The sequence below is a fragment of the Zootoca vivipara genome, chromosome 12 (assembly GCF_965207765.1).
Source record: "Zootoca vivipara chromosome 12, rZooViv2.hap1.1, whole genome shotgun sequence".
Classification (NCBI taxonomy): domain Eukaryota; kingdom Metazoa; phylum Chordata; class Lepidosauria; order Squamata; family Lacertidae; genus Zootoca; species Zootoca vivipara.
Window position 1 is genome coordinate 28759979 of NC_142595.1, and position 67020 is coordinate 28826998.

General features: G+C 40.7%; 7 protein-coding genes and 1 pseudogene across 7 annotated transcripts in view; 6 read left to right on the forward strand and 2 right to left on the reverse strand.

The window, feature by feature from the left end:
• Positions 1-1491: 1491 nt before the first annotated feature.
• LOC132592909 (vomeronasal type-2 receptor 26-like) lies at positions 1492-10951 on the forward strand. Its single transcript, XM_088654604.1, has 5 exons — positions 1492-1634; positions 2357-2702; positions 5923-6135; positions 8407-8533; positions 10047-10951. The coding sequence occupies exons 1-5, from the start codon at positions 1492-1494 to the stop codon at positions 10949-10951; spliced, it is 1734 nt and encodes a 577-aa protein (XP_088510730.1).
• An 11221-nt stretch (positions 10952-22172) lies between these two features.
• On the forward strand, positions 22173-24580 carry LOC148683872 (vomeronasal type-2 receptor 26-like). The gene is made up of 2 exons (XM_088655041.1): positions 22173-22352; positions 23674-24580. Exons 1-2 carry the CDS (start codon positions 22226-22228, stop codon positions 24576-24578), a joined length of 1032 nt encoding a protein of 343 aa, XP_088511167.1. The 5' UTR covers positions 22173-22225; the 3' UTR covers positions 24579-24580.
• A 19-nt stretch (positions 24581-24599) lies between these two features.
• LOC118077951 (olfactory receptor 6F1-like) lies at positions 24600-29626 on the forward strand. Its single transcript, XM_088655042.1, has one exon. It carries the CDS (start codon positions 28205-28207, stop codon positions 29141-29143), a length of 939 nt encoding a protein of 312 aa, XP_088511168.1. The 5' UTR covers positions 24600-28204; the 3' UTR covers positions 29144-29626.
• A 1819-nt stretch (positions 29627-31445) lies between these two features.
• LOC118077952 (vomeronasal type-2 receptor 26-like) lies at positions 31446-41198 on the forward strand. The gene is made up of 5 exons (XM_088654605.1): positions 31446-31588; positions 32437-32725; positions 36106-36318; positions 38574-38700; positions 40294-41198. The coding sequence occupies exons 1-5, from the start codon at positions 31446-31448 to the stop codon at positions 41196-41198; spliced, it is 1677 nt and encodes a 558-aa protein (XP_088510731.1).
• A 1589-nt stretch (positions 41199-42787) lies between these two features.
• On the forward strand, positions 42788-43708 carry LOC132592910 (olfactory receptor 10A7-like). Its single transcript, XM_060281134.2, has one exon. The coding sequence runs from the start codon at positions 42788-42790 to the stop codon at positions 43706-43708; it is 921 nt and encodes a 306-aa protein (XP_060137117.1).
• An 8735-nt stretch (positions 43709-52443) lies between these two features.
• Positions 52444-53379, forward strand: LOC118077959 (olfactory receptor 6F1-like). The gene has a single exon (XM_060281135.2). The coding sequence runs from the start codon at positions 52444-52446 to the stop codon at positions 53377-53379; it is 936 nt and encodes a 311-aa protein (XP_060137118.2).
• A 1964-nt stretch (positions 53380-55343) lies between these two features.
• Positions 55344-62504, reverse strand: LOC118077954 (vomeronasal type-2 receptor 26-like; annotated as a pseudogene).
• Positions 62505-64290: 1786 nt separating this feature from the next.
• Positions 64291-67020, reverse strand: part of LOC118077955 (vomeronasal type-2 receptor 26-like) — an 8020-nt gene continuing 5290 nt past the window's right edge. The window contains exons 4-5 of the mRNA XM_088654607.1: positions 66391-66517; positions 64291-65201 (exon numbers count right to left, since the gene is read on the reverse strand). Of these exons, the coding sequence (XP_088510733.1) occupies positions 64291-65201; positions 66391-66517 (1038 nt within the window). The remainder of the gene's footprint in view (positions 65202-66390; positions 66518-67020) is intronic.

The following is a 67020-nucleotide window of genomic DNA, read 5'->3' on the forward strand; positions in this document are numbered from 1 at the left end:
AAGAAACTGGTGTAAAGCATGTGCAGTATAAGGTAACCTAGCATACAGTACACCAGATGCAAAGAGGCTTGCCAGGAAAGGGGCTATTGTGAGTCGAGGACCCGCCACCTGCGTAGAGATAAATAAGACACAAGGACATGCGTATTTTAGGTTAATGGGCTAAACAAGACCACAACTTTATTGGTTTGCAGCGTGTGCATGGTATTGGCTTAGGCATTGGATCAAAAAATTCTATACATGACTCCACCACACTCAGCGGGGGGGGGGGGGTGTCATTTGAGGGTTAACGGCCAGTGGGATCCGATGAAAACAGGAAGCCGAATGGAGCCCCAGCGCTGCCGCGGCTACCTAAATGCAGCTAAACCCTGCCCTTGAGCCAGCCCTGTTGGCTGACTGAAGGGCTTGGCGCAGCAGCTGGGAAAAGCTGACGGAGGGGGCCAAATACGCCCCCCTGCTGACGCAGGAGCCAGCTCCCTCTCACAACTCAGGAAAGAGGAGAGGTCCTGTTGACTGAGGCAGCCTGAGCATAGCAGAGGGAAAACAAACCTTCAAAATAGTATTTGAGTTACACCACTGTTTTTGCTAACTTAACAGGTCAGCAGGTTGCCAGGTCACATGACTGACCTGAATTCAAATAGAATCCAGTCTAAATCCTAGCACCACAGTCCTTAGAGGGACATGAGTATTGGGTGGTGGGATTGGATACAAGACCCCAGTGGATCTTGTTATAGGAATGCTCCCTAAATCAGGGATGGACAATATCCTGTGCTACAAATGTTGGGGGACTGCTACTCCCACCCACCCCAGCTAGCATGACTATTAGTCAGGGATGGTGGTAGTTGTAGGTGAAGAGCACCTGGAACACCACAAACTCCTCATCCCTGATCTCAATATTGTAAGGAGAACCCACAGGGTACTGACAGCCTCACAGTGAAGCAGGTGGTACCTTGGTTGTGTCTGTGAAATATTTTCGCTATTTCCCACAAGCAGAGAATACATCACTTTGGGAAGGTATTTACCTACTCTGTAATTACGGAAATCACTATTATCATATGTAACAAAACAAAAAAAATGCAACAAATACCGTATATTCCGGCATATAAGACGACTGGGTGTATAAGACAACCCCAAACTTTTCTAGTTAAAATATAGAGTTTGGGATATACTCGCCGTATAAGAAATATGACCTGGCGTATAAGATGACCCTCGACTTTTGAGAAGATTTTCCTGGGTTAAAAAGTAGTCTTATACGCAGCAATATACAGCAAAAAACCAGGGGTGGGTAAATGTGAACTCCTTTGAGTGCCAGTTACAATGTGCCACTTAGAGTTGGGCATATGGTGATATATGCAGGAAGGATAAATTGACGACCTACTCTTCTCACTGTGTGTAAGGTGAAACATTCATGCTGTTATGGGAAGGCTTAAATGCAGGTGCTTGCTGTTGCTGTTCTTGTCGCAGCTACAGACCCCTCCTTTTGCCTTTACGGAAATGACGAGAGAATGCAGAAACACCCAAGAACATTTGTATAAGCCTGGAGAAGTAATCATTGGTGGGGTTGTTTCTGTAAAACAACAGTGGGCTTATTTAATTGATTTTAAAGATGCTCCAGACAGAAATCACGATATTGGTTTGTAAGTTTTGTACAGTTTTGCCTACTTCTAATCCTGGTTGAACAATGTTAGATTTGCAAACAATTGCATGGTAGGTGTTTGTCTGGCATGCTAAGAAGTGCTCCTTTTTGTAACTGAAGTGTCCCCCTGGAAAACTTGGATTATTGGTCAGAATCCTGTCACCTGTACGGAATAATGTCCAAAAGATTCCCCATAATGGGGTAGGATTTTGGCGCAGACCCACCAGTTTTTTCTAGGGAAAGCTCTTCAAAACAGCCCACTTTATATTTGCCCCCACCAAAGAGGAAAGGAAAGAATGAAAACCGAGCCAATTCACTGCCTTCTCGCTGCATGATATGCATAGGGTATGCATGACTCACCAGGGAAATATACAAGGCAGGAAGAGAAAGAAGTGCAGGGTCTCACAAGGGAGTACCCTGCATAGCTTTCCCTGCTCCATACTGGCTGCTCCACTGGCAAGAACAATCTAATGTTAATATATTATGTCCCACTGATCCAAAGGCAAGAAGCTAATCAATGGGATAAAGTGCTTAATTCTGGCTGCATTTGCCCTGGGTTTACAATGAATTACTCTATCTATTCACTCTTTGTCTGACACAACTGAACAATTATAGTCTCAGAAATTGAACCAAAATACATTCATTTTAACTTCCCTTTCTCCAGCTAGTAGAAAGTTACCCAGCAGAACTTTTAAAAACCAAACAAACCTGTTCTGCTAATAGCAAATTGAACAATCCCAAACTTCACCTTCATAAATCTCAATGTGAACCTCATTGCAGCATAAACTTCAAATATTATCAACATGTTTTCGCCTTGATTTTTGCCGTTCATGAGATCAATGACAACCCACAGCTCTTGCCCAATATCACCCTGGGGTTCCATATCTTCAACAACTTATATGATTTAAAAAGAACGTACAAATCCATTCTGGATCTACTTTTCAAGCAGAGAAAGAATATGCCCAATTACAAGTGTGACAGGAAAAATGTATTATCTGTTATTGGAGGACTCACTTCAGAATATTCCAAGCAGATGTCTACTATTCTAAGCAACTACAAGATCCCACAGGTATGCACAGTCATGTTTTGTATGAATGATGTCCGCTTGCTTTTCAGTTATGCTCTAACAATCTCCCTTTTAAATAAAAAGAGTATGAAAAAAAAATGAGAAGTTGTTTCTTAAACGTGGAAATTATTAATGGTTAATGACAATGTGTTGGGATTTTGATTGAAAACTAAACTTCTACACCTAAATATTGTGATTTTTGCTTTAGTTACATTCATACTCGAACCATTTAAAACCATAGACTTAGATGACCTCGGTTAATGAGCTACTACAACAAATAAGTTTGGGCTATCTGTGTTGCACAAAGACTAAAGGTAAAAGAAAAATATTTAGCTGCTAACAAGCTCTACATGGCAATGCTCAGCAATGCTATGGTTTGGAGTAATTAATTACTAATGAACAGATCTATACAAATATGAACATGAAGAGACTGTTCTTATCCTGTTATACAGGGCTGTAACACAACACTAGAGAGATCTCCAGACCTTTTTATTATGCACTCACAATGATTTGTGCTCATGATGCAATTGGAGGGATCATACAACATTCCACTTTCAGTACCATTTGTGCCTGTAAATGTTTTGGCGTGGTCATATTGCTTCATTTTCAATCAATGCACATGCTGTAATGTCCTGAAATCCTGTAAATTCCACAGATATTCTGGGTTGTTGTAGCTTTTATCCCACTTTTGCTGTGCTATTACCGGTACACCTACAGATAGCAATAATGTGGTCCTATTGGAAGTATAACAGGACAACTAATAAAGCAGCATAACTCCCCACCCCACCCCACCAGAATACTATATTTGCATCAAGAACCTGCTGCAGAATACATCTTCAATAAAACACGGCTCTGTGGGAGACCTGGGTTTTCCTTTATCTACACATTCTAGAGACTAATTGTAGCAGAGAAAGGTCATTTAACAGAAGTGTTGAAACACTTTTGAGTTGAGGTATTTAAAATATTTCTCGCTGAATAAATACATAGTCAACCAAAAAGAAAAGGGGAAAAACCCTACTTTTACGTGCATATACATGAAAATAATCATATTCGTGGGGACACCGCTTCTATTCCTACAGATATTATTATATAGTTTGTAAATTTAATGTGATTAATAGTATGAGTGTATAGCTTGACTAAGGTATTTCCGTATACAAATTCACAGGCTAGCATTGTGGAATGTAATGTGTTACCACAGTGACCACATGAAAGGTGTTCTTGGGTGAGTTGCTTATTAAGGCAGAGTTCTTTTGCTTTTTGTTTGTTTGTTAGTTCACTTTTGGTTCATTTGAAGCTACAGCAAGTGGCAAAAGTGATTTCCCTTTTTTGTACCGGCTGGCAGCAAGAGAAACCACATATCGTATGGGGATCATTCAGCTTCTTCTGCATTTTAGATGGACATGGATTGGCCTGGTTGTATCTGATGATGATGCCGGGGAAATCTTTGTGCAGAGACTAAGTCCTTTGTTTGCCCAGAAGAAAATATGTGTTGCCCTCTTGAGAACAGTAACTAACTATATTCTTAACAATCACATGCAATTGGATTACATTGTAAGAATCACAGAGTTAATGCAAACACTTGTTTCAACTGATGCCAATGTGATTGTTCTCAAGATGGATACATTTTTGCTTAATTTTTTAGCACAGTTCATGGAAGCAGATGAAATCAATGTGATGAGCAACAGAGGAAAGGTTTGGATAATGCCGCTTCAGTGGGATCTTGTCAGCAAACAGCAAAGTGGAGAAATGATTGGCAGAAACATTTTCTTTGGTGCCTTTTCTTTCTCAGTCCACACAAATTCAATGCCAAAATTCAAGGAATTTCTTCGGAATGTAAAGCTTGATGACACTTTAGAGATGTTTCTCTGTTTGCCATGGGAAACTGCATTTAAACTGTGTGAAAGCTGTACAGGAGAGGAGAATTTGGAGGAACTTCCTATAAAGATTTTTGAAATGGAAATGTCTGGTGAGAGCTACAGTATCTATAATGCTGTCTATGCTGTGGCACATGCTTTGCATGCCATATACTTTTCCAGACAAAGTGTTATGTTGCATAAAGGCAGACTTGAGCATGTAGAAGTCCAGCCATGGAAGGTAAATTGCAATCACTTTAAGGCTGGGGAGTGTGTGTGTGTGTGTGTGGTTTCCCCGCCCCCCTAGAAAGAAGGGTCATTATGCATATTAAAATGTGGGGGAGGGGCACAGACAGGGGAGGGGTCAGTGCATGGGGGAGGGGTGTGAACTGATGCCAAGGCTGAGCAGTTAGCTGTTTGATGCTACGTCACTCCCACACAAACCTACTGGGGAACTGCCACCCAGAAGAAGAAGCCTACCATGGTCATTGCCACCAGGAAAAAATAGTTCCTGGAACTGTGCTCCAGTGTACTCCACTGGGGGGGGGGAGCACTGAGGCTGATGTTGTCTATTTGGAAATTTGAGGTCATGCCTTAGGTACCATTCACAAAATGACTACCATAGTTAACAGGGCATAACACAACATTGCAACATATCAAAACACCAGAAAAATAGACAGGGATGTGAAATTGAATGGACATACCCCCACTGCACTTGCTTAGAAACATATATTCCTTGCCCACCCTTCTTTGTTCAGAACAGAAGGCAGACTAGATGTCAAATTTTGACACCCATGAAATGCGGGCACATCGAAACAGGGATTTTTAATGTAGAGATTGAGCCTGTGCAAACAGGAACTCAGCAGGAAGAAGAAACTAACTGTCATTCACTGTAGATTTTTGAGAATATATTTTATTGAGACCTTTTGCAGCTGTCCCAGTATGTACTGGTGCATACACTGACACTCACACACTCTTACACTCTCCTCCGGAAAATATTGATTTTTGCTAACTATTTTGTGGCACCTTTGTTTCCCTACTGATGAGGAACTGAGGACAATCTGCTGTACAGTTCATTTTAACAGTGGTATATTTGTAGAAAGCATGCTGAGAAAGCATACTGAGAAAATGGAATTCCATATTTATATTTCTTTTAGTTTCTCCCAATCGAGCTCCATGATTAGTTCACCTTCACTGCTATCTTATTATGTGGATATAAAGTGACAGAAATATTATGAATTTGATTCCTCTGTGCTTCACTTCAGGTCCAATTTTTAAATGTTTGCAAATCACCAAATGGAAGATTGAATGTACACTGTAATTACAGATGCCATTTTTATAAAAAGGTGTTGTGCTGTCTCCCAATCTAGCTCCACATTTTCCTGGAAAACCTCCACTTTAACAATGGAGCTGCCCAAGAAGCCTTGTTTGAGAACAAGGAATTGTCCATAGGGTATGATATCATCAACTGGGTCATTTTCCCCAATGAGTCCTACATCAAAGTCTTGGTTGGAAGGGTTTTGCCAAGCCACATGTTCAGCATTATGGAAGATGCCATTGTGTGGAACAAAGGATTAAAGCAGGTAGGAATAAATTGTGTATCTTAAAGGAATGGAGCTGCTGTCTTGGCCATTTCACTCCTGCAGCAGAAACTTCAGTTTAAAATTTCTCTTTGCTACTTTCCGAGCCTTCCAGAGTTTGAATGGGGTAATGAAAATTGATCTCTGTCACGCAAATCCATATTCACTACTTCTCAGCAGTAGACTCCCATTGAAGCAAGCAGCTGGGAGCCTGGCAGCTTTCCAGCTGACAGGACTTTGGCCTCTTGCTTGCTCTGGGAACCAAATGGCAAACTTGATCAGCTCTTAGGTTCAGAGCTGTAGTGCAGAACAGTTGGGAAATACTGCTTCTTGTCAGGGAAATGGTAAATAACCTGTGTAAGGCAATTAATGAAAGAGGCAAAGTGTGGGGCTATATGCACTCTCTAGCGCATCATAACTCCCAGCAGAGTATTTAAAAATCACAAAATGTGCAGCACAGTGAAACATTATGAATATAGGCTGCTACATGCAGTATCTTTAAACATCCCTTATAGTTTGATTTCAGTGTTTCACCATTTCTACCCCTTTCATGAATGTGCATATTTAACTTTTTGGGGAAACAAGGATCAGGTGTGACTTGAAAACTCAGGGTGTCCCTGATTCCTGCTCATACACCTTGTTAATGTGATTCACCTCCAAAACATAAGGTTATGACATGAATCACCCCAGTTTACCTAGTTATTTGTCATATATATCAGAACCCCTTTCTTTTTTCTTTTTTTTAAAAAAACCTATTGCCAAATCTCCCCTGCACACACCCAAAAGGCAGACTTAAGCTGCCCACCCTTTGTTGGAGTAATTGAATGATTGATTTACAATTAGTAAAATAATGGGATACAACTGCTTAAGTGTGTCCTACGACAAATTTAATTGGAAACTTTGTTGGAAATCTTCAGAGATATGCTATTTTAACTGCATTTTTAAGAACCAGATTTTGAATTTCCATCTTCAACTATTTAAGATATCAAGAGTAGATGCAGTATAACATCTTGCGCAGTCAGACAGAGTTCCCCAAAACCCCAGGCAGCCCCCGAGCAGAATAATGACACCAGACAACATTCTATGGGATTAAATTTAGCCACAACTTTATTAAGATTCAGATGTAGGGAGACCTTGGCTCAGGCATTCGGCTTTTATACTTCCCAGCCCCAAGCCGGGGGTCTGGGTAATTTTCGGGTTATCCAGCATATGTGGGGGTTGGGCTAGTTCTGGAGAACATATGTTCAAGAGATAGCCCGCCCCCCTTTTCGCCGCTGCTGGAGGGGGAGGGCAATGACGAACTCTGGGCATATGGTCAATGCTTCCCCCCTAGACCTCGTTTATGGGAACCCTGGTATTGCTGCTGCAATGGGGGCGGGGGGGTCACCTCCCCCCGCCCCCCTTCTGGTAAATTACTAAAGGATTCCGCCCAAGGCCTGCACCCACCAAAGTTGTGACTAATTGCAACGGGAAAGGAGAAACCTGTCAATGCAGGGAAAGTCCTTTCCGGCCCTTCAACAGCGGCCTTGTCGTAGCAGCACCTGCGTGCGTGTTCGCCTGCAGAAGAAAAAAGGGGGTTAACCTGTAATGTAAGCATTAATTTTGCGAGTGGAGGGTGGGAAAGCTCTGGAGTCGTCGGCAGCTACCAAGGTATGTCTCACCTTCTGCTGTGTGCACTGAATGGTTACCTCCTCCTACCTGGCCAATCCCCCCTGGCAACACCCCCCCCCCCAAGTTGGATTGGATGAATGGCTGTGTGGGCGGAGGCCACAGGTATCCAGCCCGGGAAGGTGGTGCCAGCCTCCGAACTGCTAAGGGCTGTCCAGGGGTTCCCAGGGGCTGTGCATGACTGTGCAAAATGTGCGCCCCTTTTTATATGGGGAACAGTCATTATCTGAGCTCTGTTTTAAGCTCCATTTTAAGCACTTTTATCACATCAGAAATTACAGTTCGTTTTGCAGCTTTGAGTGCTAATTCTGATGTGAGAATTATGTTTATCACCATAAGCATCTCGTTTCAAAACTGTTCAGCTTACAAAATTCCAAAACAGCCATAACACCTTAGTAAGTCTAGATAAAAAGCAGGATATAAATAAAACACCAGGTTGAAATTTTATATAATAAAAGCAAGAAAAAAATGCATCACCTCAGTGCCACCACTACAAAGACCCTAACCACATCAGATTTCATGCAAGGACTGAAGTGATGGGCTGGCTCATGTTTGAGAATAAGGTTCATGCACTCTATTTTTTTCCCCTTTTTGAAAAATGAATAGGTGCCACCACGTTCCATATGTGTTGAAAGCTGCCATATTGGACACAGTAAGATAGTTCAAGAAGGAAAACCAGCCTGTTGCTATGACTGCACTCCGTGCTCAGAAAACATGATTTCTAACAAGAAGGGTATGTGACAGTGTACAGTAAATTTTTGAAACATGAGTTTTCTATACTTTATCAGGACCAGAGCACAGCAGGAAAAAGAAAAAAAAAACACTCCTCCTTCTGCAGTGCATTCCTATTTCTATTCAGGTCCCTGAGAAATTACAATTTGCAAGTCAGTGTTTATGCAGACTGGCACTACTGAGGATTTCTCAACATAGCAATCATCATCATCATCATCATCATCACTACATTTCTGTAGTGTATCGGGCTATGCACTGACATACAACATAAAACCCCAATCCAAGGCTCTTGAATCAGAGTTAACCATCTGTTCTACATTTGAATATTTTAGGGAGGAACTTATTTTTAATTAACATATAACAGGGAAGGGGAAGCAGGAAGGAGCTATTGCTGTCTCTCTCCTGCCATCTCCAAACTAGGAGTAGGAGTTTAATTCTCTGACAAGCTTCTGGTACAGTAGCACCCTGCCACATGCAGGATCAGTGCCTCCACTGAACAGTTGCTCAGGAGAGGTGCCAATCCTGCTCCTTTACATGTGGCTTGACAGCAAGGAAGCTGCTTGCGAAGAAGCAGCACACACCAGGCAAGATTCACATCTCAGTTGTTCAGTTGTTCAGCAGAGGTGTCAATCCTGCTTTGTGCATAATGAACTTTTGCAAGCTGCTTATCTATAGGAAATCCACCATCAATGGAGTACATTTCATTGGGCACGTTTGACATCTCAATTGAATAGTTGTTCAGGAAAGGCACTGCTTCTGCTTCACAGAACTACTTTGCAGTTCAGCTGGATCTACACTGACCTGTTTAACTTTATTTCCCTCTGTTAGAATTATATTGTTGTTGTTGTTTAGTCGATTAGTCGTGTCTGACTCTTCGTGACCCCATGGTCCATAGCACGCCAGGCACTCCTGTCTTCCACTGCCTCCCGCAGTTTGGTCAAACTCAAGTTCGTAGCTTCGAGAACACTGTCCAACCATCTCGTCCTCTGTCGTCCCCTTCTATCTAATATAATTCTCAGAAGGGGACGACAGAGAATTATATTAGATATGTCATTTAAAAACGGCACAGGGCATACTTATTAATTAATATGTCTTTTACCTTGGTTTTTGCATCAAATGTATGCAGTTATCCAGGCAAACCATTTTCCTAAATGCTGTTCTTTCCCTGCTGCTTCTCACCGGTTGCTCTGTTCTGGCCCCTGGTGTCACATACTTTGACAAGCTTTCAAACTACTAAGTTGGCAAGAGCTGGAACTGAGCAATGGGAGCTCACCCCGTTGCGGGGATTCAAACCGCCGACCTTTTGATTGGCAAGCCCTAGGCTCAGTGGTTTAACCCACAGCGCCACCGCGCCCCCTTTGTGCTCAGTATATATTTGGAATCGAGACATCTTCATCTAAACATTTGGATTGAATAATTTTTGTCCAGCATTCACTAGGCATTATGACATCTGATCCTTCCTGCTTAAAACAAAGAGTGCTATTCAAATGATATATTCTCTTTATACCTTTCAGATGCAGTTCATTGTACCATGTGCCAAGAAGATCAATACTCAAATGAGAACCATGACCAGTGTATCCCTAAGCATATTTCATTCCTCTCTTATCAAGAGCCCTTGGGCATTGTTTTGGTTAGTGTTGTTCTTTCCTTTGCTGTGATCACTTGTTTTGTGACACAAACCTTCCTAAAGAATTGGACTACCCCCATTGTCAAAGCCAACAACCAGAATCTCACATGCCTTCTTCTCATTTCCATCCTGCTGTGCTATCTTTCTTGTTTTCTCTTCATTGGCAAACCGGGGAAGGTGACCTGCCTTCTTCAACACATGACCTTTGGCATCATATTCTCTGTGGCAGTTTCTTGTGTGTTGGCAAAAACAATCCTTGTGGTCCTGGCCTTCATGGCCACAAAGCCAGGCAACAGGATGAAAACATGGCTGGGCCAAAAAGTGGCTATTTCCATTGTTCTTTCCTGCTCCCTCAAACAAGTGTGTATTTGTACCATATGGGTGTTGACCTCTCCACCATTCCCAGGTGTTGACATGCACTCACAGGCTGGAAAGATCATACTGGAATGCAATGAAGGTTCCATCACCATGTTCTACTCTATGTTGGGCTACATTGGCTTTTTGGCCCTCATCAGCTTCATTGTAGCTTTCTTAGCCAGAAGCTTGCCTGACACCTTCAATGAAGCCAAGTTTATCACCTTCAGCATGTTGGTGTTTTGCAGTGTTTGGATCTCCTTTATTCCTGGTTATCTGAGTACCAAGGGGAAACATATTGTGGTGGTGGAGCTTTTTGCCATCTTGGCCTCCAATACCGGGCTGCTGGCTTGCATTTTCTTCCCCAAATGTTACATCATTATTTTCAGGGCTGATCTCAACACAAAGAACCTGCTAATTGGAAAAAGGATGGGCTAATTTTGCATGTTATCTCTCCATTATTTCATCCAAATATGTAATTCCTGCAATCTGTTCACTTTCGTGATATATTGCTTTTTTATTGCTGGAATGTAATGAAGGCTCTATTATCATGTTCTACTGTGTCTTGGGCTACGTGGATTTCCCAGCCACGATCAGCATCACTGTAGCTTTCTTAGCCAGAATATTGCCTGATACTTTCAATGAAGCCAAATTTATCACCTTCAGCGTGTTGGTGTTTTTGCAGTGTTTGGATCTTGTTTATTCCAAGTTACCTAATCACTAAGGGAAAATATATAATGGCTGAGGAGGTTTTTGCCATCTTGGCCTCCAATACTGGGCTATTGGCTTGCATCTTCCTCTGGGAGGCACTGGAAGACAGGAGTGCCTGGTGTGGTCTGGTCCATGGGGTCACAAAGAGTCGAACATGACTAAACAACAACAATCTGAGATACTGCTACAGATTAAACGCCCTTGAGGATCATACTCTTACGGTTCCGGTTTCCGCCTGCAGGAATGGCGGACCTGTTTTCCATCTCTCTGACCTTCGTAAGGAATTTGGCGGTTGCTAGGGGAGTAAATGGCAACCCCCTACCCTCTCCGGGGGTTACGGAGAGGGGCCGCTGGCCCGCGATGCCCCCAGACCCACTCCGACTGTTTTTGGAGTGGGGGGAGCTTGGGCTGAGCACTTACGACGGCCAGGACTCCCGGACGCTAATCTGCATGGCGGGGATTTCCATGGTTAAAGAAGATAATTAGGCTTAAATTTATGGACATACTTCAGAAGGAGGGGAAGAAGCGCTGTTTACTGCTGAGAATTTTATGCTGCTGAGTGAGAGGAGTCAAAGAATGTACGGCATCTGGAAGAAGGATTGATGGGGACGGAGCGATAAGGGAAGCAAGTTTTTATTTTTTCTTCATATTGTTGCCTCGTACCTTCCCGGACGCGATGTCCTGGCTTGTTTGGAGTGAAAGAGAAGCAAAAGACTGTGTGAGTTGAACTTTATAGCTGTTGTTACTGAGCATATTTCTTAAAGATGTGAAGTTGCCGATGAGAAAAGCCCCCCCCTAGTCAGACGGAAGGAGTTCTGGACGCGTTCGGAGGATTTATGAGCTGTGACGCACTTTAAATTGGAGCAGCGACCTGAAGCTAAGTTCAGCTATAGGGCAAGGAGATCCATTAATTTACCAAGAGTTCATGGTTGGATGTTTGGGTCTCCTGCCTGAAAAAGCTGTAAATTCTATAAAGATAAATAAATCGTAAATCTTCATGGCTATGAGAGAAAATGAAAGTGATTTGAGCCTTTTAAGATGGCGCTGCTACTTCGTCGCAACAGGGAGCTCCACTAAGAAGATTTATGGGGAGGCTGGACTGATTAACTCACACAGGAGAAAGAACATCTGTGAAACTTTGATATTTATCTCAGCAGCTGGAACAATCGGATGAAAGTGGAAAACATCTATGTGACTGTAAGGGGAAGATTTGGAATATTATGAGCTTGGAGGACGATTTGAACTTTAGAAATAAGACGGCAGTGGACAGTTGCGAGGAATTCCCAATTTCTTGAAGCATGGGAACCCAAAAATAAATTATTTAGATGATTTGGCATAACATTCGGTTTGATTGATATATATATGTGTATAATTTGAAATACTGAATGTGATATAATTGGTTTTAATTGGAAAATTAATAAAAATATTTTTTTTTAAAAAAAGAGGATCATACTCTTACTATGCTCTGGTTAGAGCAACTAAGGACAGGGGGCTGGGCACATAAGTGCCAGGGTATGCTTATGGCTTATAATCTTCAAATGGAGAACTTCTTAGCCCTTAAGCCACACAACCTTATAAATTGGATTTTTGATCAGGTTGCCAACCAAGGCAGAGCATCTATAATTGCTGGTCATTACTCTACTTGGTACCTTCTAATTAAAACATATTACCCAAGTCCCCATTACCTTGAGACTCTGACCTTCCCAAAACTACCCAGTGCCTTTGTAGAACTAAGGTTCCAACAGATGCCCTCAGCAAATTTAGAATGGAGATATTGGAGAATTCCCCATATGGATCACAAATGTATATATGGATGCCATCGGGTAGAGGACATTACATACCAGGTAGTCAATTTTGCGCTGGCAGTCAAGAAACTCCATTCCAGCTGTGTGAATGCACTCTAATCTTAATTTTTAATGTTGTATTTTTTTTATATTGTAAACTGCTACAGGTTACATTGTATGATTTTAGATGAAAGTTTTCCTTTTATTCTCTGCCATCTATTGTATAGGCATTTGGCTATATACAATAAAATTGACTGAGCAATACTAAGAAGCTGATAACCCAAACAGGAAATGATTACTGTAGTCAGTTTTTGTTTGCTACCTGTATTGTATTGTATTGTATTGTATTGTATTGTATTACCATTAAGCACTTCTTTACTGGACTTAGTAAACTGCTAACCCCATGAAAGTAATGAATGAATGCAAATTTATTTGTTACATGTATTATTTTTGTATTAGTATACTTTTTGCACTTCTCATAACAGACAACTTAAATTGCCTGAATCTTTGAGTCATGAGGTTACAGATTTTTTTTGTATTGCCTCATTTTATTGCACTTTAGGAATAAAATCTGGAAGTTATGGAGTGGTACCAACAGATTACAGACCTTCTAAATCCCCGTATATTGCAGCAGGCAGGTCACCCTGAGGCTCTTAGACCACAAATGAGAATAAGTTTGAAAGGGAATGCAGGAATATGAAGAAGAGGAGGAGGAAGAACTAGTCAAACTTACTCATAGTGGTAAAATGACAAGATCAGGTGGCTTAAATAGGCTTCTGGACAAGAAACAAGTACTACATATGACATTATTTAAGCGGGGGAAAAGGCTTCACTCATTAGACAAAGGTGGATCATAGCTGCCAAGTTATCCCTTTTTTACAGGGATTTTCCCTCATGCTGAATAGGCTTCCTCACGAGAAAAGGGAAAACTTGGCAGCTATGAGGTGGATGGAGTTGGGTGTGCATACACGATGAAAGAACTTCTGTCACAGTGTCCCATTTCACCAGAAGTGGTTCAGTCATGAGCTGGCCACATGACTGGAAAAACTGTGGACAAATGCTGTCTCCCTAGGTCTGAAAGTGAGATGAGCGCCACACCCCATAGTTAAATTTGACTTGACTCAACCATCTAGGGGTCTTTATCCTTTACCTTGGAAGAGCTTGGAAATTTGTCCACTTCTTTTACCAAAGCCAGCTAACTTTATAACTTCACTGAAGCAGGTAGAAACCTGGTTGACTCTGGGAAATAATTTCTTCGGTTCTCACAAACAGCATAGGTGACATCAGGGAGAAATTAATCTACTCTGTAATTATGTGAAGCACTATTATTAGCTTTCTTTCATCTGTGACAAAAATTAAAACAGAAATGTTGACCTCACATGAGTGCTGGATGCAATGTGCCACTTACAGACGAGAACGCAGAGATAAATGCAGGAAGGACAAACTGACCATCTACTATCCCTGCTGTGTGTGTGGCAAAGCATGCTATGGTTCAATTGCATCATGGGAAGGCTTGTCTTTAAACCAAGATGCTTGTTATTGCTGCTATTGCTACAGCTGCAGCTTCCGACTTTTGGCTGTAGTGAAATGACAGGAGCATGCAATAACACCCAAGACCATTTGTATAAGCCTGGAGAAGTAGTAATTGGTGGGGTTCTTTCTCTAATTCAACCTGGGGTATATTTGCTCAATTTTAAAGTTGCTCCAGATGGAAGTCATGATGCTCCTTTGTAAGTTTTGTACAGTCTTTTTAAAAAATAACTCATATTCATATTTGCCAACATTACATTGGGCAATAGTCACATTGCAGGTGTGTTTGTGGAAGGTCCAGAACTGCTAATTTTTCAAAAGGTTTAACTGAAGTTAATGAGGAAAATGTATCATTCAAATTTCTGCTTTTAGTAAACACCCAGAAACTACATTTGGGGTCTTGGTATATTTGCCTTAAAGGAGTGGCAAGCATTCAAATCCCTGAATTCCTAAAATCCAAACTGGATAAGTTTTTCTGACTTTGAATAAGTGATAGGAGCCAACTCCTAGGGGCTGTGGGGGCTTCAATATACAATATTTGAGGGAGCTCCTCTCCCCAAGTTGATGGTCATTCCCATTCAAATAGTGTGCACTTCATCATGTGAACAATTATGCAGGGTGGGACCTCCCACAATATTTTATTTAAGTTGGCACCTCTGAATAAGTGACTCTGGAAAGAACTGGAGTTGGGACCAAAAGTCCACACTCTGCATGAAATCTTTTTATCAGAATAGCTTTTTGTTAAACTTCACTTTTGTCCTTTCCATTCCCAGATTTCCCAGTGAGAAATCTTCAAAGCAGTTCCTTAATATCTTTGAAGAAATCTAGGCTGCAAAGCACAGGTTTGGGGTCAAAATGCAACCCCCAAGTGGGGGAAACTGTTACTCTAAAGAGCCTGCATAATAGGAAGGATTTTGACCCCACCCTATTCTTCTATTCTTCACCCTTTAAAACAGCCTGCTGCACAAAGCTGAGTCAATTCACTGTATTTCTCCTACATGACAAGCAGGGCCAGGAGAGCATGGAAGGGAAGTAGAGAAAGGAATTAAGATTCCCCATCACTATTACCAAAGAAAGGCAACTCCATCCAATGTGTGATCGGGCTCATCTCTGATAAGGAGGGTGAAACGGACTATAGAGATGAGGTGGAGCGGCTGACAGAGTGGTGCAGAGTTAATAACTTGCTCATAAATACAAAGAAAACAAAGGAGCTTGTGGTGGACTTTAGGAGACAGAAGAACGAGGTCCAGCCACTTTTGATTGACGGAATTTGTGTGGAGAGGGTAACAACGTTTAGATTTCTAGGCATTGAGTTACAGGAGGATCTGTCCTGGAGTGTTAATACAAGGGGGCTTGTGAAGAAGGCGCAGCAGAAACTGTATTTTTTGAGAATTTTAAGGAAAAACCATCTTTTTTCCTTAAAATTGTTAGGCTGCTGCTTGCCTTCTATCACTGTGCCATACAGAGCGGTTTATGTGTGTGGTACGGAAGCTGTACTTCTCAGGACAGAGCAGGGCTGTGTAGAATTATTAAAACAGCAGAGAGCATTATTGGCTGCTCACTCTTCACCTTAGAACAAATCTATACCACCAGGTGCCATAGAAAAGCACTAGACATATCAAGAGATCCAACGCACCCTGGTCACCATTTCTTTGAGCTCCTGCCATCGGGACGGAGATATAGAACTATGCAGGCAAGAATGAGCCGTCTCAGGAACAGTTTATTCTCTAGAGCGATTTTGGCCTTAAATGGAAAGCCTGGACTTTGAAGTCATCTTATTTTACTTGTTATTTGTATTATATTTACTGTTTTTAATTAGGTTTTGTAATTTTGGATTATGCGGAATGCTTTATCTGAGTGGATTATTTGTATTATATTTACTGTTTTTAATTAGGTTTTGTAATTTTGGATTATGCGGAATGCTTTATCTGAGTGGATGTAGCAACCGAGTAATTTCGTTGTTCCCGCAAGGGGACAATGACAATAAAGATATCTTATCTTATCTTAAATATTAAGTCCAACTGATCCAAAGGCCCGTAATTTGCAATGAAATATTCTCCCAATTCCCCATTGGTCTAACTCTACCCTCACATTCTGAATCATGATACATTCCTCTGCTCCACATTTATTTTCTGATCGTAACCTGCCTTTCTCATACTAGCAGAGAGTTGTCCACCATTTTTTAAGTTAATCAATAAGGCAAATTATTTAAATGTGGCATCATCTGTCCCAGATGTGGCATCAAATATTATCCTTTTCCCTCACCCCGCTTCAGTTCAGCAACTCTGTTCATACATGTTTATTCAAAATAGATTCCCCTGATTCAATTTATTTCTGATCTTAACCTGCATTTCTCAATCTTGTTTGGAAGTGTCTGGCATCTCTTTTAAAGAGATACCTCTGCTGCTAATAGCAATTTATATCCTCTCTAATTCATGTCTCTAAGTTTCACTGTCAACCTCACTACAGAATGAAGTCCAAATACTATCAACATGCCTTTGCCTTGATTTTTGCCATTCATGAGATCAATGACAACCCACGGCTTCTGCCCAATATCACACTGGGGTTCGATATCTATGACAACCTGTTTAACTTCAGAAGAACATACAAGGTCATCCTGGATCTACTCTTCAAGCAGAGAAATAATATGCCCAATTACAAGTGTGATAGGAAAAAAATACATTGTCTGTTATTGGGGGATTCAGTTCAGAACACTCTATGCAGATGGCCTTCATCTTAAGTAACGACAAGTTTCCACAGGTTTGTGCATATCAATATATGTATAAATGGTGTCCTTTACATGCAGGCTACATGATGGTTGTTTATTTACTGAATTTACTGTCAGGGCAACCCAAAATGCCTTACAAACAGGCAAACAGGAAGAACCCCCACCCACCCACCCACCACACACGTAGAATCTGTACATTAAAGCCAAGAGTGAAAAAGAAATATATTATAAACATCCCTCTCACTTCTAAAAGGCTAAAAATAGTTAAAGGCCAAAGGCCTGGTAGAAGATTAATGTTTTTGCTTGGCGACTGAAGATGTCTAATGAAGGTGCCAGGCAAACCTCTCTAGGGAGAGCATTCCACAAATGGGAAGCCACTGCAGAACATTCCTGTTCTTGTGTTGCCACCCTCTGGACCTCTCATGGAGGGGGACACACAAATAAGGGCCTCATGCACTCATACTGGAAGTATCATAGAACAACTACCGTAATAAAGCAGAATAAATCCATCACTAAAGTAATAAAAAGTTGGTCTTTAGGTTTACCTTTATCTACACATACAAGGTGCTGGCTATAACAGAGAGTCGTGATCTGTATCTTTATTCAACACAAGTAGTGACTACAGGTGAAACTCGGAAAATTAGAATAGCGTCAAAAAGTGCATTTATTTCAGTAATGCAACTTTTTATTTTTTATTTTTCTTTGAATTTTTACAAATGCTTTCTTTTGGAAATTCCACAGTAATAAAACAAATAGTTACAATAATACAAAAATAAACAAAAATAAACATCACTATTACATTTCATTAATTACATTCCATTTATAATTGACTCACCTAACGACAAATAATTACAATTACAACAAATAAAAGCTTGACATATCTTGCTTTGCATGTCATACATCTATCTCATATATTGGTTTCACCTTTTAAGTTGCATTACTGAAATAAATGCACTTTTCAACGATATTCTAATTTTCCAAGTATCACCTGTATATTTGAGTTGAATTATCCAAAACATTTTCCTCTGATTTTTTTTTTTTTAGTTTTTCTTTAAATAAAAAAGAAAATATTCTATCATTATGTGCACATTCATGAAAATTAGTGCATTAGTGGGACACCTATTCTCTTCTTACATATATTATTGTGTTGTTCACAGACCATGCACTCATTGAAAACTACATGTGAATAAGGGTATGAGTTTATAGCTTAACACACAAAAACACAGACTTTACCCTTGATAAATGTAATGTGTGACCACAATGATCACATGGATGGTGCCCATTGGGTGCAGTTGCTTTTAATAAAGACAGATTTATTTTCTTTTAGTTTAAATATATACCGTACTTTGTCTGTTCATTAGCTCACTTTTGGTTCATTTGAAGCTACAGTAAGAGGGAAAAGTGATTTCCCCTTTTTGTACCGGATGGCAGCAAGAGAAACCACATATCATATGGGGATCATCCAGCTTCTTCTGCATTTTAGATGGACATGGATTGGCCTTATTGTATCTGATGATGATGCTGGGGAAAGTTTTGTGAAGAAACTAACACCCTTATTTGCCCAGAATAGTATATGCATTGCCTTCTTGAAAAGGGAAACAATAACTGACTTTATTCTTAACAATTACGTGCAATTGAATTACATTGTAAGAATCAAGGACCTAATGCAAACACTTGTTTCAGCTGATGCCAATGTGATTGTTCTCAAAATGGATGCATTTTTGCTTAATACTTTAGCACAGTTGATGGAAGCAAATGAAATCTATGTGATGAGCAAAATAGGAAAGGTTTGGATCATGCCCCTTGGGTGGTATTTTAGCACATTTACCAATGGAGAACTGATTGGCAGAAACATTTTCTTTGGTGCCTTTTCTTTCTCAGTCCACACAGATACAGTGCCAGGATTCAGGGAATTCCTTCATAATGTAAAGCTTGATAAGACATTAATGATGTTTCTCTGTTTGTTCTGGCAATCAGCACTGCTACTGTGTGAAAGGTGTAGCAGGGGGAATTTAGAGGATCTTCCTGCCAAGATTTTTGAGATGGATATGTCTGGTGAGAGCTATGGTATCTACAATGCTGTCTATGCTGTGGCACATGCTTTGCATGCCATATACTTTTCCAGACCAAGAACTATGTTGCATAAAAGCAAACTGGAGTGTGTGGATGTCCAGCCATGGCAGGTAAAGAATCACTTTAATGTTTGGAATTTGGAAAAGCATCAGTCACCCGATGGCTACCAAACTTAGCATGGCTTAACACAGGATGACTACTGCATCAGATTGCCAGAAGAAGAGACAGGACCACAGTTTTATGATTCCTGCTCCGTGTCTGCAGTCATGGGATTGTTGTCTATCACATGACATGTATGTTTTCATTCCACAGTGTGGGAAGTGGCAAAGACAGTGTGTTTTGTGTTACTGTGTTCCGTGAAGTGGGACTATTGTCTTTTGTTCTTTCTCTTTGCTGTCTGATGAGAAAGAGGTTGGAGCTAAGTCAGAATGCTCCAAGTGTATTATATATAAATAAAGTAGATTAGTCAAAATGCTGGACTACTGGTTCTGTTACGCGAACTGCTAATACTCGGCAGGATGAAGATATGCGCTAATGCTTTTTAGCATTAGTCGCTGAGATGTTTGGGCTGAAGAAAGCTTTTGAAGCTCGCGAACGATTGGCCAGGAGAGAGAGAGAACATGCCAGTCGGACAGGTGTCTTTGCCAAGATCCTACACATGAGTAGGATGCTCCTAGCACACAGTACTCTATGGGAATATTCCACACACCTCCACCCCCAAAATCACAATCTAACAAAGAGCTCTGGAGAATAATGAAGTTTGCTCACTATCTGGTGACATTTTGGTTGTCCTAAGTATCGGTAAACCTATGAGGAATTGGTGAGAGTCTGCTGTGCAGTTCATGTCAACAGTGGTAGAGCTGTAGATTGCTGAGAGAGCATACTGAGAAAATGGATTCCATTTTAAATATTTGTTGCAGTTTCTCCCAGTCAAGCTCCAAAATTAATTCACTCTTCTACTACCTTACTGTGTGGAGATCAAGGGACAGAAAGCCTCTGAATTTGATTCCTCTGTGCTTTATTTCAGGTCCAATTTTAAAATGCTTCTACATGATCAAATGTCAGATTGAGCACACATAAACTATGGGTGCCACTTTATAATCTTTATTCTATTTAATCCCAATCTAGCTCCATCCTTACCTGTAAAACATCCATTTTAACAATGGAGCTGCCCAAGAAGTCTTGTTTGAGAACAAGGAAATGTCAATTGGATATGATATCATCAACTGGGTCACTTTCCCCAACCATTCCTACCAAAAAGTCTTGGTTGGAAGTGTTTCGTCAAGTCAGAACTTCAGCATTATCCAAGATGCCATTGTGTGGAATCAAAAATTAAGGATGGTAGAAATAAATTGTTTATCTTAATGGAATGGAGATGCTTCCTGGGTCATATTCAGCTTCTCCTGAGTACTCTCTGAGACCCACAGTGTTAGACTAGTGTAATAAAACTAGGCTTCTCTTGCATAAATTCAGGTTTACTGTCCCTCCACAGCAGGTTGGGTTGCACTCTCACTGCAGCAAGCAGCTGGGAGTCAGGTTGCTTTCTCTCAAGGTTTGGTGCTTTGCATGCTGTGGGAGTCAGTCTGGTCCCTTGAGAAGCTTCCAGGGGCAGAGCAAGACCCAGATGGAAAAGTGTGCTCCCTTAGTCTGTTTCTAGGCTAGAAAAGGAGACCTGGGCTGTGGCTGCTTTAGTTTTTCAACTGCTAATTGAAGCTACTCATCCTCCCTCATTTAAGCTCACTTTGATCTGGACAGATGTTGGTCACTGGTTTGGACTAGGTTTCTGTGGGGTTTTTTTGCCATTCACATTGCAAGGCTGCAATTTGTCAGCCTGTCTCACCTATGTCACAAATCAGTGATGAGCAAAGCAGTTGGCACTTAACTTTTCTTGTTGAAGTTGTTGAATGCTTGGCTTGGAATTAGTAAAGCAATGGGTTACAACTGCTTGAGTGTTTTCCATGACATCTTTAGTTTAGAATTTTAATTTGGTAGTCTGCAGTTAAAATAATTTTAACTACATTTTTTAAAAAAATGGATTCGAAATTTGATATGCTGCTGAAAATATCAAATGTTGATGCAGGTTGAAATTTTACTTGAACCCCACCTTTAACTGCTCCATCGCATCACAAATCAGAGTTCTTCCTCTAAGGTTAAGACTGATATACAGTGGTACCTTGGGTTACAAACGCTTCAAGTTACAAATGCTTCAGGTTACAAACGCTTCAGGTTACAAACTCTGCTAACCCAGAAATAGTACCCCAGGTTGAGAACTTTGCTTCAGGATGAGAACAGAAATCGTGCTCTGGCGGCACGGCGGCAGCAGGAGGCCCCATTAGCTAAAGTGGTGCTTCAGGTTAAGAATAGTTTCAGGTTAAGAACGGACCTCCGGAAGGAATTAAGTTCTTAACCAGACATACCACTGTATTTAACATAAGGCCCCCAATGTTTATCACATTAATTATTTCACACATTAATCATTATCATCGACTGCCTTTTTGATTCAAAGCCAGGCAGCTTACAAATGTGAATAAAACAGATATGAATTCCTAGATATGCCTACAGGAAAATATATATATATAACATCAGGTTAAAACTTTAAATGTTAAAAGCAGCTTGAAATTGCCACCCTTTTCAGGAAATAATATTGGAAAAGTATCAGATACAGGATTTGGGTGGATTCCTTTGGGGGGGGGGGCAGCAAGGATATTCCATTACATTAGCATCACTGCTGAAAATGCCCCGTCATGCTCACCATTCTATGTTTTCATACAAGGACAGGGCATAAGGTGGGGCCTCTGAAGATGACTGTAAGTGGTGGGCTGTTTCATGTGGAAGGGCAGGGTTCCTGAGGTAAGTATGGTCATGTATTATTTTTTCCCTGAATAGATGCCACCTTCTTCCATATGTGTTGAAAGCTGTCATATTGGGCACAGCAAGGTAATTCAAGAAGGAAAACCAGCCTGTTGCTATGACTGCTCTCCATGCTCAGAATACATGATTTCCAACGAGAAGGGTATGTGGCAGTGCACAAACACTTCGAGTTACAAACTCCGCTAACCCGGAAGTAGTACCTTGGGTTGAGAACTTTGCCCCAGAATGAGAATGAAAATTGCGTGGCGGCAGAGGGAAGCTAAAGTGGTACCTCAGGTTAAGAACAGTTTCGGGTTAAGAATGGCCCTCCGGAACGAATTAAGTTCGTAACCCGAGGTACCACTGTAGCTGGAAATTTTCAAATGAGTTCCATGTTTTATGTCTTGTCAAGGCCCAAAGTGCAGTAGGAAAAGGTTAAAAACTTCTCTTTCTGTGGTGTATTCTTAATCCTTAATCAGGTCCTCAAGAAACTGCAGTATGTAGGTTTTTTGGGGTTGTTGTTGTTTTTTTTTGCAAGTCAGCCGTTATATAGTTTATGTAGTCATGCAGAGAAGTGCAGATTTCCCAACATAGTGAAAAGATTCTTAATATAGATCTATAGTATGCAAGGCTGTCCAGTGGCAGCAAAACTAAGGTTCCAATTCAAAGCAATCCACCCTGGACCAATCTGGGGACCACCAAACCCATCCTTCATCCAGTTACTCAGAGGTTCAGGGAGGGTTATGTTTAATTAACATGCAGCTGGGAGGAATTTTTATTTTATTAATAAATTTATTTTTTGCTGAACATTCCTTTGGGTCACCCTGAGGTACTTTGCTGAATATAGTCATCCTGCTAACAACAACAACAACAACAACAACAACAACAACAACAACAACAACAACAACAACAACAACAGCAACAACATACCTGAGCAAAATTCAGTATACCTGAAGGAGTGTCTCCTACCCCATCATTCTGCCTGGACACTGAGGTCCATCGCCGAGGGCCTTCTGGCGGTTCCCTCACAGCGAGAAGCAAAGCTACAGGGAACCAGGCAGAGGGCCTTCTCGGTGGTGGCGCCCACCCTGTGGAATGCCTTCCCATCAGATGTCAAAGAGATAAATAACTACCTGACATTTAGAAGACACCTGAAGGCAGCCCTGTTCAGGGATATTTTTAATGTGTGACATTTTAATGTATTTTAATTTTTTGTTGGAAGCCGCCCAGAGTGGCTGGGGAAACCCAGCCAGATGGGCGGAGTAGAAATAATAAATTATTATTATTATTATTATTATTATTATTTAATTATAATTTAATTAAAATTCATTTTATTTTCAATATACATTATATCAAAAATAACTCCATCTAAATAAGTGGAATGAGACATTTTCATTTGAATTAAATATGTATTACAATATTTCAATACTTCTGCATAAACAAGGAGTGCATTTTATATGATATATCCTATTCATTCTTTTCAGATGCAACTCGTTGTGTCAAGTGCCCAGAAGATCACTATCCAAATGAGAACCATGACCACTGTATCCCTAAGGTTATATCTTTCTTATCCTATCAAGAGCCCTTGGGCATTGTTTTGGTTAGTGTTGCTCTTTCCTTTGCTGTGATCACTTGTTTTGTGATACAAACCTTCCTAAAGAATTGGAACACCCCCATTGTCAAAGCCAACAACCAGAACCTCAGCTGTGTTCTTCTCATTTCCATCCTGTTGTGCTATCTTTCTTGTTTGCTCTTCATTGGAAAACCTGGGAAGGTATCCTGCCTTCTCCGACAAATGACTTTTGGCATCATTTTCTCTGTGGCAGTTTCTTGTGTGTTGGCAAAAACAATCCTTGTGGTCCTGGCCTTCTTGGCCACAAAGCCAGGCAACAGGATCAGGACATGGCTGGGACAAAAAGTGGCTATTTCTATTGTATTTTCCTGCTCCCTCAAACAAGTGTGTATTTGTATTGCATGGTTGTTGACCTCACCACCATTCCCAGATGTTGACATCTACTCACAGACTGGGAAGATCATACTGGAATGCAATGAAGGTTCCATCACCATGTTCTACTATGTCTTGGGCTACATTGGCTTTCTGGCCCTCATCAGCTTCATTGTAGCTTTCTTAGCCAGAAGCTTGCCTGATACCTTCAATGAAGCCAAGTTTATCACCTTCAGCATGTTGGTGTTTTGCAGTGTTTGGATCTCCTTTATTCCAGGTTATCTGAGCACCAAGGGGAAACACATTGTGGCGGTGGAGCTTTTTGCCATCTTGGCCTCCAATACCGGGCTGTTGGCTTGTATCTTCTTCCCCAAGTGTTACATCATTGTTTTCAGGGCTGATCTCAACACAAAGAACCTGCTAACTGGGAAAAGGATGGGCTGATTTTGCATGTTAATACAGTGGTACCTTGGTTTATGAACGCAATTGGTTCCGGAAGTCTGTTCATAAACTGAAGCGTTCATAAACTGAAGAGAACTTTCCCATTGAAAGTAATGGAAAGTGGATTAATCTGTTTCAGACGGTTTGCGGAGTACTTAAACTGAAGCGTTCATAAACTGAAGCGAACTTTCCCATTGAAAGTAATGGAAAGTGGATTAATCCATTCCAGATGGGTTCGCGGAGTACTCAACCTGAAGTGTACTTAACCCAAAGCATGGGTGTCATTGGTTCTGGAAGTCTGTTCATAAACTGAAGTGTTCATAAACTGAAGCAAACTTTCCCATTGAAATAATGGAAAGTGAATTAATCCGTTCCAGATGGGTCCGTGGCATTCATAAACCGAAAATTCGTAAACCGAGGTGTTCATAAACCGAGGTTTCACTGTATCTCCATTTATTCGTCTAAATATGTAATTCCTGCAATCTGCTCACATTTGTGGTGTGTTGCTTTTAAACAGTTTTCTAGTGAAGCAAGTGTTAGTAAAGTATTAATTAGGGCTGGTAAAATAGTGGACTTTGGGATGTCAGGTTGAATGTTCGAACCACACTGGAACACAATGAAGACTCCATCATCACATCCTACAGTCGGGTTTCTGGTCATCTGCAGCTTCAATTTTGCTTTTCTAGCTGGGACATCACTTGACATGTTCATTCACACTGAACTCCTCATCTTAGGCATGTTGGCTTTTTTTAGTGTTTGGATTTATTTGATACCTACCCATCTGAGCACGATAATAATATACTAATGCTATTTAAATGAGTTTGTGGGAGAGGGTAATTAGTAGTTGCAGAATAGGGTGTATTCCGTTCTGGTCAGACCTCACCTGGAGTACTGTGTCCAGTTCTGGGCACCACAGTTCAAGAAGGATACTGACAAGCTGGAACGTGTCCAGAGGAGGGCAACCAAAATGGTCAAAGGCCTGGAAACAATGCCTTATGTGGAACGGCTTAGGGAGCTGGGTATGTTTAGCCTGGAGAAGAGAAGGTTAAGGGGGTGATATGATAGTCATATTCAAATATATAAAAGGATGTCATATGGAAGAGGGTGAAAGGTTGTTTTCTGCTGCTCCAGAAAAGCGGACACAGGGCAATGGATTCAAGCTACAAGAAAGATGATTCCACCTAAATATTAGGAAGACCTTCCTGACAGTAAGAGCTGTTCTACAGTGGAATTTGCTGCCAAGGAGTGTGGTGGAGTCTCCTTCGTTGGAGGTCTTTAAGTGGAGGCTTGACAGCCATCTGTCAAGAATGCTTTGATGGTGTTTCCTGCTTGGCAGGGGGTTGGACTAGATGGTCCTTGTCGTCTCTTCCAACTCGATGATTCTATGATTCTAAATCCACTACCATGTTCTGTCCATCCTCACTGTACAAAGTTGTACCTTTACTGCACCTATAACAGTTGGCTAGATGCTGCTGTTTTCTGTTGTTCACATTTCTTTTCTAACCAAATTCATGATCACCCAAAAAAGTGAATATACTGAGATAGTAGAAGTATTGGTCATATTTGCTTCTGACACTGGCCAGTTTCTTACACCATTCTCACAAAAAATTACATTATTCTTCTATGAAGTGAACTGAATTCCAAGTAAGCAATGTTTAAGAGAGAGAGAGAGAATCTTTATTCTAAAAGGTTAGGAGGGCTTGTGCATACAAATAAATGTAGATCAGCCACAAGAGGCCTGAAACTCTGAAGGGGGAAACTCTGCTGGGTGATTGAGCTTGAAGATCATAATTATTGGGGAAAATAAATTAAGTAATTGACATTCAACTGTGTGAGAGGTTTCTTCTTCTTAATATCTTCTCAAGTATATTTGGCACTGCTTGTAATATTCCGAATGTTGGAAGAAAATGTTGAGGATCATTAGAATGAACTTGAAATGAACTGTGAACTGAACTAGTGCGTAAATGTAGGTAAATATCTCCAGACAGTAGTTTTGGCATCCATGTCCATCCTTCATCCAAGTAGGAAAGAACTATTATCCCAGTCCAAAGGCATATTCCAAGCTTCCAAATGTACTAGAGAAGGTTGTGGACTAAGGCGCTCTCTCTCTCTCTCCTGATTTTGAAATTATGCAAAGGTTCCTTGTGGATTTATCTCTAATATGCCTCTTCTTACCTTCTTCCCAGCATCCTTTGTGTTAGGCACTTGGAAGGAGAAAGGCATTTAAATTGGATGTAAAAGATGTTGACATTCCATTTTTTTAATTGATTGGCCGAAGCCAAAGCATTAGAAGGATTACTAACATGACTCTGCAGTGACAGTGTGCCTGAAAAGTTGTGCTGATAGCTTTCTAATTAAATGAAGGAAGCAAACTGATCTGGGAAGTTAGGAATATAAGAGTTCCAAAATGGTGTACCAAGAAATTCAACACAATTCATGCTAATTGACTGTTCAAGGACTATTAAAGAAATGACCGCTCTGTTGGGTACAATTTACCCATTGGTGGCATATTAGTTATAATTGGCCACATCTCTCCTTCATATCCTGCCGTTTTTTTCTTGACCTCTTTTAGAATTCCTGTATTGAGAGATCTAGATAAAGATAGCAACAAATAAAACATCAAGAGAACAGAACACAAAAATAACTAAATGCTCTTTGGTATTTTTTCCCCCATCCCAGAAAAGCAAGGTGAAATCTCAAGGTGGCTATGGTTTTAATGAGGTAAATATTCATTATATTCACCTATGTAGATTTCCGATCCCATGGTGTTGTCATGGCCCTCTGTTATACTTTCTGTAGTGAAGGATCTGTGGGAGCCTAGCAATATAAATCCATAGGGATAATACAAAAAGTTTTAAGTGACTTCAGGGATTCCCCCCCCCCCTGAAATGTGTTAGAACACATTTTCAGAATTGAGAAAAAATCTCAAAGGAATCTTGTTGTTGTTTTTTCTAATATCAATTTTAATTATTCAGCTACCTGCATTTCAGTTAGAAGCATCTGTTTAAGAGGACACACTTATCCAAGTTTTCCACTGTGTAAGTAGAACGAATAAGAGAATATGAAAAAGTTAAGTGGTAAGAGTGGAAGAAGAGTATATATAGATGGAAATCTTTGTGTATTCAAAGTGGTACTTTTGGCATATTGATCCAAACAAATGAAATGGCAAATAGTAAGTAGCTCTACTTTTTTAAAAAAACATTTTATTTACATGGCTTAAATTGGTTTTTTATTGTTGATTTATTGCTCTTTTAATATGAATACTGGAAGTCACCATGTGATCTTGGAAAGATGAAATGTGGTTTAGAAGAGGAAATGTAAATAAGGAACAAACAAACAAACAAACAAACAAATCACCAAGTGTGTTGGGCAAGAATCCCATTAGCACCACAACTGAGAAGAGCCTTTTCACAGCAGCAACCCACTTTACTTGATAATATCATCCAAATGGGGGCCTCTGCATCTAACCAAAGTGTAGGGAGATAAATATATTGCAATTGGTATATAGGTGATCCTTCAGAAGGTCTCAAGTCATGTAGCTCTTTTCTGTCTACATACTCCTTATCATCACATCCTTGGTGAATTATCAACGTGTTAATTGGGTGATTTTTCCCCCAGCAGTTAAACTTATGGAAGAGAAGAATAAAGTAAGAAATGGAACAAAAGTGATGGAATTCATTCTTCTTGGCTTCCCGGGATCTCAGTATTTACAGATGTCCATCTTCATGCTCTTTCTTATCATGTACATCTTGTCACTTCTGGGAAATACGTCCATCATTGTTCTCGTAATAGCAAATCGTCGTCTCCATACTCCCATGTACTTCTTCCTATGCAATCTCTCCTTCCTAGAAATATGGTACACAACAGCTTCTATCCCTAAGAGTCTTTCCATCTTTCTGGGGAGGGGCAGAAGCATCTCTTTCACTGGCTGCATCATTCAGCTGTACTTTGTGTTTGCCTTAGGGTGCACAGAATACTTCCTCCTGTCTGTCATGGCTTATGACCGATATTTGGCCATATGTTACCCTCTGCGTTACAGCAGTATCATGGATAGCCAGCTTTCTTTGCAGCTGGCAGCTGGCTCTTGGCTTTGTGCATTCCTCATTATTCTTATACCAGCCACCTTAATCACAAGATTGACTTTCTGTGGTTCCAATGAGATCAATCACTTCTACTGCAACATTGATTCATGGATAGCTATTTCATGCACCAACACCTTCGAGGTTGAGATGGCAGAGTTTGTTATATCCATTGTTGTCATATTGGGTCCCTGTGTGATCACCTTTCTTTCCTATATATTCATTATCAAAACCATCCTGCACATTCCTTCTGCACAAAGACAGCAAAAGGCTTTCTCCACCTGTTCCTCCCATCTTGCTGTAGTGCTCATTTGGTATGGAGCCACCATCTTTCTCTTTATCAAACCATCTAATCAGATCTCTTCGGATATGAACAAAATAGTCAGCATCTTGAGCACAATTGTGACTCCATTGCTGAATCCTTTCATTTATACACTAAGAAATAAAGAGGTGAAGGACACAATTAGAAGTTCATTGCACTGGGGTTGAACCCCACCCCACATGAGTTATGCAATTCAAAAAGGGTATAAAATAGTTTGTCGCAAACATGTGTATAGACCAGTGGTGGGGATCTTTCAAGGGCCATGTTAGAACGATGGTACACCTTCCAATCCGGCCCATGGTCTCCAAACCTCTGTCCCACCCCACATGAAATTTTGGCTGTAAAGGGTGAGTGATTTTCTTGAGTGTTGCAGCTGGGAAGTAAAGGGTTAATGAGGATGCACTGATATTAGGGGAGAGAGTCCAATTCATGTAAATGAGACTTTATTATAAGTTTACTTGCTGCCAAATTGGGGGGGGGTTACCCCTCATCTCAACAAATACAACCATATGCAGCAAATATGCTTTAAAATTGTCTGATTCATTATGCTGCCGTGGAGGGCAGTTTAGGGTAAGGAAGGCTATCAAACTTTTGCTTTTCAACCGTGCCACTTTCCTGAAAATGATCCTATGGCTATTAGGCTTGAAGAAAATAGTTAAATTAATTGTGCTGATTAGGGGAGGGAATAGGGTATGGAAGAATATGAAGGGATGAGAGAGAGAGAAGGGTCAAGTCTGTGTTAAGTATAGTGGTTTAAATGACATGGAAACGAGTATGCCAAAATATGTATTGGTGAAAATGTTTAAAATTGGGTTTTTCTATAGGGCTATATTAAAGCCAAGGAGAGCACTCTGAGCTCTTGCTGAGTTAATGATTGTTATCTGGAAACTAACATGTGAGTGTTGTAACCTTAGATAATGTGATGAAGATATTAGGTTACAAATCTTCATTTTGAACGGAGTTGCTTTTGTGTCTTTCATCTCTGACTGAGAGAGGGAGCAAACATACCTAGGCTAAAATGGATGTTGTGGGAAGAGACAGACCTTTGTTCCTAGGTCTGTAGGAATTATTTCATATTTCAAAAGCTGCTGAGCCTGTGCTGGAAGCACAACACATTGTAAGGATGTTTGGATGTATAATTTACTGTACTCTGTTTTGTTTCTGAAGAGTTCTGCTAATAAAATTTGAGTAAGATTTTCATGGGTCTGGACAATGTTTCATTTCCAAAAGGAAATCGGTGCATGAAATAAATAAAAAATTCATGCATCCAGTCACTTCAATCTGTACAATATTAATATTTGCAACAGTCTGTTTCTGCCAGCCAAGCAACTCCATGTCTAGAAGCTGTTGTGGCCAGCTTAGGATGGGGCAAGTTCAGGCTGCCTGGTGTGCAGGGCCACATACTTTATAGGTATTGTCTGTGCCTCTCAGCATAGCATCAAAGGAAACCAATTATCACATATCAAAACAAGCAGATAAATATATGCACGTCTGGGAGAAGATAGCTCCATCAGTAGAGCATGAGATTCTTAATGTCAGGGTTGTGGGTTCGAGCCCCATGTTGGGCAAAAGATTCTTGCATTGCAGGGGGGTTGGGATAGATTACCCTTATGGTCCCTTCCATCTCTACAATTCTGGGATTCTCACAGCAGATACCAATTAATCCCAGAATTATATTGAATATAAAATTGGTGTTTACAGGCATTCCAGGACATTTTCACCATTTGGTTCTACACAGCTGGAAAGGGTGCAGTAACAACTCTCCTGACTATACACAAAAGGACGTTAGGTCTAGAAGAAGGCAGACAAAAGTTATAGTAAGCTTTTATGAACTCATCTCCCTCCTTATGTGTTTTATCCTTGCCGTTCACCCACTATGGTTTCCCCCATTGGTTTCTTCCCTAAATAAGGGATAGACAATATTTTCTCCTGCAGAAGTTGTGGGACTGCAACTCCCACCAACTGCAGCCAGCATGGCTAGTAACTAGGGATGTTGGTAGGTAGGAAATTGCAGGGGAACAACAACATCTGGAAGGTCACATGCTTCCTATCCCTGGTCTGAATATTGTAAAGGAAACCAATTGTGCTCAGGCAACCTCACTGTGAAGCAGGTGATATTTTCTCTATTTCCAACAAACAGAGAATCTCTGACATCAGGGAGGTATTTATCTACTCAGTAATTATGAAAAGCACTATTATTCATTTCCTTAGTCTGCAGCAACAAGAATAACTATATATAAGGAGCCTAAATGTTGAGCTCACATGAGAACTGGTTCCAATGTGGCACATAGGGTGGGATGGTCTATGCAAAAAGGATAGGGATAAATTTACTATCTACTGCTACTGCTGTGAGTGCGGTGAAACTTTATGTTCTGCAAGTGTGGCATGGGTAGGCATGTCTATAAATGCAGACACTTGCTGTCGCTACTATTGTTACAGCTGCAGCTCCCTCCTTTTGCCTGTACAGAAATGACAGGAAAATGCAGAAATACCCAAGAGCATTTGTATAAGCCTGGAGAAGGAATCATTGGTGGCATTCTTTCTCTAATACAACCTTTGGAGTATTCACCTAATTTTACAGCTGTTCCCGATAGCAATCATGATGGTGCTGTGTAAGATTTGTACAGTTGTTACTAGTAATCATTTTTGCCACATGGTATTAGATTTCTCAACAATTTAAACTGCTGAACTTCAAGAAGTGCTTTTTCATATTGTATTACTGGAGTTAATGGGAAAGCTGTAGCATTAAAATTTGTTCTTGTAATAGATTTATCAAAGGTCCAGGAGATACCAAAGATATTTGAAGTGCTACGCACTCAAACACCTTAAACCAGGCACCCCCAAACTGCAGCCCTCCAGATGTTTGTGCTACAACTCCCATGATCCCTAGCTAACAGGACCAGAGGTTGGGGAAGATGGGAATCGTAGTCCAAAACATCTGGAGGGCCGAAGTTTGGGGGTGCCTGCCTTAAACTATAGATCAAAAGCCTGTCCCACATTTTCCTAAAGAAATGAAATGTTCACTGTATTCCTACTATATGATAAACATAATAAGCATGGGACTGGGGTGGGAGAGAGAAAGCAGTGCAGGGTTCATGAAGAAAGTATTCTGCCCAGCTCCAATCCCCTCATCCCAATATGAGAGTTCCATATCTACTGTTACAAATTTTAACTCCAGCTGATCCCAAGGACAGAGTGCTGAAATTTGGCTGCATCTGCCCCAGAACAAAATATTCTCCCCCTTCCCCTCAATTGAACATCTCTACTCACACATGCTGATTCAAAATACCCCCACCCCCCACTCACACTTATTTTTTGATCTTAACACTCGTTTATCAAGCTAGAGTGTTTTGTTTGGCTTTGCTTTTTGGAGGGTATCTTTTATATACTTGTGCTACTAATTGTAATTTATGTTCTCTCTAATTGATGTTTCTAAGTCTCACTGTGGACCTCTTTGCAGCGTAAAGTTAAAATATTATCAACATGTCTTTGCCTTGATTTTTGCCATTCATGAGATCAATGGCAACCCACGGCTCCTGCCCAATATCACACTGGGGTTCGATCTCTATGACAACCTGTTTAACTTCAGAAGAACATACAAGGTCATCCTGGATCTACTCTTCAAGCAGAGAAAGAATATGCCCAACTACAAGTGTGATAGGAAAGATGTATTGTCTGTTATTGGGGGATTCAGTTCAGAATATTCTATGCAGATGGCCATCATCTTAAGTAACTACAAATTTCCACAGGTATGTGCATATCAATATATGTACGAATGAATTCAGCAGTGTTTAGTTTGCTTTTCATTGTTAGTATGTTAGTGTTGTTAATATTGTTTTGTGGATTATAAGTGCTGTAAAGCTTTGTGAATGTTATAATATGACTTTTCTTGTGGTTGTTTTATCTGTTTAATTTAGTATTAAAGTTGTTATGTTAATAATGTTTTATAAAAGGTGCTTATTTCATTTATAATTTGTTAATTGTTTTACAGTCATACCTCAGTTTAAGTAGAGATAAACAAATAAAGTAAAAATCAACTATTTACATATGTACAAAATACAAATTTTGTAGAATATTCAATACTTAGATTTATCCAATAGAGAAATGCTACCTATTTATTTATTTAAAATGCAGCCTTTATTTGGGACCTATATATGGCACTCATCCTGTGGAATGCGCTCCCATCAGATGTCAGGGAGATTAAGAACCACACAACTTTTAGAAGAAATCTTAAGGCAGCTGTGTATTGGGAATTTTAAAATGTTTGATGTTTTGTGTGTGTGTGTGTGTGTGTGTGTGTGTGTGTGTGTGTGTGTGTGTGAAGTGAAGTGTGTGAAGTGTGTGTGTGAAGTCACCCAGAGTGGCTGGCGCAACCCAGCCAGATATTTTTTTTTTTGGGGGGGAGTATAAAGAAAATTATTATTACGTTTATATATTGGTTAGAGTAGATCCATTTACCCAATGGACTTTCATTATTTCATTGATTTCAATGGATCTACTCTGAGTATGGCTAAAACTGGATATGACCCATTCATTTTACAGACAAAGAATTTTTTTAAAAAATAAGCTAATATATTTATGGGACCCTACAACAAATACCTTCGGCTATTTGTCAAGAAGCATAAGAAATACTACCGGTAAATATACCGGTAAGAGATAAGCTCCAGATTGTTAGCTTTTGGTACAGTTTCCTATAATGGCAGGGTGGGTTTATTATTATCATTCTTTAGAGTTTTAAAATAATATACCTCTGTTTCTTAGCTCACTTTTGGTTCATTTGAAGCTACAGTAAGAGGCAAAAGTGATTTCCCTTTTTTGTACCGGATGGCAGCAAGAGAAACCACATATCATATGGGGATCATTCAGCTTCTGCATTTCAGATGGACATGGATTGGCCTGATTGTATCTGAGGATGATGCTGGGGAAAACTTCGTGCAGAAACTGACTCCTTTGTTTGCCCAGAACAAAATATGTCTTGCGTTCTTGCAAAAGGGTACAGCAAATGACCTTGCTCTTAAACATAAAATTAAAAGAATCGTAATGATGGCACACACACTTATTTTAACACATGCCAATGTAATTATTCTCGCAATGGACTCTCTCTTATTTCATATATTAGTGTTGTCCTTAGAAGGCATTGAATTAAAGAAGAGAGTCCTAATAGGAAAGGTTTGGATAATGCCACCTCAGTGGTATTTCAGTACCACTTCCAATAAAGAACTGATTGGCAGGAACATTTTATTTGGTGCCTTTTCTTTCTCAGTCCACACAAATGTGGTGTCAGGATTCCAAGAGTTTCTTCTGAACATAAAGTTTGATAAAACACTAAGGGCATTCCTCTGTTTAGTCTGGCAATTTCCAATAAATCAGTGTGAAAGCTGTAGAGTGGAGAATCTGGAGGATCATCCTTCAGATGTTTTTGAGATGGATATGTCTGGTGAGAGCCACGGTATCTACAATGCTGTCTACGCTGTGGCACATGCTTTGCATGCTGCATATTTTTCCAAACAAATAATAATGTTGGATAAAGGCAAAGGGGAACATGTGAATTTTCACCCATGGAAGGTAAATAAATCACTTTAGGGACGGAATTGGCTATACTTCATGGGATATTGGGCATATTTTGAATTTTGAGAATGAGTCTTGGCCACCAGTCACAAAATGATTTCCATGGCTATTATAGGACATACTTTTGGGTTCAATGGCATCCACAGGTGCAATTTTGGCTCTTCTACTAGTACTCCAGAGAATGTCCTTGTGTAGTTGTCTGAAGCTGCTGGGTGTGTGTGTCTATTTTTTTGTTTAGCAAATTGTTGTGGGAAAAGTCTCTTAAGATGTTAAGTAAAGTATTGGGGGGGATAGAATATATTTTTCTCCCTCCTCAACCTGATGAAAGAGCTTTGGAGAATATGGAATTTGCTGACTATTTTGTGACATTTTAGTTGCCCTTCTATCAATTTTGGATTTGCTTTTGCGTGGACAGGCGGAGTCCCCCAAATCCCAGGCGACCCCTGAGTGGAATAATGACTCAAGACAACTTGCTATGGGATTAAAATTGGCCACAACTTTATTAAGATTCAGATGTAGGCAGACCTTGGCTCAGCCATTGGGCATTTATCCTTCCCTGTCTCCAGCTAGGGATCTGGGAGACTTCAGGGTTATCCAGAATGTGTCAGAATTGGGCTGGCTCTGGAGAACATATGTTCAAGCAGAGAGCCCACCCCACCCCCCGTTTGCTGCCATTGGAGGGGAGAGCAATGACAACCTTTTGGTGTATGGACAATGCCTCCCCTCAAGACCCCTTTAACGGGGACCCTAATATTGCCATCACAAAGGGGGCGTGGGACACAGCTCCATGCCCCCTCCCCATTTAGGAAGATAGACTAAAGGATTCTGCCCAAGGCCTGAAATGACATTGTGACGTATTGCTACGGGAAAGGTGAAACCTGCCAATGCAGGATAATTCCTTTCCGGCCCTTCAACAGCAACCCTGACGTAGCAGTGCCCGCATACTTGTGGAAAAGTGGTTAACCTGCAAAAGAAGACTCAAATGAAGACTTAAATCCCCTGGCAACACCTCCCCAGGCTGGATTGGCTGATTAGTTGAGGTAGGCGGAGTCCCCAGGTATCCAGCTTGTGGAGGATGCAGCCAATCTGAACTACCAGGTAGCCACTCTGGGATCCAGGGGGCTGCGCGCAAACACGCAAAGGTCGCCCACCATTTAATGTGGGGAGTGGTCATTGTAGGCCAAGGTGACTACCTTTCTTTTATAAATAAAATAAAAACCAAATAACTAACACCAATGAATTCAAACTGAGAGGTTGTAAATTGATAGGGAACTAATGAAAATATTATTTCCATGTTCATGTTAACAGTAGTTTGTCTGTAGATATCTGAATGGATGAGAGTAATAAAAATCACTCCAGTTGATAATAATTGTAGTTTCTCCCAATCAAGTTACACAACTAATTCACATTGTTATTCCCCTTTTTGTGGAGATAAAGTGATAGAAATCTTCTGAATTTGTACTTTGGGTCCAGTTTTAAAATGCTTGTACATTGCAGAATTGAACAGGCAGAAACAATGGGTTCCATTTTATAAAATTTATTGCATTGTCTCCAAAACTAGCTCCACCCTTATCTGGAAAACATCCACTTTAACAATGGAGCTGCCCAAGAAGTCTTGTTTGAGAACAAAGAATTGAGCATTGGATATGATATCATCAACTGGGTCACTTTCCCCAATCAGTCCTACCAAAAAGTCATGGTTGGAAGGGTTTCATCAAGTCAAATGTTCAGCATTATCAATGATGCCATTGTGTGGAATAGAAGATTAAAGGAGGTAGGAACATGTTCCGTATCTTAATATAATGGTGCTAGTCTCTGGGTTATCTGCATTGCTGCTGTGAAATCTTCAGTCCATAATTTGTCTTGAATGATCATAGACTGGTGCACTATATCTAGATAAATTGTGTTGCGATACCGCGAACTCTCCCTGGAATAAAGAAAGACACAGGACACATTGCATAAGGTTAATGGGCGTAGAAGGCCACAACTTTATTGATTACGGATGTAGAGACGTATTGGCTTAGGCATTGGATCTAACTGTCTATATCCGACTCCAGCCCGCTCTGTTGGCAGTCTGTGAAGGGTTAACCACCATTGGGTGAGCCCTGCGATGCAGATCAACTAGGAACTCACCCCGGGGCCACCACTAGGGGCGTGCCTTAGGCCCTCACCTACCACGGCTTTGGATATGGCCATGCTCCAGACTCCTTAAGGGAGTACCCTTCAGCATTTTGGGGGAGGTGATGGCAGCAACCTCCCCCCCCACCTGTAACCTTTCAGAGATAATCCAATGCCTACTGCCAAAACCAAAGTTGTGACAAGTTGCTACGAGGTAGACGAAAACCATCAGGCCAGAGCCAATTTGCCAAGTGGAAAAATTCCTACCAGGCCCCTCAACGGCGACCAGCTGAGGTTCATAGCAATGTTGGAAGGAGAGACCTGCCCAGTGGGAGGGTGGGCGGGAAAACACAGCAGCTGGGGGTCCTGCGAGAGAAAACAGGCCGATTCCTTGCCACACGCTCGCTTAAATCAGTGAGACACGGCCCCTGGTGCGTCCTGATCGGATGCGCCAAGGGAGCGCCGCGGCCGGGAGCCAGCCAATGGGCTGGGGGGGGGAGGGCAACCATTCCCCCACCACGTGTAGGCTTCGTGGTGCCCACAATCTCCCCTCCTCCTACAGCGGAAGGGACCTTCCAATAAGGTGTTTCTCTGCAACAGACCATGTTGAATTCTAGGCAAGCCATGTGGCAGGGAATTCTTTGGGTCCCTGGCTAGTGGTGCTGGCAGTATTTGAGTCTCTGTTGACCCTGGGAGACAATCAGCACCCATGGCTGACTCCTAGGGGCAGAGATGGGGCATAGGCCTGATGGAAAACTGCACTTCCTTAGTTCGTACCATGACTGTAAAAAAAGAAGAAGCTTAAGTCCTGCTGTCATTCACACACACACACACACACACACACACACACACACACACACACACACCTTTATCACAGCAAGGCTTTAATTCATAAGCCTGACTCACATATGTCACAACTCAGCCAGGGAGGAAATTGGGCAGAGTCTCCCAAACTGGTATTGTTTGAGGCATAGAGCTGGAAAACAAATGTCACACACTTAGGTTCCTGTGGGACCCATCTGATTCTGCTCTATTAGTCATATACCCTTTTGACTGAAGGGACACAGGTGGCACTGTGGTCTAAACCACGGAGTCTCTTGGGCTTGCCGATCGGAAGGTCGGCGGTTTGAATCTGTGCAATGGTGGTGACCTCAGCTTCTGCCAATCTAGTAGTTACAAAACATACCAGTGCAAGTAGATTAATAGGTACCACTGCAGTGGGAAGGTAAATGGCATTTCTGTGCACTCTGGCACTCATCATGGTGCCCTGTTGCACCAGAAGTGGTATAGTCATGCTGGCCACATGGCCCAGAAAGCTGTCTGTGGACAAACACCGGCTCCTTCAGCCTGAAAAGTGAGATGAGCGCCACACCCCATAGTCGCCTTTGATTGGACTTAACTGTCCAGAGGTCCTTTACCTTTTACATTTTTACCCTTTTGATAAATACACTTCCTTCCTTTCCCAATGAACTACAAGGTAAATCAGTACAGGAATGCATTTATTAATGTATATGCACACATAATAAGTGCTGCAGTTTGTTTGGCCACTGTAAACTACACTATGATGAGAGGTGGTGGATGGGTGACCCAGGCAAGCTGCACAGGGCCAGTGGAAATAGGCTAGAGAAGCCTCCCAAGAGCAGCCCTGCTTATCTGCCTCATCCACCTGCTCCGGGATCCTGAAGCAGCAGCACAGGGAAGAGAAAGTGGTGGCCAGCCAACCAATCACAGCTACCTCCTGCATGGGCCAAACTAACTCTTCAACACTACCACTGAAAAGGACCTGTCTGATTTCATGCAAGGATATGATATAAAGGGCAGCCTCTGAAGCTGATGGTAAGTGGTGGGTCTACAACTCTCATGTGATTGGTCAGGGTTCTGAGGTGAGAAATTATATGTTTTTATGAACAGATGCCACCACGGTCCACATGTGTCAAAAGCTGCCATACTGGACACAGCAAAATTGTTCAAGAAGGAAAACCAGCCTGTTGCTACGACTGCACTCCGTGCTCAGAAAGCATGATTTCTAACAAGAAGGGTATGTAGCAATATAAAGATATGCACAGGGAAATTTCTGCATAGTGGTGTACTTGGTATGGAACACAGCACAGCAACAAATGGGTTAAAAATTGCTCCTTGTACAGTATATTCCTAATCCTAATCGGGAGGACCCCCAAGAAATTCATGATTTTAAAGGATTCACATATAGCGGTACCTCTAGTTGCGGACATGATCCATTCCGGGGTGCCGTTCGCACCCCGGAAAGTCCGTAACTAGAGCGGCGCTTCTGTGCAAGCGTGGAGTGCAATAGAGTGCTTCTGCACATGCGTGAAGTGCACAGAATGCTTCTGCGATTGCATGCGTGGTGAAACCCAGAAGTATACACTTCCAGGTTTGCTGTGTTTGCAACCTGAAAATCCACAACATGAAGCGAACACATCTAGAGGTATGACTGTACTGCAAGTCTGTGCTTATATACACTTTCTGTGAGGTGTTAGAGCCATTGCTTTCAAAATAGGTATTGTTCCATCCTGAGACTTCTCTCAATCTGGATCAGGGCCGTCTTAAGTATATTTGGCGCCCTGGCGCCACGATGCGACGGATCCCTCCGGCACCCCCGCCCCGCCCGGTTTCCCAGGGCGGCGGGCGGCCAGAGCACAGCACACAGCACGGCTGCCAGGGGCGCAGCTCCGTGGCGGGCGGGCAGGCGGGCACAGCTCCGCGGCGGGCGGGTGGGCGCCCTGGCGCCCTGTGCCACCCAGCCTGGCCGTAGGGCCGGCCCTGATCTGGATATTATGAACAAAACTCCACAAAGCTCTAGAACATGCATTTTATTGAAGTTCACAAGGCACATGTAGAAATATTTACTCATACTCCAGTGTAGGTTGTTCTTTTGTTTGAATGAATGTAGTTAGGAAGCTCTTCATTAAGTTCTTTATGGTGTTTTCTATGTAGTTCTTTTTGGAGTTCTGTAAAAACGAGTGAATTTGCATCTCTTCCTGGGCTTGCAAGAACTAAACTGAACTAGGATGCAAAGGACAGAGGGATGTTTTTCCTGATCTGGGCAGAGCCAATAGAAATTAAAATACTCCTGTGCCTGCATTTCCCAGCCTACTTTGGGGGAATGCAGTACCTTTTCTTAAAGGGACAACATTATTCCTTTTACTAATACTAATACACTGATTTGCTATCACTAAATACAGTGGTACCTCGGTTTAAGTACACAATTGGTTCCGGAAGTCTGTACTTAACCTGAAGCGTCCTTAACCTGAAGTGTCCTTAACCTGAAGCGAACTTTCCCTTTGAAAGTAATGGAAAGTGGATTAATCCATTCCAGACGGTCCGCGGAGTACTTAACCTGAAGCGTACTTAACCTGAAGCGAACTTTCCCATTGAAAGTAATGGAAAGTGGATTAATCTGTTCCAGGCGGTCCACAGAGTACTTAAACTGAAAGTACTCAAACTGAAGCATACGTAAACCGAGTTATGACTGTAATTGAACCTGGGATGGGGGGGGGGGGGGCAGAACAGATATTTCTGTGAATAAATGGACTAAAGGGAAATAAATGTATTGAGACAATTTTGCCCAACACTAATTGTGTGCATATACTGTATACATACTATATTGCAGATGCAGCTTATTGTATCAAGTGCCCAGAAGATCACTATCCAAATGAGAACCATGACCACTGTATCCCTAAGGTTACATCTTTCCTATCCTATCAAGAGCCCTTGGGCATTGTTTTGGTTAGTGTTGCTCTTTCCTTTGCTGTGATCACTTGTTTTGTGATACAAACCTTCCTAAAGAATTGGAACACCCCCATTGTCAAAGCCAATAACCAGAACCTCAGCTGTGTTCTTCTCATTTCCATCCTGTTGTGCTATCTTTCTTGTTTGCTCTTCATTGGGAAACCTGGGAAGGTATCCTGCCTTCTCCGACAAATGACTTTTGGCATCATTTTCTCTGTGGCAGTTTCTTGTGTGTTGGCAAAAACAACCCTTGTGGTCCTGGCCTTCATGGCCACAAACCCAGGCAACAGGATGAGGACATGGCTGGGCCAAAAAGTGGCTATTTCTATTGTTCTTTCCTGCTCCCTCAAACAAGTGTGTATTTGTATTGCATGGTTGTTGACCTCACCACTATTCCCAGATGTTGACATGTACTCACAGACTGGAAAGATCATACTGGAATGCAATGAAGGTTCCATCACCATGTTCTACTCTATGTTGGGCTACATTGGCTTTCTGGCCCTCATCAGCTTCATTGTAGCTTTCTTAGCCAGAAGCTTGCCTGATACCTTCAATGAAGCCAAGTTTATCACCTTCAGCATGTTGGTGTTTTGCAGTGTTTGGATCGCCTTTATTCCAGGTTATCTGAGCACCAAGGGGAAACACATTGTGGCTGTAGAGCTTTTTGCCATCTTGGCCTCCAATACCGGACTGTTGGCTTGCATCTTCTTCCCCAAGTGTTACATCATTGTTTTCAGGGCTGATCTCAACACAAAGAACCTGCTAACTGGGAAAAGGATGGGCTGATTTTGCATGTTAATATCTCCATTCATTCGTCTAAATATGTAATTCCTGCAATCTGCTCACATTTGTGGTGTGTTGCTTTTAAACAGTTTTCTAGTGAAGCAAGTGTTAGTAAAGAATTAATTAGGGCTGGTAAAATAGTTGACTTTGGGATGTCAGGTTGAATGTTGGAACCACACTGGAACACAATGAAGACTCCATCATCACGTCCTACAGTCGGGTTTCTGGTCATCTGCAGCTTCAATTTTGCTTTTCTAGCTGGGACATCACTTGACATGTTCATTCACACTGAACTCCTCATCTTAGGCATGCTGGCTTTTTGTAGTGTTTGGATTTATTTGATACCTACTCATGTGAGCACAATAATAATATCCTAATGCTATTTAAATGAGTTTGTGGGAGAGGGTAATTAGTAGTTGCAGAATAGGGTGAACTGCACCAAAGATTGGAAGGATGAGACACACAAGGATATAAAAATAGAGAGATTTGTTCTTTCCTTCTCCCATGTAATGGATTATAGTATTGCCACCTTAATTAGTCATATTTAGGTTGAAAGGCCTCACTTATATAAATGGAAACTGAATGCAACATAATTATTGACCTAATACCAGACACTGGGAACCATTGATATAGCCATGTTTCTGAAATATAATTTCAGCACACTGTCCCTTACTCATATTGGCTCTCAAAGCTCATCATTAAACTAGTTACAGACTATATTCTCTAGTGCCTTTTGTCTCTACAGAAATAATCTCTGGTGAATCTTGCTTTAAAAAAACCAACAGAGAATGAAAGACGTGCAAACTGACTGACAGAATCTAAAAGAATTAAAGGCATTTAGATAAATCCACCCAGACAACAGGAACAAATATCAGGAGTGTAGGAGTGTATGAAGGAAGATTCTTAAAAGCCATTTCTGAGATGGAAATATTGAGTCATATTTGAGTGAGATGGACAAATATGACAAAAGTTTGACTTAAGAATCCCTTACTCCCCCCCAAAAAAAAACCCAGAAGATACCAAAATATAATCATGTGAATGAAACACATCAGAAGAAACGCCCGAATGTGCAGAAGCCAGTTGAGAAAACTAAACAGAAAAGGTAAGGTTTGTTACATATCCCTTGTCCACTCTCTTCACTTCAAATGTAATTGTTTGAGTCACAACCCATAACCAAATTTCATACATAATTTCATACAAGGAAAGAAGACAAAATGAATACTTAACAGCAAACACAAAAAATGAATTCACACCCCATGATCAACAATTCAGTAAACTATCTTTTGGAGATTTTTTTAAATGGCTGTTTCCAAAAGCATAGCTGTATTAGTCACTTGCAGCAAAACTGGCAGTCTTCTGGCATTTTGAATGCCAACAGATTTTAAAAACATATTCCGTAATAAATTTCTTGGTATTGAGTAAGGTGCCACAAGACTGTCATATTTGTATTTTTCACAATGGTGAACGATCTACTCACTTTCACACATAATTTTGTGATTAAACATTTCTGTATGATTGTTTAAAATACTTCTCTCTCCCATAATTAGGATTACCTGATGGAAATTTTTATGCAGCAAAACAGAACAACAACAATGAATCTATTAATTCTCCATGGCTTTGGGGACCTCCAGGAACTTCAGTTTTTTGTTTTTCCACTGTTTTTAGGAATTTATGGAATAACAATGGTCGGGAATTTTCTTATTTTAATATCTGTATCAGTTGATAAGAAACTTCACACTCCCATGTATTTCTTTATTGGCAATTTATCATTCTTGGAACTCTGGTATACCTCAAACATTAGCCCAAAAATGTTGGTGGATTTACTGAGCAAGGACAAGACCATTTCAGTGACAGGCTGCATCATACAGCTATACATTTTCTGTGCCCTGGGAACTGTTGAATGCTTTCTCTTGTTGCTCATGTCATATGATCGTTATCTTGCCATCTGTAACCCACTGCACTATGCCAAATCAATGAATTGGAATTGTTGCCTTAAATTAACTGCTGGCACATGGTTATGGGGCTTCCTATTAGCTGCTGGGCTGAACATCATTGTCTCCACGTCTTTAACACTTTGTGGCCCCAATCAGGTCGATCATTTCTTTTGTGACTTGACACCCTTGTTGAAGTTGTCCTGTTCTGATATCCACCTAGCAGAAGTGGCCATCTTCGTAGCATGTTTTGCTGTGTCATTGGTTCCTTTTCTTTTAACCATCACATCATACGTCTCTATCATACTGACCATTTTCAAAATTCCATCATCATCTGGAAAGAAGAAAGCCTTTTCCACTTGTAGCTCTCATCTAATTGTAGTAAGCTCCTTCTACGGAACTCTGGGTATCACATATGCGGTCTCTATAGGGACACAGTCAGTAGAATTAAACAAAATTCTTTCCTTGTTGTATACTGTTCTGACTCCTATGTTTAATCCCATTGTATACAGTCTGAGGAATAAGGAGGTTAAAGAAACACTAAGAATGTTGTTGAGTAAAGCTTCAGCTTTCATAAACTGATCAAATGCTATGCAACAATTTTGATAATATTTCAAAAAATAAAATAAAATGTTGAGGTTGGATTTACTATAAGTAAACTCTGCAGCAACATAGGGCTTGAGACACTGTGTACCAGCACCACGGGACACATCATACTACAGATGTGGTAAAATCTTCCAGTTCCTTCTAGTCTACCTAAATACTTTAGCCTTCCTTAAACAGAAGGGAACTAGCAAATCTGCTTTGAAAATCCCATCACCTGAAATCTTATGACAAAAATCTGGAAGCTCCCTGATAAATTCTCATAGTCCTATTGAAATTCTGTGCTCGTATTTTCATTATTTCAAATTATAATGCACTCATCATGATAAATATTTCTAGGTCAGTTTATAGGGTGTTGCCACAGCACTAGCTTCTCAACAGCGCTGCTGTTGCTGCTGTTGCTGCTGCTGCTGACCAGCAGGTTGACGAGTGAGGTGACAAGGTCTGCAGGATGTGGTTGAAGTGATGTGAGTGCAGGGTTGGCTCCACCTGTGTGCCTGCCCCATGCTAACCTCTCTGGACCCCTTTTCCTCCTGGTAAGTGGCAGCAACAACACTGCTGGGAAGCTAGCATTGCAGTTCCACCCCAGAGGGCAAGTTGCTTTTGACTCTTCCTTTCTTTCTCACATGATGTATCTAAAATAGCAAGTTTGATTTTATATATATATATATATATATATATATATATATATATATATATATATAAACTTTGTAATTTATTTTGAAGTACCGAGAGAAATGAATAACAAACTTACCTTCCCAATGGATGCATTTGGGATATGGTATAAATTGCAGAGCTCTTGATTTACTGGTAATTACCAAATTTTGTTTCTTTGAAGTATACACTATTGTTTTGACAGCAATAATATTCTGGTTTTTTTATGTGTTTTAAAATTTAATAAAGTTCCCCACCTCTCTTCTCCCCCAAACTTATACTGTATACAACATAAATGTCTCACATTGAATGTAACTGATTTGTAGAAAAGACTCTACAACCTGAAAATAGTTACAATACAGTACTTTTGTAACCCAGGAAAATATTTAATAAAACTTAAATAAATAGATACAAAGAACAAAGATTAATTTGAGACACAGGAGCCTTTGCATTTAACTCAAAACATCTGTAGGCAGGAGAATGTATTGAAAGCCACACAAAGTTTATTTGGCTCATCACAGAGAGGTCAGTGACAATTGTTATTGTTCTCTGGTAACTCAAATGTGGTGTTTTAGCCTTAGATCATATGAGAGGTATTGAGTTGTAAATTGGAAGGTTGGTGGCTAAGTCTTTGATCTCAGGTTCTGTGGAAGTAAAGGTAAAGGTAAAGGGACTGCTGATCTCACTTTACTGGCCGAGGGAGCTGGCGTACAGCTTCCGGGTCATGTGGCCAGCATGACTAAGCCACTTCTGGCGAAGCAGAGCAGTGCACGGAAATGCCTTTTACCTTCCTGCCAAAACAGTACCTATTTATCTACTTACACTTTGACGTGCTTTCGAACTGCTAGGTGGGCGGCAGCAGGGACCAAGCAATGGGAGCTTACCCCGTCGTGGGGATTTGAACCACTGACCTTCTGATCGGCAAGCCCTAGGCTCTGTGGTTTAGACCACAGCACCACCCACTTGGAAGTAAGGATGTATAAATGACCCCCTCCAGTGGGTGAATACAGCTCCAAGAAAAATGGAGACTGTAAGGAGAGACAGACCTCTGATTTTAGATCTGTTAGGAGTATTTAATATTTTATTGCTGAGATGCTGAGCCTGTGCTGGACAATATAGTCTATGGAAATATTTGGATTCATCTTTGATGTTTTTGCTCTGTTTTGAGGCAAATTCTGCAAGTAAAGCTTTAATTAAACTCACGGACCTTGACAATGTTTTATTTTCAAAAGGAGTGAGTTTTTATGCACCCTGTCACTTCAAACTGTTCAATATTAATATCGGAAATAAAGCCACCACCCAGAGTACCCTGACTGCTCTTTGGGCCCATCAATACTTTATATTGATCTGTTCTATGCTCAGCTTGTTAATTCCCCCAGGTTTGAAAGCTCTTCACACTGTTCTGCAGCCATTTGTTGCTTGCAAGATTCTGAACTTGCCAGATGCACAGAATATTCAAATAAAGAATTACCCCACTGGAAGAGATCATGAACAGTTTTCTTTGACTTTTCCATGGATCTGTAAGCAGGGGTAGTCTCCTTTGATCTCCTCCATTTCTCTCCATGCCTCTCCCCACCAATGGTAAGTTTTCCATACTTTCAGGTTCCGACTGCTTAACATGCATGGTTCCATACTGTCTGAGACCCAATATTTCCTGTTATGTGGAACAATATTCACTTAGAAATATCCTCATCCAGAAATCCATAATGAATGCACAAGAAAGCACAAAAATCAATGGAAGGGGCAAAACAATGCACAATTTCAGGGCTGGGATGTGGGAAGTGTCCACTCTCTACATACTGACTATTAATGGGAATGACTAAACTTTGAATACAGCCGATAACACAATGAGGTGGTGGTGGGCTGGGGTGTGTGTGCCTCCCTCCCACTTCTGTTCCCAGCAGCAGCACCCTCTCCCCCATCTCTCAGTGTGACTTATTCTTCACTTCAGGGCCATGTAGGAATCTTTGGCAGATCCACCTCTGAGTGGGTTGGTTTTTTCACCTACCACATATTGAATACAATGGTACCTCAGTTTAAGTACACAATTGGTTCTGGAAGTCTGTACTTAACCTGAAGCATACTTAACCTGAAGCGAACTTTCCCATTGAAAGTAATGGAAAGTGGATTAATCCGCTCCAGACGGTCTGCGGAGTACTGAAACAGAAGCGTACGTAACCTGAAGCGAACTTTCCCATTGAAAGTAATGGAAAGTGGATGAATCCATTCCAGACAGGTCCGCGGAATACTTAAACTGAAAGTACTCAAACTGAAGCGTACTTAAACTGAGGTATGACTGTAGCTGGGTCATGGGCATTAGATGGTTTGCTGTACTGTTAAATAAGTTAACCTGGTATTTTATTCATTCGTTTTTGGCAGGAAATGGAGTCGTTGTGTTTCAGTCTGGTCACCCCCTTAAGGCAGGTGCCACAGAAAGAATGTAGTTGTTCAAGGGAGCCTTGGATTCAAAAAGGTTGAAAACTTCCCCCCTAGAGCTTGCAATTTGTTCAAGTTTGCTCCTGTACCAATAGTGTTTTCCCTCTGCAAGGATTTTTAATAGTACACCAGGGAATTATATGCAATTCACTCAAATTGGATCTTCAAGATGTATTAAAAAAAAGTCCACTCCAATGGATATGAATTATACCTTAAGTGACAGATTGCTTAGAATTGGTCGCAGATACTCGGTCTGTCCTTCAAATCCCTTGGTGTATTCCTCGACTCTCTATGTTGAAGGATCTGTGGGAACACAGCAATAGAAAGGGAATAGAACACATAAAAGCTTAAGTTATCCAAGGGATTTCTTTTTCCTCCATACGTGTTTAAGACCTGATAAGGGTATATTTTCAAAGCTGAGGTGAAATCGGAAAGGAGCTGTGCCTTTTAATAAGTTAAATATTGCTTATTCAACTCCATTAATGTCAGTTACAAACAGTTGTGCAGGACAACAGCCTTACCTGAATTTTTCACTGGGTGAGTAAGAAGAATAAGACAGCCAATTAGTAGTTGAAAATAGTAAGAGTGGGAGAATAGTATATATTATAAGAAAATGGATACAAAGAGAGCAGTAAATACTTGGTAAGTGGCTCTATTTTCCAGTGTGTTTCGGAATATAAACTTTGAGAAAATTCAACTTTATGTATCCTCCTGAAGCAGTTCCAGCTTCCTGATAAGGTGATAGACCATTAAAGGGAACAAAGGATGTGGATCTGTATGAGACAGCAAATGGGCCCCTTTCCCCATTGAGAAAGATGAAGTATTTGATTAGAAGTGATGTGAGGTAGAAGTGATGTGAAGTGAATGGCATGAACCCTTCCACTGTAGGCTCAAGTTGTGTGTGTGTGTGTGTGTGTGTGTGTGTGTGTGTGTGTGTGACACTAATACATTAAAAATTAATAAGTGAAATTGAACATATCATTTTTTGATGGATAAGTAAACAGTATGTTATGAATGTCAGTTTGTATATTAGGGTGATGGCTTTTTTTTTACAACCTCATTTCCCTGTATGAAAATTTGATGAGCTTTCATTAAAGATTAGATAGAATCTTACTTTCAAAGAGATTTGATTAAAAAACCTCATGCACAAAATTATTTTTAAAAAAATTATTTATCAGTTTTTGGACCATTTTTGAATGGTCTGCAAGCAGATATAAAACTGAACCCAAGCTTTAGAGTCACATATATACAACATTATATAGGATCATCACACACACAAGGAAGCTTTTTTTAGCTGCAGGAACACTATAGACGCCACTAGAGGACAATGTTTTGCTACCTCTCCTGTAGGTTCTTTTCCCAGCATGTCTGGCAGGGTCTGCTGGCTGAGTTTTGATGTCCCAAAAAGCGGCTTTTACCTTGCGCAGGTGTGACATTTGTATAACCTATGTTGCTAAGATCACTCCCCATTGTGGAATGTCGTGTTGTGTCCAAATTTGATACGGAATATATATATAATTGTTAATACAATTTTATGAAATGGTAAAACGGCATACATAAAAAATCAAAAATGGTTTGCGCGTAAACTTTTTTTAATATTTCAATGGAATATAGCTCATTTTAGTCATCAATAGGGAAAAGTTCATTCATTTGTGCTACAGGAAATAATTTATACTGTATCATATTATGGCAGAAACACATTTTCCCCTCCCTCCAATACTACTTTACAATAATTTAAGCAATGGGAATTTTTTTATTCTAGAATGTCATTCACATGCTTTTTTTCCCCCCAAGACCTTGTAAGATTTTTTTTTAAGTTCCTGTGGCATTGTTGGTGGTTTTATTGTGCACATTTTGGTTCTGTGCTGCGTGTGGTGTTTTGTAGTGTGTTTGTTTGTGTGTTTGGAGGGGGAGTGATCTCACTTTCATGATACTTTGTGCTTTAAAGCTTATTATAGATTTTATTTATTGTTCTATAGTTTTATTATTTTACTTCGTGGACAACATCATATATGTGATGATGTACCTTATAAATAGAATCAAACATGATATTCTTTCCTTCTTCTTAGAGGCATATGCATACTGTTGAAATCATGGTTGATACAGGCTTAAAAAAAATCTAATTCTAGTTTACTTTATTTAATCTATCATTTGGAAGGAGAAGGCATGTAGCCTGAGGTCCTCCATGCAGCTCAGGTGGCTTCAGTGGTTTGGCATGCCTATTGGCAGGTATAGTACAGCTGGTTTGCTGGCTATCACCATTCCTAGATTGGAATAACCTAGGAATAATTATCCCTGTCCATGTAACCTCCCAAGTAGAGTATTGTGACTCACTCCATATGGGACTGCCCTTGAAGATAGTACAGAAGATGGAACTGGTGGAGCACGTAGCCACTAGTGTCCTAAGCAAAATGAGACCCAAACACCTGAAGAGAACCTGCCCCTGTATTAACCTTCCAGTGGCTAAAGTCCAATGGGAAGGCTATTTTTGTTGTCTCACCAATGGTTTAGGCTCACAATATAGTAACATGGAAAACAACCTTATCTATAGTGATAACCCACTTAGGGAACACACACACTATTGGTCTGTTTGATGATATTGACAGAAACAGGTAAATAAAGTGAGGTCTAAAAAGAAGTCAAAAGCAAGTAATAAATAAATCAGTAAGGGTACTGGGTGAGCGTCCATTTGGAAAGTATTTCGTTAGCCGATAGCCACAATGAAGAAGGATCTTTCCACTTTACAAGATAGTGAGAGTCAGTGGTATTTTTCTAGAAAAAGAGGTGCTGGAATTTACCATAAATGCCTCCCTCATTCTCTTAGAATGGCTATGGTGATCTTAATACTATTATGTATATAGTACATTAACTCATTTACCTCATGAAATAATAAAATATTCAGGAACATTGTTCCCCCAGTGGGAGGGGAGAACAAGACATGTTTGATTCAAGGAGTCTCCAAAGGGGGAAAAAAACAGTATGGAATAATGTCCTCCTAGTGAGAGAGGGAGGGCAGGATCCATACCGGGGCCAGAATTTAAAGGGAATAAAAATTTAGATAGTGCTGAGAGGTGGAAACATACCTTGGTGGTATCGTGCTACAGTTAGAAAACTGGGAGGGGGGGCAAGCAGGTAAAGATGGGAGAGTGGTGGATAGGTGGCGAAAGAGTAGGAGTGGGATGAGGAGTAAAAATTGGTTATTTTCTGACTGATTAAGGTGGTCTGAACTGGAATGACTTATGGAGCTGGCTGATGCATCTGGGAGACCAAGGGAAAGGGGGGGAGAATTAGCTGTGATCACTATAAGTCAGCATGGGTTTCTGAAAAATAGGTCATGTCATACTAATCTGATCTCATTTTTTGACAGAATTACAAGCCTGGTAGATGAAGGGAATGCTGTGGATATAGCCTATCTTGATTTCAGCAAGGCCTTTGACAAGGTGTCCCGTGATATTCTTATAAGGAAGCTGGTAAAATGTGGGCTAGACAATGCTACCATTCAGTGGATTTGTAACTGGCTGACTGACCGAACCCAAAGGGTGCTCATCAATGGCTCCATCTCATCCTGGAGAGAAGTGACTAGTGGGGTGCCACAGAGTGGGGTGTCTTGGGCCCAGTCTTATTCAACATCTTTATCAATGACTTGGATGATGGGCTTGAGGGCATCCTGAGCAAGTTTGCAGATTACACAAAATGGGGAGGGGTGGCTAATACCCCAGAGGACAGGATCACACTTCAAAATGACCTTAACAGATTAGACAACTGGGCCATAGCAAACAAGATGAATTTTAACAGGGAGAAATGTAAAGTACTACACTTGGGCAAAATAAATGAAAGGCACAAATACAGGATGGGTGACACCTGGCTTGAGAGCAGTACATGTGAAAAGGATCTAGCAGTCTTGGTAGACCACAAACTTGACATGAGTCAACAGTGTGATGCAGCAGCTAAAAAAGCCAATGCAATTCTGGGCTGCATCAATAGGAGTATAGCATCTAGATCAAGGGAAGTAATAGTACCACTGTATTCCGCTCTGGTCAGACCTCACCTGGAGTACTGTGTCCAGTTCTGGGCACCACAGTTCTAGAAGGATACTGACAAGCTGGAACGTGTTCAGAGGAGGGCAACCAAAATGGGCAAAGGCCTGGAAACAATGCCTTATGAGGACCGGCTTAGGGAGCTGGGTATGTTTAGCTTGGAGAAGAGAAGGTTAAGGGGTGATATGATAGCCATATTCAAATATATAAAAGGATGTCATATCAAAGAGGGTGAAATGTTGTTTTCTGCTGCTCCAGAAAGCGGACACAGAGCAATGGATTCAAGCTACAAGAAAGATGATTTCACCTAAACATTAGGAAGACACTAAGAGCTGTTCGACAGTGCAATTTGCTGCCAAGGAGTGTGGTGGAGTCTCCTTCTTTGGAGGTCTTTAAGCGAAGGCTTGACAGCCATCTGTCAGGAATGCTTTGATGGTGTTTCCTGCTTGGCAGGGGGTTGGACTGGATGCCCCTTGTGGTCTCTTCCAACTCTATGATTCTGTGATTCTAGATAGAAGTGGCTAAAGGTTATTATGATAGAAGAAATAATATTTGAATGTATTTTTTAAAAAAATGGGGTAGAAACTTTGAGGCTAAGGGAAGAAACAGAGGTGGGTGGAAAAATAAATTTAGATTGGGATTATTTAATGAATTAATAGTTTGAGGATAGTTGATGTTCTGTTTTAGATTAGAATAGGTTGTGAGATAATGGAAAAAAATGTGAAAAAATGATTTAAGATGATAAAGGAAAATTGCCTAATTTAGATTTAAAATTGGACCTAGTGTGGGGGGAATCGAGGAAGTCCACAATATTAATTCAATGTAAGAATTAATATGTCTCCCCCCCCTTTTTTTCTTTTTATGTTTTATTTTTTTGTTTCGGTTTTTGTTTTTGCCAACTTTTGTATTTTGAATTGTTTGAAAACTACTACTACTACTACTACTACTACTACTACTAATATATTCATATTACACCTGGAACTCAGCTCCTGGATGCTGTTCTGGTCCAATCAGCATTTCTTCCCACAGAGGGGCTTAATCATGTAGCTGTACCCTGAAGACTACGCAGGATACAATCAATAGTTTAGAGAAATGGCCAAATCTTTCCCTATATAAATTACTCCCAAGGGAATATCAGAAACTGGCCCTCTAATGTTCTATTTGCAAATAGATTTGATGTTGCTTCTGTCAATTATGTGAGTGATTGTAAAGAAAAAGACTGCTTTTGGAATTCATTTGTTTGCTTGCTCATTGTGGAGCAGTTGCCCTTGGTGATATATTTCTGTGTGACTTTGTTTCATTTGTTGAGGTTCCGACAAGTTCCAGCTGAAAAAATGCCCCAGTCAGAGTATTTGGGTGGGAAAGTCCCAACAGATAAGAGGTTGATGGGAATGTTGTAGGGGCAGGTTTATGTTGGGGATATAAAATATAATATAATATAATATAATATAATATAATATAATATAATATAATATAATATAATTAATATAATTAATATAATATAATATAATATAATATTGTATCATTTCCTGGTGGATAATGAATCTGTTAATTCAGCTCTTTGTTTCAGCAGTTAAAAGAAGATTGATGGGAAGGAACAATGAAGGATCACAAAATGGGACAAAAGTGATGGAATTCATCCTTCTTGGCTTCCCAGGATCTCAGTATTTGCAGGTGTCCATCTTCATGCTCTTTCTTATCATGTATGTGATGTCACTGCTGGGAAATGTGGCCATCATCATTCTGGTAATAGCAAATCGTCGTCTCCATACACCCATGTACTTCTTCCTATGTAATCTCTCGTTCCTAGAAATATGGTACACTACAGCTTCTATCCCTAAGACTCTGGCCATCTTTCTGGGGAGGAGCAGAAGCATCTCTTTCACTGGCTGCATCCTTCAGATGTATTTTGTGTTTGCCTTTGGATGCACAGAATACTTCCTGCTTTCTGTCATGGCTTATGACCGATATTTGGCCATATGTGATCCCCTGCACTATAGCACCATCATGGACAAGCAGCTCTGCAGGAAGCTGGCAGCTGGCTCCTGGCTATGTGGTTTCCTCATTATTTTTATACCGGCTTTTCTAATCTCAAGATTGTCTTTCTGTGGGCCCAGTGTGATCAATCACTTCTACTGCAACATTGATTCCTGGATAGTTCTTTCCTGTAGCAATACTTATGACATTGAGATGGCAGCTTTTGTAATATCCATCATTGTCATATTGGGCTCCTGTGTGGTCACCTTTCTTTCCTACATATGCATTATCACCACTATCCTGCGCATCCCTTCTGTGCAAGGTCAACAAAAAGCCTTCTCCACGTGCTCCTCCCATCTTGCAGTAGTACTCATTTGGTATGGCTCCACCATATTTCTTTTTGTGAAACCTTCTAAACGGACATCCCTAGAAATGACCAAAATTATCAACATATTGAACACAATTGTAACTCCATTGCTGAATCCGTTCATCTACACACTACGAAATAAAGATGTGAAGGATGCAATCAGAAGTTCATTGCATTAGGATTCTGGTCCCAACTGCCTTAATGGAGGCATCCTCCATAACAGCAGGGGATAGTCAGAAAATGAAAAACAAGGATGACAGAGGGTAAACTATCCTTGCAAATACCATCCAGGGATGGGGGGCGGGGGCGGGGAATGGGCTTCACTTGCAGTTCATCTTGGTACCTGGCTGTCGCTCCAGCATGGGATGGGGGGGGGGGTAGGGAGGCGCTGAGTGCAAAAGCATTTTGCTTGGCTAAAACCCTCCTACTCCGCCATTAAGAAGCAGAGGTTTTGTGTGCATGACATTCTCTGTCTCTGTTTTGAACTCTGTTTGGGGTGCCTCAGGCTCTGTTTTGGGCTCTGGCATGAGTGGCTCTGGGTCTGTTTTGGATTCTGGCATTGGCAGGCTTGGTGGAGGCTTGATGTGGGCCTCAGAGTACAGGCACGGGTGGCTTGGCAGCAGTGGATAGCTAGGACGAGTGTAGACAATTCCCCCCCCATCTCAACCCTAAATATGAGAGCTGTGGTACCCACGTGGTATTGGCCTTTGTGACAAAGGCCATGAAAGCCAGGGAAAAATTTCTGGATGACAAAGACAAGACCCCTTCATCGTCTGTTTAACTCATTGCTGTTTTTTCTTCTTCCTGTTTTGTGGGATGAAAGTTTTGTTGAGATAGTATGTAATGAATATATATATATATATATATATATATATATATATATATATATATATATTGTCATGTAGATATTTGTGTAAAGGCATGGTCCTCACAATAAACGGATATGATGAGGTGAGACAGCTATGGATAAATATTTTAACACTGCCCTTCCTGTTTACTATGATTAGGCTTCAGTGTGTTTAGTTACAGGACATAAGAACAAGAAGGTTGGATCAAACTACACTGATCCTGGCCTGACTGCACTGGCAGTCAGTTAGTTTCTGGGCCCAATTCAAAGTGCTGTTTTTGCCCTATGACGCCTGAAGCAGCTCAGGACTGCCATACCTCGAGGACTGCCTCTCTCCATTTGAATTTACCTGGACCCTGAGATCATAATCTGAGGCCCATTTTCACGTGCCTCCTCCCCCTTGACTGGATGGCCCTTGTGGTCTCTTCCAACTCTATGATTCTATGAAAGAGTGGCAACACAAAAACAGGCCATTGGGTTGTTTAATGGGACCAACATTAAACTAGATTGATAAGGTGAGGTCTAATAAATAAATTAGAAAGAGTGTTGGGTGAGATACTCTCTACTGGGAGAGTAGTTTGTTAGCAGAGAATCACAATGAAGAAAGCTCTTTCCATAGCAGCTACCCACCTTACAAGATAGAGAGTGTATTTTGGGCAAAAGGCCTTGCACATAGCACGTTGATGGGACAGGTTTACATAGATTATACAGAGTTGGAGGGCACCTAAGAGGGGGAAAAAATCTACTATACATCAACCAGTGGGCACTCTGGTTGATTACTATATACATATCCTATGCCCAAACCTGCAAAAAATCATCAATCAAGTTGTGGCCTTATTTGACTCCAGCACAGTCTTGGGACGTATTTTATGTATTCACTGTGTGTTCACCACACCCCCTCATAGCTTCACTGTGCCTGGGCCCACAATTTAAATGCAGATAGATTGATACCCCCCCTTTTTAATATTTCAACAGGGAGGGATCTCACAGCTAGTTTCTCATTCTTATTATTTGTTTTGGCAGGGGTATCTGAATGCCATTTGCTATTCAGGGAAGCAAAATTGTAATATGATACACTGGTTTGATGTTATTAATCTATTCTGCAACTCTGTCATTACTTTCCCCGTTACTAGCTTTTCGCATCCACATGTTTTTATATAACAATAAAAAAATTAGTATTGTGAATCAGGTTAATATAAAGTTGATGAAGATGAGAGAAATTTTATAAATCTGCTCACCAAAAATACAAAACACACACTTAAAATGTATAGCAAAGAACTTAAAACCAGTGCTTTATTATTTTCTTCTTATTAGTATTTCCCTGTTGTTCAAGTCAGGTCTTAACACAATAATATAACAAATAGGGAAAAAAATGCAACCTAACAATCCAGTGCTAGAGGCTAAGATACAAAAGATCTCCACAGCTACCATATATTTCCCTTTAGTGCTCAAGTAACTTGGAACAAAAGACAACCAAACACTACAAAAGACCAACATGCTGAAAGTTATAAACTTGGCTTCATTGAAACTGTCAGGTAACTTCCTGGCAAGAAAAGCCACTGTGAAACTCACAGCTGCCAGGAAGCCCATGTAGCCAACAGCAGAGTAAAACATAGTCACAGAGCCCTCGTTACATTCTAGTATAATTTCTTTAGTCAGGGAATGCATGTCAACATCTGGGAATGGGGGAGATGTTGCCAGCCACATATGCCTGCTTGAATAAGGGAGCAGGAAAGAACAACTGAGTTGGTCAGTCTTTTCCCCACATACTTCCTCATCCTGGAACATGGTTTGGTGGCCATGAAAGCTAGAACCACAGTAATGGTCTTTGCCAGCACACAAGAAACAGCCACTGAGAAGATTATGCCAAAAGCAGTTTGTCGGAGGAGACATGTCACCATCTGAGGTTGGCCAATGAACAATAAAGCACAAAGGAAACAGAGCAGCAGCGAGATGAGAAGAGTGTAGGTGAGGTTTTGGTTGTTGGCTTTGATGATGGGAGTGTTGTGGTTCTTCAGAATTATTCCCAGCACCAGTGCTGTGATCAAAGCAAAGGTAAGAGCAAGGAAGGCTAAACTGATGCCCAAAGGCTCTCCATAAGACAAGAAGCTTATATCCTTGGGAATGCATGTATCTTTCCTCTTGTTAGGATAGTTTTTATCTAGGCATTTATTACAGTCGTTCATATCTGGAAAAAGAAAGATGTCCTCTGAACTCCCATAGTTACCATCTATATCAACAGCATGATGTAATTGCTACCCTTACACAGAGCTGTTCAAATAAGATGATAGAGGAAGCCTTGATATGATAAAAAGTGTGCATGGGTGAAGGTCTATCAGGCATGGCCAAACTTGGCCTTCCAGCTCTTTCGGGACTACAACTCCAATTATCCCTAGCTAACAGGACCAGTGGTCAGGGATGGTGGGAACTGTAGTCCCAAAATAGCGCCATGCCTGGTCTACATGGATCTAAGGAAGCATCATAGTACGGGACAATGCAGGGATAAAAATGATGTGGTAAACTATTTGGGATCATGTATGCTAAATCTGGTAGTGATGACATTCAATAACCAATCTGCAACAGTGTTTCAATAGACTTTCAATGGTGTTCCTACCATAAAAAATGAATCATTTGAATTGTGTAATTTGATGTGCATGTTCATATGGATTATAGCAGGCATCCCCAAACTGCGGTCCTCCAGATGTTTTGGCCTACAGCTCCCATGATCCCCAGCTAACAGGATCAGTTGTCAGGGATGATGGGAATTGTAGTCCAAAACATCTGGAGGGCCGAAGTTTGGGGGTGCCTGGATTGCAGACTTTCTGTTTCATAACTCAGTAGCATTTATGTTCGATGCAGACTGACTGAAATACAAGCAGGCCTTAAATCAGCCTGCTTGTTATCTGGAATTTCACTTATGTAAATAAAAGGAATACGAATAATTCTCAAAGCTTGTAATACACTCCTCAGATTCAGATATCTGAACAGCCAGAGTTTCCCCCTCCCTTCCTTCCTTCCTTCCTTCCTTCCTTCCTTCCTTCCTTCCTTCCTTCCTTCCTTCCTTCCTTCCTTCCTTCCTTATTGTGCTTTGCTAGTCGGTGGCCACCATTTTGAGGCATAAACCGTTCAGAGAGGGAAGGGGAGCTAGATTGGACTAATCAGAGAGCAGGAGAGATCAGACAAATAAGTTTTCCCTTTCTCTCTTTTGCTGGTTGGCTGCAGCCATCATAGGAACAAATCATGGCAGAAAGAGGAAACAGATCACTGATTCCCATAAGAAATGCTTGCCAAATGTATGATTTCCAGGGAACACTAGTGGATGGTAAGTAGGACCTGCATTTACACTAACGTTTCTTACATTTATTTCAATGGAAACTAAGTGCAAATAACTGAGAGTGGATTGAGAGTTATATGTTTATCTCTTACCCTCCTTGTTTGACATCTTCCCCTCTGGACATGGGATGCAATCATAGCAGCAAAATGCCTCCCCTTCCTTCACTTTTTTGCTGGAACCAGGATGGCAACTCTCAGTACACACAGAAAGAGGCTGAACCTAATCCATAAATGAAAGAGCAGGATGATAATGAAGAGAACAATGATAGGTGAATCCTTCAGGTTCTGGGTCCACTAATTTGGGGAGAGATAGACAATACCTAGCATGATATACTATATATTGATAAAGCAGTTTTAGGGATACACCCATTTCCAGTTCCAGCAGCCACTACCATAGGAGGATGATCATGTTTAGGAATGTTTGATGAATTCAGTCTTTTTGAATCCCAGTACAATATGTCCTGATCAGCATCTAGTGGACTAATACATATGTTTTGAGATTCCTTAAAGATTGCAGTACAGATTAAAATAGGGATTTAAATATGCATTCTGCATATTTATCTTAATTCATATTGAAATGTTATTATTTTAAAAATCAGATTTATGGGGAAATGGAGCCGAACCCACCTGTGGCTTAAAATATGCACATGTGACAAAAACTGGCAAGAGAAATTAGTTCCATGGATAGTATACAAATGTAGTTAATAATGGAAAAATAAGCAGTACAATTAAAACCAGAAATAGTGGGGAGGGCTATCAAATATCAGTCATTCTGGCAATGCTTTCACTGTTGCTTATTGGATGAGACAGTGGGAGATGGTGGAAAAGTTGCCCCAAGCAACACACCCTTTGCCAGCGCATTTACACTGCACTGACCTTTCTGCTGTATTACCCCTCCTCCTATCCCACCCAGTAATGCTGTAATATTCCTGTTGGGAGGCCAGCTGTGCTGTGCCACCTTTTCCTGCCAACCACTCCTGTAGGAATGATACAGTATATTCCACATCTCCTGCTCAAGCCCCTCCACCTCTTCTCTTTCTTTCTTTCTCCTCTTCTTTTGCTCCTCTAAAAACAACCTGATCATGTCTGCTCTCAGCTGGCCGTTTTATTCTTCACCCCTTTATTGCACATCAACCTGGATAGAATTCATAAATGGTAATCTTCTTTCAATCAAAAATATTTTTGTGGGTGGTGCATGATTACCACAATGAAATCAGTTTTAGGCATAAGGAAAGATCAACAGTGCTCATTCAATCCCAGAAAACCTTTGAAATAGCTGACGGACTGTACCTGGTTAAATAAGCTGGGCCACATGATGACACCCTCATCAATGGTAAATGGTTGATCTGGAGAACCCTGTGGATCCATCCTTCCAACTCTCACTCTCTGAAAGGATTGATTGGATAATATTACATAGTTGATAATATCCAAGCCAAATAGTACCTCCCCATTTTGGTTGAAGGAAATCTCATCCTCTGCGGTGTTGTTAAATGAGATACTTCTCAGAAATTGGTGGAGCTAGGTTGGAAAAAGAAAATCAGTAGTTTTAGAAAAAAGGTAAGAGATGGTGAAACTTGTTTTCAGGAAAGGGTTTTGATACATAGGAAAACTCTTAAGCCTCGTCAGATGGTGAGTGCAGATTCCAGTGCCAATGGAGCATGGTAGTTATGTCAGATGGGAGTAGAGTCATAGCCCAAAGTGGACAGAATCAACTGATTTTTTCACACGACATCTTTTCCTGTTCTCCCCACCACCACCACAACCACGACTTCCTTCTCGGGAGTGATGTGGGAACACTTTCTTTGAGAAAGGATCTGGTGGATGGGGGATGCTAAGAGAATGGGGCAGATGCCTCTAGCCATTATCGTCTCCTGGTTGTTATTAGTTTGGCATCTCAGCTGGTTTTGTGGGAACTTCCATACAAACACTTTGTCATGAAAAACAGGATGCTTTCTGTGTGAACAATCCCATGACCATATTCTTTTTTCTCTGGAAAGTGCCACCTTTGTAGAGCCAGAATTTGCAGGCATCAGAATATGTCACAAATCAACCAGACTACCATAACTAATTCTCCCCCTCCTCCTTTGTGTGGAAAGTCATGATTCAGCATTGGTTTTTCTCATCCTCTTTGTAAAATTAAGCTGTAAAGAGCAGGCTAGAAGCATGGAGGAAGACCAGATGTCAGGAGGAAGCAACATGCAATGTGTTTTGCTCTGCCACTTGAGGATCTTCAACTCCTTACCTTCCAGAACATGTGGTTCTGATTCTTCTGCCTCATTTGGTGCACCATTGCTCTCTGTTCATGCTTGACAGAATACATCTCATGTAAAGCATGGGCCACAGCATAAACAGCATTGTAAATACTGTAACTATGGCCTGTCATGCTCTTTTCAAAAAAATCTGCAGGGAGGCTCTCCAGCTTCTCTTCCCCAGTGCAAGCATCCCCTTCCACCTTACCAGCCATGGAATCTGGGAATTTGCAGCCAAAGGCCTGTTCCCAGAAGTGCTTGATAAAACCATCTCCATCTGTAATGGATGGTTTTCTGCTCTTAACATATAAATTAAATCCTTCTGGGTCCTTCAAGTGAATTGTGAAAGAAATAGAGCCATGGAACATTTCTGAATTCCAATTCCGCTGAAATGCAAATGAAGTGAATTCAACCTGGGCTGTTGTTATCCATACTTTGCCGTTCATGTTCGGCGTCATCTGCTCACGTTCTGATAGAAAGGGAAGCCATCTAAACAATACCATGGAATAAGATTCTCCATAAACCACCACTACATTAGCTTCACTGTCCATAATTGTATCATGTATTTTTGCCCCCTGTTGTACCATGTCATAACTTTCACTGGCATAACTATATTTGGGGAATCTTTCTAGAAAGGCAAAGCAGACACCACTCTTCATAAACATTGGGAGCACTGTTTGCACAAATCTTTCTCCATTGTCATTATCTACCACAATGACCCCAATCCATGTCCATCTGAAATGTAGAAGCAAAGAGAGAATTCCTGCAAACTGGTGGCGTTTCTGGGGGTCCATCTGGTAGAAGAAAAGTCCTGAGGTCTTATCATTCACCACTGGAGCAGGGCCATATGTGAGCTAAAGAGAGATTGGAGAAAGTGTGAAAGCTATTATAAATTATACAACAGATCAAACTAGTTATAGCCATTCACATATGTTACTATGGGAATATTTAGAAGATCCCTGAAAGGCATTTGAACTTTACAATTGCCAGGCTCTGGCATGGAAAACAGGTGCTGGAATTTGGGATTGGGTGATGATGTACACTTGTATTTATTTATTTCAGGATCTTGGAGAAAGGCTGTATTTTAAATGGGCTTGAGAGAACGGTCTAGGTCATCAGCTTTCAGTGCGCATTTGTTATCACATATGCCATGACATTATGCATGGTCTTCAGGAGTTGAGCATCCTTTGTCTTTTGTACCTGGGGTCTGCCAGGGCCTTGCCCTTTTGGGCGAGGTGGAAGAGGCTGCCTGCCAAGCAGGGGACTCAAACTGAAGTATGTCAAGAAAATTGGTTTCATCTAAGAGTACAAGCAAATTGTTGCATTTGTGACCAGAGGGTCACTGCAATAAACACAGGAGACTTTGAAGCTCCCTTATACTGAGTCAGACATGAATCTCACTTATATTGCTGAAACATTGTGTTCCAATTATAATATCTTCCCTCTTTCATGAATGAATTGTAAGAAGGGTTTTTATTAGCCTGAGTATGAGAGGGAGAGAGAAAATAATTGCTGATCTGATTATTTCTAATGCGTCTAATTCTCCTTCCAACACACACACACACACACACACACACACACACACAAAATCTGGAAAGAGCATTGAAGTATGAAAATGGCATTGGATTCTCATACTCCACATGAAAACAGTCAAGAGTTTCCTACCTGTGGAATCTTATGAATATGCAAAATAGTTCCCACATGAAGCGAGATTTCAGAGTCAAGCCCCCCAATGACAGCTGTCAGATTATTCTGGATGTCACATATATAATTGGGGACAAATTTCTCCAGTGTTGATAAAAGTAGCATTGTGGCATGATAAGTCTTCTTTGCATTGTCATTGCTGTCATAGATGTGGAAGCCCAAGGTGTGATTGGGTAAGATGTGAGGGTTTTCATTGATCTCCTTTATTGCAAATGCCAAGGCCAGGATGTGCTGGTAAGCCTTAGGCACCACCCTAGAACAAGAGTTGCAATCTGTGTCAAAATACTTCATACTGGAAAGCCCCTTACATTTCAACTCAGAAGTTAATCAGTTTGCATTCAGTGGGATTTACTCCAATGAAAGTGATTGTGGGGTAAGTGCTGCATCTTCTGGAGGCTCTGGAGGAGAATCCTGCAAGTGAAGCAATGTCATCAATGATTAACTCTCATGAGTGATGATACATATGAGATGGATAGCGTGGGTACTGCACTCTGAATTTAATAATATGGGGTTCAGTAGGGTTTATAAGTGGGAATAAGATTTTCAGGAAGTTAAAATGACCATAAATGGTCTGGCTGTTTTTTTTTAAAAAAAAATATTTTAGTTTAAAAAAACAATAACAGCTATTTAAAGATGGTATTTCAGATACACAAAATGGATATTCCTTTCGATGAAGCATTATTTCTCCTGTGGAGAAATGGGAGATTATTTTCTTCATTATTTCTTTAAAAACATTAATTTAAAAGCACACACTTCTCCATTTTCAGTCAGAAATGGATCATATCATTCAAAGGGAGCTGTTTCCAAATAAGAGTGCATATGTTTGCAGCCTCAGCGGGTGTTTTCAGGCTGATAATTCAAGTGACATGAGAAATATAAATAAAAAACCAAACGACAATTATTAGTATATGTGCTGCCGAAGCGAGCACACCCAACAACAATTATGTTCTTACAGAAGCTCTTCAGGCAATGCTGGTGGGGGGTTTTCAGTGAAGGCTGTTGGACTGGAGTAGAAACCACCATGAGCAACTATGCCACCAATAATAAAATCTCCTGACTGATGATATGTGTGAACTGGATGGTGTGGATCCTGCACCCTGCATTTTGCCACGCGGGCATTGCATATCTTGTTAGGAAACATTGCCAGCAGCAACATTACCAAATCCGCCATCCTTAGAACAAGGGGAAATCTTCCTTATGCACAAATATTTCCTTATTCTCTTCTAGAATACTCTCATTACTTTTACACTGTCTCTCTTGAATCTAGGAGCACCCAACACCCTAGTGGATCCCGTACCTTTTAAATGGTACTGGGTATGCTTATAACATGTTCCACAGGTTTTGCTGTGAGTTTTGCCAGTGTTCACTTCAACTCCATAGGGGCTTTGGGAAGCAGCAGAATTAATCACAGTACTTTTGATCATGAAACAGGAAGATAATTATTGAGTCAGAATGGGAGATTCCCTGCAGAACTGCTGTTACATTTCCAATAGTATCATTTTGAATTCTCTTCTTTTAGATAATATGGGAACAAGGCTGTAGTAGTGAATTTTGATGTTAGGCGCTCATTTTAACAGCCGCTGTAGCCAAAAGGGACTCCCTAATGGAGAGTGGTGTACACAGAATGTTCACATTAGGCTGCGGAGACCTGGGTTCACATCACCAATAAGCCATAAGACATTACTACAATGCTGTTCATAATAGTTGTCTGGGAGTAAGGTCCACTGAATTCAGTGGTTCTTATCTCAGCATAGTTTTACACATTTCAACATGCAAAGCACAATTATTTTTTAAAGAAAAGATCTTTAGTGAGCTAAAATGTGATCTTAAGGTTTTATTTAAAAATACAAACTAGTTGTTGTTGTTGTTGTTTTTTAAAGTTACCCCATAAACTGCTAGTATAAAGGAGGAATGCTATCGAAGGAAATGACACATTCTCTGCTTGATTGTTATCCTTAGTTTGTGACGCTTGCTGCTCCTTCACAAGGAACAGTAAAAGCTGAAAGGCTCATTATATTCTCATTATCACAGAGACTGTGTTGTTACCTTTGTACTGTAGCAGGTGATGATATCAATTGTGTTCTGAAACACACACATCCAGAGCTGACCTCTGTTGGTTTCTGAACCTATTCCCCATGACAAAGAATAACTGGGATTGGGATGATGATTCAAGTCCAAGAAAAGAAAACCAGAAATAATAAGAGGACAAATGTGGATCAGCAAAAAAATATTGTAGGGGTTAAATTCTGATGCATTATAAACGGATCAAGTGTGACTGTCCCGATAAAAACAAGAGCACACATAGCCATGAATACACAAGGTTCAAGAGAAGCTTTGAGAGTGTTTTTTTTAAATATAATGTACAGTGGAACCTCGGTTTATGAACACCTCGGTTTATGAATTTTCGGTTTATGAACGCCGCGGACCCATCTGGAACGGATTAATTCATTTTCCATTAATTTCAATGGGAAAGTTCGCTTCAGTTTATGAATGCTTCAGTTTATGAACAGACTTCTGGAACCAATTACACCCATGCTTCAGTTTATGAACGCTTCAGTTTAAGTACTCTGCGGACCCATCTGGAACGGATTGATCCACTTTCCATTACTTTCAATGGGAAAGTTCGCTTCAGTTTATGAACGCTTCAGTTTAAGCCGTCTGGAACAGATTAATCCACTTTCCATTACTTTCAATGGGAAAGTTCGCTTCAGTTTATGAACGCTTCAGTTTATGAACAGACTTCCGGAACCAATTGTGTTCATAAACCGAGGTACCACTGTACATACTGTAAACCTGAGGGCAAGGACTTTCTTACTGCTGATCTTTGCTAACTATTATGGGAGCCTTGTTGATGAAAAAGAAAGCTTTAAATGCTTCTATTATAAAACAAACACACATGTGAAGATTCCACTAGAACTACTGCTTCATTTATTTAAAAAGAGAAAAAAAACAGATATTTAATTCTTCATTTTGTTAATGCTTGTTATCTGTTCCCTATTATTCAGCTCAGGCCTCAACAAAATAATATAACATTTGGGGGAAAAGATGCAACCTAATAGACCAGCACTGGAGGCTAAGATAGAGAAGATCTCCACAGCTACAGTGTATTTCCCCTTGGTACTCAGGTAGGATGGAACAAAGGACAACCAAACACTGCAAAATACCAACATGCTGAAAGTGATAAACTTTGCTTCATTGAAAATGTCTGGTAATTTCCTGGCAAGGAAAGCCACTGTGAAACTGATTATTGCTAGAAGGCCCATGTAACTAAGGACACAGTAAAACATAATCACAGTCCCCACATTACATTCTAGTATAATTTCCTCAGGCATTGAGTGCTTGTCAACATCTGGGAATGGGGGAGAGATTGCCAACCACAGTGTACAGATTCCTGTTTGAATAAGGGAGCAGGAAATGACAATTGAGTTGGCCAGCCTTCTCCCTACCCACATTCTCATCCTGGATCCTGGTTTTGTGGCCGTGAAAGCCAGAATCACAGTGACTGTTTTTGCCAGTACACAGGAAACAGCCACTGAAAAGATGATGCCAAAAGCAGCTTGTTGTAGAAGACATGTCATCTTCTTAGGCTGGCCAATGAACAGTAAAGCACAAAGAAAGCATAGCAAGAGGGTGACAAGGAGAGTATAGGTGATATTCTGGTTGTTGGCTTTGACAATGGGAGTCTTGTGGTTCTTCAGAAATGTTCCCAGTACCAGAGTTGTGATGAAAGCAAAAGAAAGAGCAAATATAGCTAAACTGATGCCTAAAGGTTCTTCATACGACAAGAAGCTGATGCCTTTAGGAATACATATATCTCGTTCCTTGCTTGGATAGTTTTCATCTGAGCATTTTGTACAGTCATTCATATCTGGGAAAAGAAAAGTATTAACCTTAGCTTACATACACTGTATATAATATCAGTCCCAGAAACATCCTCACACTCAGAAAAAAAGAATAATGTATCTATCCAAATTGGAAAACTCTATGAATTGTTGTGGGGACTTGTTTAATTGCTTTGGAGCTATGTTGTGCTAGAATATGATAGTGTAGAAATTGGAGTTCTTGGTGAAGTCCAGAAATAAACAGTAAATTGCAAGAACTCGGGCCAGGAGGAAGATGAATTTCAAGTAAGTCTTCAAAAAGTTTTATTTATGTAATGATAAGATGAATTCAAATAGGAATCAATTCCAGTATGATAGTGAGGCAAATAAAAATAAATTCCAGTGAAAAAATCCCAGGACTAGGCCCTGTTTCGACAATTCTTCATCAGCAATGTTTTAATGGTCAGAGTGTACCAAGGCAAACATTTTCGTTGACCTTGCACAGAAGGGAATTCATCTTATCATTACATAAATAAAACCTTTTGAAGACTTACTAGAATATGATAGTAGGCTATAATGGCAAGGGTGTGGTAAGCCAGATGAGGTTTGCAAAAAGCATCCCATGACCATAGCTGCCAAGTTCTCCCTTTTTTTAAGGGAATTTCCCTTGTGCTGAATAGGCTTCCTCACGAGAAAAGGGAAAACTTGGCAGCTATGCCCATGACTGTGATGAGGGAGTAGTGGCTGGTGCAAAATTGACCATATTCTCAGTTTTGTGAGAAAGAGGGAGAGGGAAACCTGCCCTTAGCTTTCAGAATAAGGAAGCAGCAGCGGAAGATAGATGGTATTATCACGGAACTGAAGAACAAGTAGAAAAAGCTGAATAGTGTGAAAATACCTTGTTCAACGGTGGTGTATACATCAGCACTTTGTAACCAATCAGCATGTAACATGATATACCCTCCTGATGGCAACATGCATAAAAATAATTCCTGGGCACCCATGAGGTGTACAGCCTTTGGGATCCATTCCCCAGTACCATCTTACTGCAGTCTGAATAAAATATTTCTTTTTTCCATCCTGGTGTGATTATTGGCTCTGGTCAGCACAGCATCAGACTCTTATCTATAGAGTAGCCCCTTTGAAAGTAGCTTGTTAGCTATGACTAGATATAGATCCCCTTCATTTATGAGGGAACTAAGTGCAATTAACTGTGCAATCATCTATGTCTCTTACCTTCCTGGTTTGAAATCTTGCCCTCTGGACATAAGATGCAGTCATAACAGCAAAATGGCTTCCCTTCTTTCACTTTCTTGCTAGATCCGGGTTGGCAACTTTCAGTGCAGGCCGAAAGAGGACAGGCCTAATCCATAAATGAAAGAGCCGAATGATAATCATAAAAACAACGCATTTGGAATCCCTCAGGTTCTGGACCCAGCTTGGTGTTACTAAAGTGACACAGCATTTCAGTAGGATATGAATTGGCTCCATTGAGAGCACTGGACACTGTAGAAGCAATTGCCAGCCCTAGTCTCAACAGCCACTATCTGAGGAGCAGGAAGTCATTTGGGGACATTTGATGAATTCATTCTCTATATATTCCAATACAAAACGTCCTGATCCATACCATCAGAATGTGAAGTTAACTATCCCACATATTGTGCTTCTTTGATCAAAATATGTAATTAAATTTGTATTCTGGGAGAAAATATGCATATTAAGTAAACATGTTCATCGAGCCAGTTTTGTTTTTTAAAAGGAGCTTAACTGGGCTATTCATAAAAATATGCATCAATAACAGTGGGAAGATAGCTTAGTTGTACAGACAGTATACAAAAGTAATATGTAAATAAATAAGGAAAATGG

Bases quoted from the DNA above. Each gene is read 5' to 3' on its own strand.
- LOC132592909 (XM_088654604.1), top strand. From the start codon at position 1,492: ATGACGAGAGAATGCAGAAACACCCAAGAACATTTGTATAAGCCTGGA. The intron at 1,635-2,356 runs GTAAGTTTTGTA...TTCTGCTAATAG, and splicing joins AGAAATCACGATATTGGTTT to CAAATTGAACAATCCCAAAC. The intron at 2,703-5,922 runs GTATGCACAGTC...CTCCCAATCTAG, and splicing joins GCAACTACAAGATCCCACAG to CTCCACATTTTCCTGGAAAA.
- LOC148683872 (XM_088655041.1), top strand. From the start codon at position 22,226: ATGCCACCTTCTTCCATATGTGTTGAAAGCTGTCATATTGGGCACAGC. The intron at 22,353-23,673 runs GTATGTGGCAGT...CATTCTTTTCAG, and splicing joins CATGATTTCCAACGAGAAGG to ATGCAACTCGTTGTGTCAAG.
- LOC118077951 (XM_088655042.1), top strand. From the start codon at position 28,205: ATGGAAGAGAAGAATAAAGTAAGAAATGGAACAAAAGTGATGGAATTC.
- LOC118077952 (XM_088654605.1), top strand. From the start codon at position 31,446: ATGACAGGAAAATGCAGAAATACCCAAGAGCATTTGTATAAGCCTGGA. The intron at 32,726-36,105 runs GTATGTGCATAT...CTCCAAAACTAG, and splicing joins GTAACTACAAATTTCCACAG to CTCCACCCTTATCTGGAAAA. The intron at 38,701-40,293 runs GTATGTAGCAAT...ACTATATTGCAG, and splicing joins CATGATTTCTAACAAGAAGG to ATGCAGCTTATTGTATCAAG.
- LOC132592910 (XM_060281134.2), top strand. From the start codon at position 42,788: ATGAATCTATTAATTCTCCATGGCTTTGGGGACCTCCAGGAACTTCAG.
- LOC118077959 (XM_060281135.2), top strand. From the start codon at position 52,444: ATGGGAAGGAACAATGAAGGATCACAAAATGGGACAAAAGTGATGGAA.